Below are 60,948 nucleotides of genomic sequence, written 5' to 3'. Positions count from 1 at the left end.
ACATTATCATAATGAGCTCAATGTGACCAAGGAGTTGATTACAGGATGATGTGTTATGGAACAAGTAAAGAGACTTTCCGGTAACGAGATTGAACAAGGTATAGGGATACTGACGATCGAATCTCGGGCAAGTATCATACCGGCAGACAAAGGGAATTGTGTACGGGATTGATTGAATCCCCGACATCGTGGTTCATCCGATGAGATCATCGTGGAACATGTGTGAGCCAACATGGGTATCCAGATCCCGTTGTTGGTTATTGGCCGGAGAGATGTCTCGGTCATGTCTGCATGATTCCCGAACCCGTAGGGTCTACACACTTAAGGTTCGGTGACGCTAGAGTTGTTATGGAAAATAGTATGCAGTTACTGAATGTTGTTCGAAGTCCCAGATGAGATCCCGGACGTCACGAGGAGTTCCGGAATGGTCCGGAGGTGAAGATTTATATATGGGAAGTCATCATACGGTCACCGGAAGTGTTCGGGGGTTTATCGGTATTGTACCGGGACCACCAAAGGGGTTCCGGGGGTCCACCTGTAGGGGAACGTAGCAGAAATTCAAAATTTTCCTACGTGTCACCAAGATCTATCTATGGAGAAACCAGCAACGAGGGGAAGGAGAGTGCATCTACATACCCTTGTAGATCGCTAAGCAGAAGCGTTCAAGTGAACGGGGTTGATGGAGTCGTACTCGTCGTGATCCAAATCACCGATGATCCTAGTGCCGAACGGACGGCACCTCCGTGTTCAACACACGTACAGCCCGACGACGTCTCCCATGCCTTGATCCAGCAAGGAGAGAGGGAGAGGTTGAGGAAGACTCCATCCAGCAGCAGCACGACGGCGTGGTGGTGGTGGAGGAGCGCGGGACTCCAGCAGGACTTCGCCAAGCACTACGAGAGACGAGGAGGGAGAGAGGTAGGGCTGCGCCAAGAGGGAGAGGAACTCGTGTGTCTTGGGCAGCCCAAACCTCAAGTATATATAGGGGAAGGGGAGGGGTTGCGCCCCCACCTAGGGTTCCCTCCCTAGGGGTGGCGGCAGCCCCCAGATCCCATCTGGGTGGCGGCCACAAGGGGGAGAGGGGGAGGCGCACCTGGGGTGGGCCTTAGGGCCCATCTGCCCTAGGGTTTGCCCCCCTTCCCTCTTGGAGGCGCCTTGGGCCTTGGTGGGGGGGCGCACCAGCCCACCTGGGGCTGGTCCCCTCCCACACTTGGCCCATGCAGCCCTCCGAGGCTTGTGGCCCCACTTGGTGGACCCCCGGGACCCTCCCGGTGGTCCCGGTACGTTACCGATAAAACCCGAAACTTTTCCGGTGACCAAAACAGGACTTCCCATATATAAATCTTTACCTCCGGACCATTCCGGAACTCCTCGTGACGTCCGGGATCTCATCCGGGACTCCGAACAACATTCGGTAACCACATACAAACTTCCTTTATAACCCTAGCGTCATCGAACCTTAAGTGTGTAGACCCTACGGGTTCGGGAACCATGCAGACATGACCGAGACGTTCTCCGGTCAATAACCAACAGCGGGGTCTAGATACCCATGTTGATTCCCACATGTTCCACGATGATCTCATCGGATGAACCACGATGTCGAGGATTCGATCAATCCCGTATACAATTCCCTTTGTCTAGCGGTATTGTACTTGCCCGAGGTTCGATCGTCGGTATCCCGATACCTTGTTCAATCTCGTTACTGGCAGGTCTCTTTACTCGTTCCGTAACACATCATCCCGTGATCAACTCCTTGATCACATTGTGCACATTATGATGATGTCCTACCGAGTGGGCCCAGAGATACCTCTCCGTCACACGGAGTGACAAATCCCAGTCTCGATTCGTGCCAACCCAACAGACACTTTCGGAGATACCCGTAGTGTACCTTTATAGCCACCCAGTTACGTTGTGACGTTTGGCACACCCAAAGCACTCCTACGGTATCCGGGAGTTGCACAATCTCATGGTCTAAGGAAATGATACTTGACATTAGAAAAGCTTTAACATATGAACTACACGATCTTGTGCTAGGCTTAGGATTGGGTCTTGTCCATCACATCATTCTCCTAATGATGTGATTCCGTTATCAACGACATCCAATGTCCATGGTCAGGAAACCGTAACCATCTATTGATCAACGAGCTAGTCAACTAGAGGCTTACTAGGGACATGGTATTGTCTATGTATCCACACATGTATCTGAGTTTCCTATCAATACAATTCTAGCATGGATAATAAATGATTATCATGAACAAGGAAATATAATAATAACCAATTTATTATTGCCTCTAGGGCATATTTCCAACAGTCTCCCACTTGCACTAGAGTCAATAATCCAGTTCACATCGATATGTGATTAACACTCAAGGTCACATCCCCATGTGACCAACACCCAAAGAGTTCTGGGTTTGATCATGTTATGCTTGTGAGAGAGGTTTCAGTCAACGGGTCTACAACATTCAGATCCGTATGTACTTCGCAAATTTCTATGTCATCTTGTAGATGCAACTACTACGCTACATTTGGAGCCATTTCAAATAATTGTTCTACTTGGAGCTATTCTAAATGGATGCTCCACTATACGTATCCGGTTTGCTACTCAAAGTCATTCGGATAGGTGTTAAAGCTTGCATCGACGTAACTCTTTACGTCGAACTCTTTATCACCTCCATACCCGATAAACATATCCTTAAATTTAGACCGCTATCTGGTGATCTACTCCTAGATTACCTTTGTACCCTCTTGCCAGATATGTGGGAAGGCACACATCAGGTGTGGTACTCAGCATGGCATACCGTATAGAGCCTATGACAAAAGCATAGGGGATGACCTTCGTCCTTCCTCTTTCTTCTGCCGTGGTCGAGCTTTAAGTCTTAACTTCATACCTTACAACTCAGGCAAGAACTCCTTCCTTGACTGATCCATCTTGAACACCTTCAAGATCATGTCAAGGTATGTGCTCATTTGAAAGTACCATTTAGCGTTTTTGATCTATCCTCATAGATCTTGATGCTCAATGTTCAAGTAGCTTAATCCAGGCTTTCCATTGAAAAACACTTTCAAATAACCCTATATGCTTTCCAGAAATCCTACGTCATTTCTGATCAACAATATGTCAACAACATACATTCATCAGAAATTCTATAGTGCTCCCACTCACTTCTTTGGAAATACAAGTTTCTCATAAACTTTGTATACACCCAAAATCTTTGATCATCTCATCAAAGCATACATTCCAACTCCGAGATGCTTACTCCAGTCCTTAGAAGGATTGCTGGAGCTTTGCATACTTATTAGCATCTTTCAGGATTGACAAAACCTTCCGGTTGTATCACATACAACCTTTCCTCAAGAAAATCGTCGAGGAAACAATGTTTGACATCCTATCTGCAAGATTTCATAAATAATGCTAATATAATTCCAACAGACTCTTAGCATCGCTACGAGTGAGAAAGTCTCATCGTAGTCAACTCCTTGAACTTGTCGAAAAACATCTTAACGACAAGTCGAGCTTTCTTAATGGTGATACTTACCATCATTGTCCGTCTTCCTTTTAAAATACATATGTACCTAACAGCCTTACGACCATCAAATAGTTCTTCCAAACTCTACACTTTGTTTCCATACATGGATCCTCTCTCGGATTTTATGGCCTCGAGCCATTTATCGGAATCCGGGCCCACCATCGCTTCTTCATAGCTCGTAGGTTCATTGTTGTCTAGCAACATGACTTCCAAGACAGGATTACGTACTACTCTGAAGTAGTACGCATCCTTGTCATCCCACGGGATTTGTTAGTGACTTGATCTGAAGTTTCATGATCACTATCATAAGCTTCCACTTCAATTGGTGTAGGTGCCACAGGAACAACTTCCTGTGCCCTGCCACACACCAGTTGAAGAGACGGTTCAATAACCTCATCAAGTCTCCACCATCCTCCCACTCAATTCTTTTGAGAGAAACTTTTCCTCGAGAAAGGACCCGATTCTAGAAACAATCCCTTATTGCTTTCGGATCTAAGACAGGAGGTATACCCAACTGTTTTGGGTGTCCTATGAAGATGTATTTATCCGCTTTGGGTTCGAGCTTATCGGCCTGAAACTTTTTCACATAAGCGTCGCAGCCCCAAACTTTTAAGAAATGACAGCTTATGTTTCTCTAAACCATAGTTCATATGGTGTCATCTTATTGGAATTACGTGGTGCCCTATTTAAAGTGAATGTGGTTGTCTCTAATGCCTAACCCATAAACTATCGTGGTAATTCGATAAGAGACATCATGGTATGCATCATATCCAATAGGGTGCAGTTCGGACACACCATCACACTATGGTGTTCCAGGCTGTATTAGTTGTGAAACAATTTCCACAATATCTTAATTCTGTGCCAAACTCGTAATTCAGATATTCATCTCTATGATCATATCATAGATATTTTATCCTCTTATCACGACGATCTTTCAACTTCACCTTGAAATTACTTGAACCTTTCAATAATTCAGACTCATGATTCATCAAGTAAATATACTCAACATCTAGTCAAATCATTTGTGAAGTAAGAACATAATGATATCCACTACACGCCTCAGCACTCATTGGACTGCACACATCAAAATGTATTACTTCCAACAAGTTGCTTTCTAGTTCCATTTTACTGAAAACGAGGCTTTCAGTCATCTTGCCCACGTGGTATGATTTGCATGTCTCAAGTGATTCAAAATCAAGTGAGTCCAAACGGTCCATTTGCATGGAGTTTCTTCATGCATATACACCAATAGCCATGGTTTGCATGTCTCAATTTTTTCAAAAACGAGTGAGCCCAAAGATCCATCGACATGGAGCTTCTTCATGCGTTTTATACCGATATGACTTACGTGGCAGTGCCACAAGTAGGTGGTACTATCATTACTATGTTATATCTTTTGGCATGAACATGTGTATCACTACGATCGAGATTCAATAAACCATTCATTTTAGGTGCAAGACCATTGAAGGTATTATTCAAATAAACAGAGTAACCATTATTCTCGTTAAATGAATAATCGTATTGCGATAGACATAATCCAATCATGTGTATGCTCAACGCAAACACCAATCTCGATGGTAGAGGGAGCGTGCGATGCTTGATCACATCAAGCTTGGAAAAACTTCCAACACATATTGCCAGCTCACCTTTAGCTAGTCTCCGTTTACTCCGCAGCCTTTTATTTTGAGTTTACTAACATTTAGCAACCGAACCGGTATCTAATACCATGGTGCTACTAGGAGTACTAGTAAAGTACACATTAACACAATGTATATCCAATATACTTTTATCGACCTTGCCAGCCTTCTCATCTACCAAGTATCTAGGGTAATTCTGCTCCAGTGGCTGTTCCCCTTATTACAGAAGCACTTAGTCTCGGGTTTGGGTTCAACCTTGGGTTTCTTCACTAGAGCAGCAGCTGATTTGCCGTTTCATGAAGTATCCCTTTTGCCCTTCTTGAAACTAGTGGTTTCACCAACCATCAACAATTGATGCTCCTTCTTGATTTCTACTTTTGTGGTGTCAAACATCGCGAATATCTCAAGGATCATCATATATGTCCCTGATAGTTCATCACGAAGCTCCAGCAGCTTGGTGGTAATGAGTTCGGAGAAACATCACTATCTCATCTGGAAGATCAACTCCCACTCGATTCAAATGATTGTTGTACTCAGACAATCTGAGCACAAGCTCAACAATTGAGCTTTTCTCCCTTAGTTTGCAGGCTAAGAAAATCGTCGGAGGTCTTATACCTCTTGACGTGGGCACGAGCCTGAAATCCCAATTTCAGCCCTCGAAACATCTCATATGTTTCGCGACGTTTCAAAACGTCTTTGGTGCCTCAACTCTAAACCGTTTAACTGAACTATCACGTAGTTATCAAAATGTGTATGTCAGATGTTCGCAACATCCACAGACAACGTTCGAGGTTCAGCACACTGAGCGGTGCATTAAGGACATAAGCCTTCTATGAAGCAATGAGGACAATCCTCAGTTTACGGACCTAGTCCGCATAATTGCTACTATCAATTTTCAACTAAATTTTCTCTAGGAACATATCTAAACAGTAGAACTGAAGCGCGAGCCACGATATAATTTGCGAAGACCTTTTGACTATGTTCAGGATAATTAAGTTCATCTTATGAACTCCCACTCAGATAGACATCCCTCTAGTCATCTAAGTGATTACATGATCCAAGTCAACTATGCCGTGTCCGATCATCACGTGAGACGGACTAGTGTGTTGGAAATATGCCCTAGAGGCAATAATAATAAGTTATTATTATATTTCCTTGTTCATGATAATCGTTTATTATCCATGCTAGAATTGTATTGATAGGAAACTCAGATACATGTGTGGATACATAGACAACACCATGTCCCTAGTAAGCCTCTAGTTGACTAGCTCGTTGATCAATAGATGGTTACGATTTCCTGACCATGGACATTGGATGTCGTTGATAACGGAATCACATCATTAGGAGAATGATGTGATGGACAAGACCCAATCCTAAGCCTAGCACAAGATCGTGTAGTTCATATGTTAAAGCTTTTCTAATGTCAAGTATCATTTCCTTAGACCATGAGATTGTGCAACTCCCGGATACCGTAGGAGTGCTTTGGGTGTGCCAAACGTCACAACGTAACTGGGTGGCTATAAAGGTACACTACGGGTATCTCCGAAAGTGTCTGTTGGGTTGGCACGAATCGAGACTGGGATTTGTCACTCCGTGTGACGGAGAGGTATCTCTGGGCCCACTCGGTAGGACATCATCATAATGTGCACAATGTGATCAAGGAGTTGATCACGGGATGATGTGTTACGGAACGAGTAAAGAGACCTGCCAGTAACGAGATTGAACAAGGTATCGGGATACCGACGATCGAATCTCGGGCAAGTATCGTACCGCTAGACAAAGGGAATTGTATACGGGATTGATTAAGTCCTTGACATCGTGGTTCATCCGATGAGATCATCGTGGAACATGTGGGAGCCAACATTGGTATCCAGATCCCGCTGTTGGTTATTGACCGGAGAACGTCTCGGTCATGTCTGCATGTCTCCCGAACCCGTAGGGTCTACACACTTAAGGTTCGATGACGCTAGGGTTATAAAGGAAGCTTGTATGTGGTTACCGAATGTTGTTCGGAGTCCCGGATGAGATCTCGGACGTCACGAGGAGTTCCGGAATGGTCCGGAGGTAAAGAATTATATATAGGAAGTGCCATTTCGGCCATCGGGACAAGTTTTGGGGTTATCGGTATTGTACCGGGACCACCGGAAGGGTCCCGGGGGCCCACCGGGTGGGGCCACCTGCCCCGGAGGGCCACATGGGCTATAGGGGGTGCGCCTTGGCCTACATGGGCCAAGGGCACCAGCCCCAAGGGGCCCATGCGCCTAGGGTTTCACAAAAGGGAAGAGTCCCAATAGTGGAAGGCACCTCCTAGGCGCCCCCCCCTTGGCCCTCCTATATATAGTGGGGGAAGGAGGGCTTTTCATCGATGCCTTTGGTTGCCTCCTTCTCCCTCTCCAACACCTCTTCCTCCTCTTCTGCGGTGCTTGGCGAAGCCCTGCAGGATTGCCACGCTCCTCCATCACCACCACGCCGTTGTGCTGCTGCTGGATGGAGTCTTCCTCAACCTCTCCCTCTCTCCTTGCTGGATCAAGGCGTGGGAGACATCATCGGGCTGTACGTGTGCTGAACGCGGAGGTGCCGTCCGTTCGGCACTAGGATCTCCGGTGATTTGGATCACGACGAGTACGACTCCATCAACCCCGTTCTCTTGAACGCTTCCGCTTAGCGATCTACAAGGGTATGTAGATGCACTCTCCTTCCCCTCGTTGCTAGTCTCTCCATAGATAGATCTTGGTGACACGTAGGAAAATTTTGAATTTCTGCTACGTTCCCCAACATAGTCAACATCGGTGAACATCTTCATGTTGATCACATCTACCATACGACTCATGCTCAACCTTTCGGTCTCTTGTGTTCCGAGGCCATGTCTGTACATGCTAGGCTCGTCAAGTCAACCTAAGTGTTTTGCATGTGTTCCGAGGCCATGTCTGTACATGCTAGGCTCGTCAACACCCGTTGTATTCGAACGTAAGAATCTATCACACCCGATCATCACGTGATGCTTCGAAACGACGAACTTTCGCAACGGTGCACAGTTAGGGGGAACACTTTCTTGAAATTTTAATGAGGGATCATCTTATTTACTACCGTCGTTCTAAGCAAATAAGATGTATAAACATGATAAACATCACATGCAATCAAATAGTGACATGATATGGCCAATATCATATAGCTCCTTTTGATCTCCATCTTCGGGGCTCCATGATCATCATCGTCACCGGCATGACACCATGATCTCCATCATCATGATCTCCATCATCGTGTATTCATGAAGTTGTCTCGCCAACTATTACTTCTACTACTACAGCTAACAGTTAGCAATAAAGTAAAGTAATTACATGGCGTTGTTCAATGACACGCAGGTCATACAATAAATAAAGACAACTCCTAAGTGGGCTGGGCCCATGCGCCTAGGGTTGGGGGGAACCCTAAAAGGGGCACCCCCTTGGCTTGGGGGGCAAGCCCCCTCCCCTTGGCTGTCGCCCCCCTCTAGATCTCATCTAGAGGGGCCGCCCCCCTTCGCCCTATAAATAGAGGGGTGGAGAGAGGGCAGTAGCACCACATCCAAGGCGCAGCCCTCCCCCTCTCCAACACCCCCTCCTCCTCCGTTGAGCTTGGCGAAGCCCTGCTGGAGAACTGCAAGCTCCACCACCACGCCGTCGTGCTGCCAGAGTTCTTCCCCAACTTCTCCTTTCCCCTTGTTGGATCAAGAAGGACGAGATGTCCCCAGGCTGTACGTGTGTTGAACGCGGAGGCGCCATTGTTCGGCGCTTAGATCGGAATCAACCGCGATCTGAATCGCTGCGAGTACACTCCCTCATCCGCGTTCTTGTAACGCTTCCGTGTCGCGATCTTAAAGGGTATGAAGATACACTCCCCTCTCTCTCGTTGCTAGTCTCTCCATAGATTGATCTTGGTGATGCGTAGAAATTTTTTAATTTCTGCGACGATCCCCAATAGAAACGTCCCCACAATATAGTTTTGTAGTGCTACTACTTCTGTTTACTACAACTGTGAGCATCAAAGCTTCACAATAATCTCTGACTAGTCAAGTGTCAGTGGTACTTATCTAGTTGAGTTTATGACAATCTTGACAAGAGGTTTTGCCCCTCACCATATATTAAAGAGTTTCCCTTTTGGTTAGTTGCTCAGCAGTGCTTTTAAGGTTTGCCAAAAATATCTGTACTTTTAAGGTTTGCCCACTCTGGCCCACCCAAACATACATATATTCATCTCCATCTGCTCGCCGGACCAAACCTTAGCCACTTCACATTCCTCTCCCCTCCATTCTCTCCCCATCACCAGTCGAGCAGACTATGAGTCCCACCGGGAACAGGCAGCCCGCTGTGGGATGGAGAGGATAAGGGCCATCGAGACCCGTATCGCGGCGGAAATGGCGGTGGCGGAGGCGGCTGATGCGACAGTGCAGGCAGCCGCAGAGGAGGAAGCCATCCGCACTTGCATTGTGAAGACACGACAACGGAGGAACACACGTGCCCTCGCCCGAGAGCAGAATCGGGCGGTCTATGCCATGGTCGGGCTGCCACCGAAGGAGGACAGCTCCGCGACGAGTAGATCTGGCTTGATCCCTACCGCGTCTCGACCGGTACTTCCGCGAGAAGGATGGCAAGGATGCCAGGAAGGGCAAGGTTAGTCGTGGATGATCTCCACCATAGCCAAACATGCCAAATTTTGATAGTTTAATGGCATGTTAGTTAGTGGTGATGGAGTAGTCGGACGATGTGTATGCATCGACGTAGTTGCATGAGTACTAGGGGTTGGGGCGCCACCTGGTGGCACCTCTTGAGAGGAATCTGGGTGGTGCCAGATTGAAAGCGCCCATTCCACTTACTTTCACGACAAATTTCGGAAGAGCTTAAATGATGCTTAAATACAAGGAGATTAGGGCATATGAAACACAAAACACTGGAAGGCATGAGGTAGAACCAGAAAGACAGAGAGAGTTCGCACATACTCATTATCTAATGATGAATCAGTATATGTTGCAAGTTTCTGCAGTGGTAAGAAATCAGCATTCAACCAGGACAAAGAGAGCTCACACATACTCATTATCTAATGAATCAATATATGCTGAAGTTTCTGTAGTGGTAAGAATTCAACATTCAATTGTGACATGAAGTGCTACACCAAAACAATAAGAGCACAACGACGAAAAGTTTAAAGGGTATTCAAGCTGAATGCTCAAATTAAAATTACCATGAAATGTGAGGAAAATGCCACCCGGTTCTATGTGGATTCTGCGGCATGTCTTGCAAGTAACCATACCATTCAATAAGCTAGAAATTTTGTAGACATCAAGTGGAGTCAAAAAATGCTTTCAATGCTAACCATCGGAGGAAGACAATCTTCAGCATGTCTCCTAAGAACAGAGAAACCACCACGGGTACTTTTATCCTTGCTAGTGTCCTGCAGAAGGAATGTATGATGACTTTCTCGAGTTCTTGTGGTTTAGGACCCAAGCTTGTGAGCTCACCTTACTAATTAAGGGGGTTCAAATCAGAAAATTAATGAACGTACATGTAGACAGAAACATGGAACATTACTAACAAAGAAGACAGCTGCTACATGAAACAGAACTAAACAGGACCACCGGACCATCTCGTAGAACATCTGACACAGCTTGTGACAATAATCAGGTTAACTCAAATAATCAGGTGAACCTGCATAACGCAAAGGTACATGCATTCAAATATTAGTGAGAAAACAAATATGTAAGTGCTAAATATTAAAAGGCTTACATTGTCGATATCACATATTCTAATTCTTTTTGTCAAATGGTGACGTATCAAGAATCCCATACTCCAAATGTCCATCGTACTGATATTATATGTGAAGAAAAGTACACAGGAAAGGACAAGGCTTTGTTACAAGGTATCTACCATTATGTTTCAGAAGAGTGTCATGTTGTAGCCCTCATTTTGAAGCTTTGCCTCAATAGTCTCAGACAATAAAGAAGGGTATTATGACTATTATGAGTAAGTCCTCTAGAATATCAACCACTACTGTGGGAACTGATGTGCAGATAATGGAATAGAAAGCAGTACTCTAATCTATGAGCACAAGAGTTACATAATATGTAGTATGCCTAAATCAATTCATTAAGAACTTAATTAGACCAGCGTACATTACAAGAGGTCCAAAAAGGCCAAAAGGGAGTGCGGGATGATGCTTCTGTATATTCATACATTTGGATAGTCAAATTGTAGGTGACAAGTAACAAAGGTAACACAGATATACTTAGCTTACATCATATGAGAAACACACAGAGGAGGGAATACGCACAGCATTAACACAAAGAAATCATTCTAGTAGAAGTTATAGAGAATCATGTATGTCATAGACCGATGGTTCCAGTGCTTGTGCGCAAGAAGCGATCTATTAAAAAAACTGCCCCATAACAAATCTAAGGCCATCACTACTTGACAAACTTCTTAACCACATATACCAAAACTAACATCAGCCATTTGTATCATTGAAATATAATTTGCCCCTGAAAATAGAAAACAAGAGCATAAAAAACCAGACTGTCAAGATGAACACGGGAAGATGCCAAATAGTGGAGAAAATAGTTAGCTATGTCTCCAAAATGAAAGGTGACAGTAAAACCGACAAGTTCAATGTACATCAAAAACTTATATATTGGCATAATTCTGCAGTATTGTTTGTTTGATCTTCAATTGTCAAAAATGACTTGTGCCTCTATACTAATTGTAACGTTCAACAGATAGGAAGCTTATTATTGTATAAAGCCTTATCAGTATATAACTGGATTGCACACAGACAGAAATGCAATGCACATCATGTGATTCCACTCCTTCCTCTTAGTCCAGCCCCCTCTTTTCCATAACTCTCTCTCAAATACACATGTCCTCCCTTGAGGGGAAAACATAAATTAGTATGAAAACCATAGATATGGAAAGGAAAAGGAACAAAACATGTATGGAATTTTGAAGCCATGCCTTCGTAGACCTGCTTCTAACTATAGTGCTATGTGTACAATTATTTCTTATAAAGAACAAGCCCACAAAAACTACAATATCATTGAATGTATTGTATTTGGAGAACCATAAGAGCAGATCTAGAAGAAAGCCTTTTCGCACCGGTATTTGCAGACAATATGAGGAACAGACACAGCCGGATGTCGAGAATGGAGAGCTGGTACCAAAGAGCATACCTCACATGTCTGCCGACGCAGCAGGCGCCTGCTTGAGGTGGTCCAGGAGCCTGCCGCCACCAAGGCTGAGCTAATCGGCATTGGCAGGGATGACGTGGTCAAGCTGCAGTGAGCGTGCCACCTTTCAAGAATAATGCATTTTCTTAAGAATGGATCTAACAAAACATGCTACAGCCAAGTACGCTGGTGCATATGAGTTGCACCCGGATCAACAGCATGCTTATCATAAGGGATTTAAGGCCGTTTCTTCCTTGACAAAATTTCATTCTTTCCAACTAAATATACCATACTTTGAAGAATGTCAATGCATTATATATCCAGTTCATGCTTTCTTCAAAATTGTATGAGTTGAGGGTTCATAATATGTACTAGTGGGCAAGGGTGCTCCGCCGCGCCAGGAAGTTACCCAGATGTTTGCTTGGCTTTTTTTTGAAAGGGAAGGTTGTTTGATTGCCTATATATTATTTAATTTCTATAAAAAGTATTTAGTTGTCCATCACTTTAATGAGCTGGTTTATTTAACAAATGTGGCATATTCTTAGATAGAAAACATGGCACATTGATAGGTGAACAACACCACAATAGTTCATTTATAGAGATCAAAATATACGATATCCACTGTCATTATCGGAAACAAATGTTCACTGCCATTGTCTTAAAGAGAAGTTCTCAGATGAAACTAAATTATAATATTATATGCCTAATTTAGCAAGTTACCAGCATGTTAGGCAGCTTTTGAACTGAATGCTTGCTCACAAGAAGTACTACAGTTTGTAAAATTCAGCCATTTCTGCATTACTATACCCTTGAAAACAGAAACCGAAAAAATATTTGCAACATGAATGTGTACAATTAGTCTTAAACAAAGAACATACATAATCTTCACAAGGTCCAGAGTGGCAAACCATGTGTACAGTTCTCAAATAAGACGTCGCGATATCATCACCGACTTGTTGTTCCAGCCATACATTAGAAATTCCATCCATTAGCATTTGACAACATGACTCAACGATTACCTTACCTCATCAAATCATCGTGACACCTTGTATCCTGCATGGTCAAGTACACCTTCTGATGGCAATAACAAATTCTGGATAAGATTAAGGAAAAATTAGCATGCTGATCTTTTCTAGAAAATAAATAAAATATGATTCCTTGGTCTTCAAAGAAAATAGAAATCATTTTTCATAATTCCAATATGAAACGACTTTATTTGTAGAAGTAAGAAAGGCAAGCAACTCAGCCAAATGGATGCGGTATATACATGAATACATACGTAGCAAAAGGAAATCATATATGCATGGGACATGGGCACAACACAAAAAAATTCTTTATGCATATTTCACATACATAACTAAAGTTAATGATCATCTCATGCAAAAACAGTCACTAATTAATTAAAACAATTCATCCAACATTATACTTCTAGTCTGATACAACTTGTACCGAGGATTATTGTAAGAGAGCACTTCTAGAATTATGCAGATATAAATTGTTTGACATTTATGTCAACAAACTACAAACCACCATGCATGTTGTCTGGTCAAGTTTTAACGGGATGATTGTAAAACGATTTACCTTCAAACTATATTGACAGGAAAATAGATCGGACTCAGCTTAATCTTTGACCTCGTGTAATTAGCACTTGGTCATTTGCAAAAACAGTTCATCTGGTTATATTTAGTACCTACAGAAGCGAGCATAGAAATGTTTGTCCTCACAAACAAAGAATAAGAATGCATGTGTAAGACCAATACTATAACTGGTTATCAAGAAAACTAAACAATAGAAGAAACATAAAATAAAGGATGGAAGATTGGACCTACCTGAATAAGAATGCCACAGGATACATCAGGAATTCCTTCTTTATGGCTGGCGCCCATAGAATTTCCAGAGAATGCATATTGACCAAGCTCATGCAGTCCTCGATAGAGCAAAAATCCAGGGACAACCTTCGTAACTAATATCCAACCACCTGAGTAGAAAATACAAACCTTGTTATCTGTAGTCATAACATGTAAATTGAATAGTAGATTACTGCTAAGTTAGCAGCTTACAGTGAAAAGTTCTATCCTACAGAAAAGGGAAAAGAAATGCCACCTGTAAGCCAGAGCCAAATATATAGATGGCCAATCATTGCAGCAGCAGAATAAATGAAAATTTTCACTTTAAGAAGGAATCTTGACTCAAGATGTTAGAGGTTTAAGTCACTGATTGTGGCTATCTTAACAGATGAAACGAAAGATGCCACAAAAGGCAAAAAACCAATCTGTAAAAGTATGTAGATGAGGAAAAAAATATGCCATAGTATTTGACTCCATCAAAAGGATCAATTTGGTTAGTTTGCTGTGGTAGTCTTGAAGCAGAGAGTAATTTGTTGCTGAGGTGTTGACTGTGGCTCCATTAATTGTACATTTCAGGAGTCTGGCAGGGCTGCTGTTAAGGTATCTGGGACTGGGAGAGCTACTGTCAAGGTGTCACACAGAGTTGTTTCTACTGCTAGTGTCGGGTTTTTGCCTCATGTATAGTGGAGCCTCGACATGGAGCTCAAGCCATTATGGCTGACAAGATGTGTGCTATCACGGGTCAGTTGAGCTATTCTACCGAAGATTGTTAGTTTCAGTACAATATTTTTATTGGTTTCAGTTTGCCGAACTTAACAGCCTTTAGCTACTCCCACCTTCCTGAGTACAAGACCATATGCAGTATTTAATGCTATGCTAGTGTTTTGTCTCAGCAGGAGTCTAACCAGAAAGACATGTGCTTGATTGCTATCCCTGCTGGTATCAATCAGAAGAAAAGTGTAGATGCCTTTATGAAGAAGGTACTTCGTTTACTACTTCTTTCAGCAGTAATTTGTCCATACAATTATCATGAACTCTTGAATGCTCAGTTTCTTGTAGATAACTTTACAGCTATATTGTTCCACTACGATGGGAAGGTCAATGAGTGGAATGATCTACCATGGAGCAAAAGTGTGATACACATCACTGCTTCTAATTAGACAGAATGGCACGACCTCTTTTTACCCTTGCACTGAACTAAGAGTCAGACCTTGACTATCTATAATTTGTATTGATCTGGTATCATTTAACTTCGAGATGACATCTACTCCCTCCGTCCCATAATATAATAGTGTCAAAACGCTCTTATATTATGGGACGGGTGGAGTATCTTTTAGGTGGTTTGCTAAAAGGTTCCTCCATCCTGCTGTCGTCTCGATGTACAAGTATATATTTCTTTGGGACGAAGATCTTGAAGTAGATAATTTTAACCCAAGAGGGTATATGTGTTGCATGAACCCTGGTATTGTTCTTAAACCTGTCATTTCCTATCTGTCATTAAAAAATATGCCTTGTGCCAAGGTATCAGTCATGGAATGTGTTCAGAGTGCAATGCATTCCGCACTTAAATCCTGGTCCAGGCAGCTACAGCCTACAAGTATAACAATGCAGTTTTGCCATTGCAGAATCAATTGTTGTGTGTTGCTGCCTGGTATGTGCTAGGCAGCAAAGCTATATCTGTTTTGAGAATGATGCAACTAATTTGTGTATTACATTCGGAATGTCGACATTGGAGTGTCTTGATTCTAGTGTTCTCCCCCCTAGATAATTTGATCTGTTGATTCTCTGTACCAATTTGGCTAACATTGTAATATGGAGCAGGTATTTGAATATAGTGAAATCAGAAAGGCTGGAGATATCTCAACTTGGTCCCGACTCTTATCTAAAATTCATCATCCGGTAACTGTTCGTAAAAAATAGGGAATTTCCACAGGTAGATTTTATGTAATGCAACGCCCTGTTTGCTTGACTTGAATTTTACAGAATAATAAACTAAGAATATATATAATTTGACGGAAGAGTCAGTTGGGCTAATAAAGATTGTTCAAGAGAAAGGGCCACCTTGTTCTGGGTATGTTTTCTTTCTTAAACTCTTTCTTGTGGTATTACATCTGCTTTCCTTGTTAACTAAATGTGTTAGTTACTATTTGATCTGGTGTAGACTGTAGCACACTAGCATTGTCTTGCTGCTTAATGACCATAGTACGCTAGCAACAAGCCCGCATCAGGTATGCACTTGCGTGAAAATTAGTTGATTTCAGATTGGTCGAGGGCATGGCACCGGTTTTCTCAAAATCTGCTTGGCATCTCATCCAGGTAAGGTTTGTATTTGAGTTTAGGTTTGAACCAAGTTGTAGACCTTTTATGTTGATCAGTCCCATATTTAACTTGAATAGCTCATATTTAACCATGTACGGAAAAGCACACAATACGCTGCCATGAGGGTGGATCTAAATAAATAGAGCGGTGACACACACAAAAATCACGAAGGTCCCCAACCCTTCCTAACCTGGTGGGGTCGATTGATTTAACAACTGAAAACTGATGATGCGCCGTATGAAAAACAAACTACCCAGATGCTCATACCTCAGACGAAGGGAGGGCCCAGCCCAATGGACAGAGGCTGCGATGGGGTGGAGACGGCAGCAGGACGTCCCAGAGACCAAGGGAGGAGAGGGGACGGCGCCGGCGGTGCGACGCTGCATCGACCGCCGTGCACAAAGAGGGCAGAGCTCGGGGAAGAGATGTCGGCGACATGTGTGGGGAGTAGGCACGGGAGCACCACCTGGAGGCCTCTCTCTTTCTCCCTCCTCTCCTTCTTCTTCTTCTTCTTCTTCTTCTTCTTCTCATCTTCTCTCTCTCTCTCTCTCTCTCCTGCATATTGAATCAAGCGCGGCCGCCATCGCCCTCTGCCGGGGAAGCACGCCTCCGCGCGCGCGCACCTCAGATCTCGAGGTAGACGAGATGCGGGAGAGTGGGGTGGGGGTAACTAGCGCGGGAGGATGGAGGAGGAGGAGCATGGAGCCGGCTAGGGTTCGTGAGGGACGAGAGGATTGGGCGCACAGGGCATGGGAAGAGTCGGGCGCGTGGGAGGAGTCCTTTTCCCCCTCTCTCTCAGCTCTCTCTCACCCAATCGCTATCATCGTGCTTGATGACGTGTCTAGCGGGGAGGGATGGCCCTTAATACACATCTTTATTGTTTTGGATGTATGGATTTGAGATATGATAAGTGAGATGTGTGGATGTGGATTGCATTATTTGAGGCATGACCGATCAGTGTACGCGGGCGTTTGAGAGGCCGAATTTGCCGAACGTGACTGTAGATGTTTTTATGTTGTTAAATTTTTTTATGGGTACTTCTTTTAAAGGGCATCAGGCATCAGGCAAGCCGCTGGGCTGTTGATATGGGCCTTTAGTAGTTTCCTGGGCTAAACCACTAAAGGCCCATATTATTTTCTGGGGTCGTAAGAAGGCACGGCACCCCTGGTAGAGGATCCGGTTCCCAGATCGAGCTGCCACCTCCTGGAACGCCGCCGCCGGGGACGCTTGGAATCGACCGGCGACCACTACCCCCACAACAGGAGGCAATACCCTCTTCTCCTGACGGCAGGTAGCCCTCTCCAATCCCTGAAGCAGCAGCCTCTCCTCAACTTCTTGACCTGTTTTATTCAGATTTGATTTCTTCCATTAAGCTCCTGGATGCTGTCCTTGGCTGCTTGCTAGTGCTGGCTGCTGCTCTTTGAATGCCTGTAGATTGTACTAGTACTGTACTAGTGTAGTACTCCCTTTATTCCATAATGTAGTGCTTCCTCTATTCCCGTGTTTTAACTTTGACCGTAAATTTAACTAGCAAGACCGATTGCGGCGGGAGCAAAAATTATATCAGTGAATTCGTATTCGAAAGAAGTTTTCAATTATATAATTTTTTCTCCTGCCGTAGTTGGTCTCGTTGGTTAAATTTATAGTTAAAATTGGATCTCGGGAAGCGCAAGCGCACTATATTTTAGAATGGAGGGAGTACTGCTTTCTGCTTCATTTTAGGTGCTTCTTTTTGCTAGCTGAATGTCATCCTGCTCTTGAATGCTTGTGTTGCTGCTGTTGCTTGCTACTCATGTGTCATGTCATGCTGCTGTTGATCATGAATGATGAATGCTTGTTGTTTCCTGTTTCTACTGCTTGCTGTTAGGTTAGGTAAATATTGGGGTTCCGGCCAGACAGCCCACCACGCTTGTCGTGAGCTTGGTAAGCACGAAAGGCCGCATCTGAAAAAACAAGAGAAAGCTCGGAAGGTTCTCTCCTCTTCCCCCAAACCCCAGCCATGGCCGACCCCGCCGCCGTTCAAAACCGCGTGCCTGAGCCCTGGGCTGGCGCCGATGGAGAAATCGCCGAGGAGGAGTACGAGGAGGAGGAGGAGGAGGAGCTGGACGAGCGGGCGGCCGCGGCCCTCGAGCGGGAGAAGGTGCAGTCCGTGTTCCGGAGGCTCTCCTCGGACCTGGTGGGGATCCGCGTCCACGACGTCATCATCAGGGGCAACGCCAAGACGCGTGAGGAGCTCATCGAGGCGGAGGTTGCCGACCTCCTCCGCTCCACCACCACCGTGCAGGACCTGCTGAGCGCCGCGGCCGATGCCAGCGCGCGGCTCCGCGGGCTCGACGTGTTCGAGGCCGTCAACATCACGCTCGATGCCGGCCCGCCCGAGCTGCCGGGCACCACCAACGTCATCATTGAGGTCGTCGAGCCCGCCATCCCCATTAGCGGCAACGCCGGCGTCTTCTCCAAGCCCGAGGTGCGCTCTCCACTTGGTTCGATTTGTTGGTGATTGCACTGGATGATCAAGCTATGAGTTCAGTTATCGGTGTTCAACATGCAACTTTCACAACTATAGATTACCTTGTTTGTTTGATCTTGAGCACATTCTACCGATGTTTTCAAGTTTCAACTAGCTCAGAAAATAATACTAATGTTTCAACGTTTCTAACAGTTACTTTTTAAGTACGGAACAAAAAGCTGCATTTACTAAGGTTCAGTGTATGTTTCATTGTGCTCTAATCAAAATATAGTTTGGATGTATGTGTTTTGTTAAAAATAAGTGAACGCATTGTCATGAGTTTTGTTAAAATAATTGTTCTGTTGAGAAGTATACTTGGTAATTACCTTTACCCTATACTGAATACAAATACTTTAGTACAAATATAACTTTATAGGTCATGATGTTACCGAACCTATATTGTCGGCATCATAAGGGCAGGAAAAAAAACACTGTTGTTTTTACTGCATGGCAATCTGCACTACTATTTCAGAGGTTATCACATCTGATGCATGAGTGTGTATTCATTACGTTTGTAGGCAAAAGCATGGTCACTGGAAGGGGCTGTTAAGTGGAAGAATTTGGCTGGCTATGCAGACATCTGGGATGCTTCAGTTGCATATGGTTGGGACCAAACAACAGAGGTTGGCGTAGGAGTCTCGCTGCCAAGATTTAAATCAATACCAACACCCTTGATGGCTCGGGCTTCATTGTTGTCACAAGATTGGATGAAGTTCTCATCATACAAGGAGCGTCTACTTGGTCTTTCATTTGGTTTGCTTTCAACCAGGCACCACGATTTATCTTACAACCTTACATGGCGTACCTTGACTGATCCGTCACGCCTCGCGTCAGCGTCCATCAGAAGGCAGTTAGGGCATAACCTTCTATCTGCATTGAAATACACATACAAGATTGATCAAAGGGATTCACATATCAGGCCAACAAAAGGATATGCATTTCTCTCATCCTCTCAAGTTGGTGGTCTTTGGGATAACAAAGGATTGAATTTTTTTCGCCAGGTCTGTTTTCAGCCTTTTCTGTCCCCCTTTTCACGATTTCTTTAGCACCAATCTATTTATTATTTCTCTTTTCCTTTTTATGGTTCCTCACAATAATGGAGAAGTATACGTGTCACATCCATTCTCATTATTATTATCTTATTGCAATATGGTGCTTTTGACTTTGCTTCAGGAGTTTGATGTTCGTGGTGCCTTGCCTTTTGGATTCTGGAACGCTGCTCTCAATGTTGGTGTAGGAGCTGGTGTTGTTTTACCACTGGCAAGAGGATTTATGAATTCGTCTACACCTGTGACTGATAGATTTAACCTGGGAGGTCACTCTTCTCCAGTTTGCAGCCTGGGTGGAATATCATCCTTGCTCGGTTTCAGAACAAGAGGGGTTGGCCCGACAGAAGCACGGAGGCTTGTCCCCGGCGAGTCGGAAGATGGTTCTGCTGCTGTTCCAGGGAGGGATTACTTGGGTGGCGATCTTGCAGTTTCTGCCTTTGCGGACCTTTCCTTTGATCTGCCTCTGAAGGTGTTTAGAGATGCTGGAATACATGGTCATGCGTTTCTCACTGCTGGGAATCTTGTGAAACTGTCGGAGGGCCAGTACAAAAACTTCTCGCTTGATGAATTCCGTCGTTCGTTTAGGAGTAGTGCTGGAGTTGGCATTATTTTGCCGACTAAACTGTTCCGGGCCGAGGTATGTTTCGATAGTCCTCTTCGATTTCCTTTGCACCAGATTACAGATCATGTGGTGTGCCTGCCTGCCTCCTGACTAACGAACTTGTTTTACTGCATTTGTTTCAGGTGAACTACTGCTACATTCTGAAGCAATCTCAGCACGACAGTGGAAAGACGGGAATTCAGTTCAGCTTCTCCTCGCCCTCGTAGAGACCTGCCACGTATCTATCCTACACTCCACGTGGCATCCCTTTTGCCTCGCCGACCGCTTCGCTCCCCCTTTGTGTTCTTATCTTTCTCGACGAGTACTTGCTGGACAAGCGTATTTGTGTTTTCAGCCTTGTTTTGGGCACCGAAGGAGCCTGGAATATCTTACGTGCTGTTCGGCGTTTTTGCACATCTTCCGGAAGAGTTCAGTTCGCTTCCCTTGTTAACACTAGTGATTGTCGTGGACATGCCTGTGTATATAACTTAAATACCGATGCTGCGATGGTGGATAAGAGTAATAATTTATGTGGACGAAAAATCCGTGCTACTGTGATATCACTTTGTGAGCCTATTTGGGAGTGTTGTGATCTTTTCCTTTTTTGTGTGTGTGGCTTGGATCAAATACGGCCCGTTTGAAACGCAGAAAATACAGCCTACAATCGTCTCTTAGAGCTCTAGAGCTCTGACTATTGTCTACAAATCTGCATAATTCGTCGCTCTAGAGCTCTGTCCTCGGCTCCTTTGGTGTTGGTGGGGGCGGTTTTCCTTCGGGGCAACGGTCGTTTGCTCAATATATGGAGCGTCATTTAAGAAAATAAAGGGTGATGGAGAAAAGGGGGTCATTGGTGACAAAAGAATCGCACGTCGGAGCTTGGCGGCTGGGGCAATTGAACTTTACAAACATTTTGAATACGCAAACATTTTTAAACATTTTTTAAAACATGAATTTTTTTTAAACAATTTGAACATTTTTTGAGTTGTGCGAACATTTTTTTAATTTTTGACAATTGGAAACATTGTTTTGATTGCATGAACATATTTCAGAAAAGACGAACCTTTTTTTGAAAGCGCGAACATTTTTCACAAAGATGAACATTGTTTTGAAAGCGTGAACATTTTTCAAAAATACGATCATTTTCCAAATTGTGAACATTATCTTGAAAACCGTGAATTTGTTATGAAATTTAGGAACATTTTTTGAAAATGTGACATTTTTCAACTTTACAAACATTTTGAAAACAGAAACATTTTTTAAAACACGAACATTTTCTAGAATTTATGAACATTTTTTGAAAACTTGAACATTTTTAATAACCCCAAAAGTATATTCATATTTGGGAACAATTTTGAATTCTAAACATTTTATAAAACCTCTGCATTTTGACGCATAATGCGTCAAATAGGAAATACCGTCAGGAGAGGGATGTTAGGGGGTTCTAACACGGGCTCGGGCAGCATCGTGGCCGACTTGCGCATCGTCACGCTTTATGGGGAAGGGCCCAACCCAATAGGGATAGCACATCCACCACTTTAAGAATCATCAACAAAAAAATCCGCCAAAACTCTATCTAAGTGTCATGTCGGTGAAACCGGTGAACCACACGAGTTGGTTAGATGTGTGGGGCACAAAGCTCATATTACCCTGACCCCCTTTTCTTGATCCAGTCTTTTCTTTGCTCGGTAGTTAGTCACACGTCATGCGACGACGACGCGACAAGAGGGTGATGAAACTGACAAACAAGGCCCACTATCAGGGGCAGAGAGAGGGAGAGAATTCCTTATTTGGCCCTGTCTTAAAATTTGCTTCTCTTTTTGGCCCCCAAAAAATGTTTTTTTTTCTTTTTTGACACTTAAACTTCATTTTGTTCCCTATGCGATACTTCCATCAGATTTAGCTAGTAATGGCATTAAGTCTAACATAAAAAGACATTTTTACCTCTAGTGTAGTATGTGACCAGATTATTCACATGCAAACAAAGAGCTTTATTGTAGACTGTAGTGTATAAATTTGTGCAGATTAATTTTGCGGGTGATAGTTTAGACCTCGACATGTCAACGGGGTGATGTCCCTGAGCTGTGTCCGCGCATCAATTTGCTGCACAAGCTCACGCCTCCATCGAGTAAAATGTCTCCATCCAATCGTTCCAAAAAAAATGTCTCCTCACTGCCATGTATATACACGAATCAGTAGGATAGTTAGGAGAGTATTCCATGGAGATCGAATTGATCCGATCGATTAAGAGCTAGCTTTTCCTGGTTCGCGTACACATGTGAGGTGCCGACTCGACGTGCGTTCACTGTTCAGGCAAAATCAATCAAGCTGCTAGTTTGCATGCTTCTTGTGCTAGCGTTGTACGTGCTCGTGCGTGAGCAACTGAGTGCCGGGCTCTCGCGGATCGAGCTGTGCAATGCGATTGGTTGGGCATTGGTGCATATGAATATTATAACGTGGAATCTCCAACGCGCAACACTTTCATACATTCATATTCACGCTACTTCTCTTCCCTTTCTTGGTGACATGTACTACCATCAGGGATAAAATTGTCTTTGTATGTCATAGTTAACACCGTTGAATGGAAAAATGGATGAAAGTGTCACATAGGGAACAAAATGGAGTTTAAGTGTCAAAAAGGAAAGAAAGAAGTTTTTTGGGCAAAAAGAGAACCAAATTTTAAAAAAGGACCAAATAAGGAATTCTCTCGGAAAGAGGAGGGACACGGGTTGCCTGCCGTTAGAACTAATCAAGGGAGATCAACGGTTGAGGTTAAGTTGTGGCGTACTGCTTCGGTAGGCTAGAGGGCCGTGGGTCGGGCTGTTTTTACCAGCCAGGCTATAGGTCGACTAGGTTTAGTTTTTCTTTTTTCTTTTTTGTTTCATTTTTACTTTTCATTCTATCTAATCTAAATTTAATTAAAAAATCAAATTCAATCCAAGTCTTTCCATAGAAGTCCATCTAATACTTAGGGTTTAGATTCATGTTGTCTCCTCTAGGCGGCAAGTCAGGGATGCTCATCGTGTGTGCGCCATGGCAAGATCTGACGTTAAGCGCTTCAGATCAATTCGAGAGTTCAAAGGAGTTTGAGAACACTGATCCAGAACGGCGAGTCAGGGTTGGGCATTTGCACAAAGACTTCCCGGCTGTCACTGATGGCGATAGTGGTTGTTCGGTGGTCCAGAGACCTCGAGGTAATTTTTAATATGTTTAAGATGCTTTGTATTTCTGATAAACTTTTATAATAGTACAAATTCTTTGCATAAAAGAAAAAAAAACTGTTCATACATATGCAATGCGGGCTTGTTATTTGCCTCTATGGGCCTAATGTATAAGTCCTTGATTATAACCATGGCCCATTAGCAAAGCTATGTGCATCCTTTTGTCAAAGAGGAGACTATGTGCATCTCATCTTTTTGGATGAGCGACTCAAGGGGCTTTCAAAAACTATTACTGGTTATGTTCGTGTTGGTGAAAGAGTGACAACGTCGTTGCTCTAGTCCAATTACAGCTCTTTACCAATGTCTGGCGTATTTCTTCCAGCAGGGATTAATACCGCGAAGAAGGTTTTTTTCAAGAGATTTCATTGTAATTCTTAGTCATAGAAGTTACTTTGTATTTTTTTGAATCTTAGGTCAAAATCAACGTACCTATAATTGTTATGCGTATGAATAAAGTTATAGGTGTTTCTAGAAAAAAGCTATGTGCAACACAACGCTGAGCGCCATTGACAGCACGCTGTCAGTACTAACACCCTCCCCGTTTCATAATGTAGTGAGTATATATTTTTTCTTTGAAAAATACAAATCTTGACCAAGTTTTACAAAAAATGTATTTATATCTACAATATCAAATATATAAAATATGAAACTACATCTTATGATATATATAACAATATATATTTGGCATTCTAGATGCAAATTGTTTTAGTTCACAAACTTGGTCAAAGTTCGTATGGATTGACTCTTAAAAATATATATATATGCACCACATTATGGAAAGAAAGGAGTAGTGCTGCCTAGTTAAACCAGATGAGTTTCCCTTAAAAATGTTAAAAAGTAGATTAGTGCCCGTGCATATGCATGTGAGGTTAATCTGCTCGAAGCCACAAACAAGCAGGTGTGAAATAGCAAAAATATAGTATTTTGATATAAAATGGCCAAGAACCTACAGAAAACGTACCGACCTACTCCTGCATGACAAAAACACGGCAGCCGTGTAACTCAAGCAGGGGCGGAGCCAGGATTTGAACATAAAGGGGGCGAAGGAGACATATGATAGATTACTCTAAATAGGTACAACGTTTTTTAAAGGAAGTAGAATAAAAACAAAGATGACATGAAGAGTGTCTAAGGCTCATGATCTCTTTGTTATTGCAGCTAAAATCAACGATAAAAAAGGACAATAGTTAATAATCTTACACCCTTGATAGATATATGATTTTCGTCTTTTATGTAAGTAAATTGTATAGTTTATCAGTAAAGATGTAAATAAAATAATCAATCTGAATTCTTAAGAGTAGAGCTTGTATATAACTGTACCTTGATTAGGTCAAGATGAGTAGACATAATTAACGAACAACGATCGGATACCCAGATGCAGCGGTGGGCGGCAGCAGTGCATTGCTTTAAGAGCACCAGAAAAATCCAGTCAGTACATATGAAGTCCAGCGCGGCAACCATCGTCCATGAAGGGCCACGGAGATTAAAAAGAGATTGATGCATTAGACTACCTTTTAGGCTTCAGATCGTGTATATGTCATACCTTCAGGTTTTAGGCTTCAGATTTCAGGCGGTAGTTTCCCTCCCTGGTGAGTGGCGGCAGGCGAGACGGCGGCGGCCCTGGAGTAGAAATAGGAATCATCTCTGTTCTGTGACCCTCGGCAGATGGCCTTTTTTTTAGAAACCCTCGGCAGATGGCCTAGGGCCTCGTAGATACAAAATACTTAATGTGGCCTAAAATACGTACATGACCACATGCCCAAATATGTCTTTGGTTTTTACTGGGCCGTGTAAATCTGTTGGGCTTAATTCCTAATTAATGCTAATTATATGCAGGCTGCCAATTTGTTACGCATAGTAGTTGCTGTACATCCTGTAGGGGGGGCGAAGCGATGGGGGGTGTCTGACCCCTGCTCGCACCCTCCTGTCTCCGCCCCTGAACTCAAGCCATATCCGGATGTTTAGGCAGGTCATAGTGAAGATAACATAAGTACTAGTAATGCATTTGAGACTCGCAAATATACTTACGTGACCGACAATTAAAAAAGAGAGATGATTATAATAACATACTGTAACATAATAAATGTTATGCTACTAGAAGTATGTGTCATGCATGGCAATAAATAAGACTACCTATGAGACTAGTCACAATGGGTAGTAACATAAAGTAGTAATATGGGCAGTGGGGAGTAACATATGTGTGGTAACAAGCAACACTTCATTTATTAGGCTATAGACTCATCTTGCCTTGATATGTGTGATGTTACTCATACTATTAGGCTACCCGTAATGGTAGTATCATATGTAGTATCATGCATGCCAACTAAGCAATTTTGATGAGATGACATAGAATTAAATGAAGAAAGAGATGCTTGAGTATTATATCATGATATCGTATCATATTAAATGATGTGTTACTTTGTGTCATGCATGGCAATAAATATAATACTATATGATACCAACATATGATACTTTACATTACGGATGTAGTATCATACACTAGTACCATATGCATGATACTAGTATATGATACTCCCCATTACAACCAGCCTTAGTAACTACTCCCTCCGTTCCTAAATAATTGTCTTTTTAGACATTTTAAATGACTATTATATACGGATGTATGTAGACATATTTTAGAATGTAGATTCACTCATTTTGCTCCGTATGTAGTCACTTGTTGAAATGCCTAGAAAGACAAGTATTTAGGAATGGAGGGAGTAGCTATGTTACCACATGTATTTTTTCATTTATTGTTTGCCACGTCATCTATTTTATCTAAATATATGTAATATTACTATCCATGTTACTCTCACTGTCGGTGATCTCATACTAATCTATGATACTATACACTATAAATATAATATTATACATTATTATCATATGTATAATACTAATACGATGCATGATACTTTCCATTATGACCAGCCTTACCAAGAACGCGGTTGCACCCCGCAGCCACGGCAGCAGCTGCACCACACGGGCCTGCCCGCAAACACGCACGCATTCCAAGGCTCGGTCAGACCCCGCGACCGCAACCCGACGGAGGAGGAGAAACCCGGTTGGGGGGCGGGGCATCCGTGAACCCGAAGGAAACCACCACGCGCGCACGGCACGGCATGGCATGGCATGGGGAACGGAGCACCAACACGCGCGCCGGTCACGGGCGGAGACGGGGGCCGGCACGGTCTCCTGGGCGCGCACATTCCCCACACCCACCACCTCATTTTTGTTTTCACGTCTAAAAAAAAACTCATTTTTCTACTCCTCGATCCCGAGCAGCACCGGTGGAGTGGAGTGCTCTGCTCATTGATGGTTCCTGCATGGGTTCCGGTGATCGACCCCCGGGCGGTCTCCGGATAACGATTCCAGCTAGCGCGGCCGGGCCGGCGCCGGCTCCACGTCCGCAGTGGCGAACTAACCCACTCCGCCTACCTCTACCTGCGACCATGCACGCACGCTGCCGTCCGGCTGGCCGGCCGGCTGGCCAAGTTCCTCGCTGCAACCACGAGAGGCCACGCTGGTGGGGAGAGCCGAACGTACGTACCGTCACCATCAACAGCTCTACGCACGTACGTACGTATCCTGGAGCCACAATACGGCCAGCGATACGACCACGACGCCGAGCGATCGACTGACACATTATTGAGGCCGCAGACACGTACAGACGTACAGTAGTGCATCTGAGGGGACAAGCTGGAGATGGGCGGCAGCGGCAGCACATGGGGGGCACATGCCCGCCGTCCCTCCGTCCTCGGCCACGGCGCTCCCGGGTAGGGACAGGACAGGATAGGGGAGAACGAACGAGACGAGCGCATACCCCACCCCACACACACTCGCCGCGATCGATGCAGGACACACATACACACTGCCGCAGCCCGCAGGCGTGCATGCATGCACTTGCCATCTTGACACCGGGAGATCATATCAATCGAGAGACACACTGGTTTTGCAATGCTTTGCTTGAACTAGCTGGGCAACCGGGGGTGGTGGGCGATGACGGGTGGGCCCGGCCCGCGCTCGTGTCGCGCTGCTGGGCCGCACCGGCGCATCGATCGCAGGTTGAGCCGCTCTAAACAAACAAAGGGTATTGAATATTTCTAAAAAAAAGGGTGTTGAATAACATACTCTACAAGTAGATTTATACTACTCCAAGCAGCCCAGACCGTGCCCATGCTTTGACTAATCAGGAAATGCTACCTGAGTTTGCACCATTTGCACAACGCACCTTGAGCTTTTTTCTCTCCAGTACGGACCAACTGAGCATACTTAACTACTAATCCAACAATGGAGTTTGACCAGTCCACGGCAAAAAAGAGAGAGAGGGAGAGAACCACGAGCTGGTTCACGTGCGAGCGATTACGAACAAGAGGACACGACCAAGAGGGAGACATTTTTTTGTTACCGTGGCCCCTACAGTAGCATGCAGAATTCAAATGCAGTAAAAAAAAAGTTACACAAGACTCGAAAGTTCACACGCAGCAGCAGCAGCTAGCGGTTGGATATTTCGATCTGGTTCGGTAAAAAGCAGGGCGGGGGCGCACGGACACGTGGGGCGTGCGCGCAGGGTCTGACACTGCCGGGCCCACCACCGTCTGAACTTTCGGCTCGGGGATCCACCGTGCACGCGTGTACCGTTGTAAAATTTGTGTGCGCCGATCTAGTACCCGCCCTGTCCGACTCTGCGTCACAGGTCCCTCCCTGTTTTTTTTTTTCTAACAAACACTGTATAAACGCAGACACGGTCCTACACACGATCATGCACCCATTTATATTAACACATTCATACATTCATGCACACTTTATCTTAAGAGCACCTCCAAGAATCCACACATCATCGTGAGATTAATGAAGTCACCACGCACGTCTTCGTAGTCGACATGTGTGTCTCCTCCCACCGAATGAACATCGCGGGAAAGACTGAAATAAATCTAGCAAAATTCGAGCAGGAATATCTAGTCAAGGACTTGAACTCTCGTGGGCTATGTTTCCATCATCACAAAGAACCTAGCCATCTGAGATAGGCTTTCGCACAGGTCTCTCAATGTTGCTGCTATGACGTTCAATTATTTCTGTTATGGCTTTCTTTCCCCTCACACATGTGCGACAGCTATGGCACGGTCTTTCTATCCTCGATCTTCGCTAACGAGTTCGTGGATTCGCCTCCTTTCTTTTAGCCGTTGAGGCTATACATGGCAGGGAGAGGCTTTTCGGTGTGTTTCTATGGCCAGTAGATAGGTTCAAGATTTAGTCCTTATATAGACGACGTTCAATCGGATGACGACGCTTCATCTTAAGATCGGTCTTCGAGGTTTCAACCCTTGTCGAGTTCGACGTAGCTTCGGTGCAGAGTCATACCGGCTCATTGGGGCGGAGAGGTCGAGACTTGGTGTCAGGCTCTTTACTGATTCAAGGGTTGACAAGTGATGAATGTGACTCTGGACGCTGGTTCTTAGAGGACGCCTGAACAGAGACTTTCTGACTATCATCAATAAGGGCAGGCCCGGTCCGATACGTGATATGCGATAATGGCACATTGATAGCTCCTTTTCTTTTAATCGAAGATTGTTTGGTGATCTAGGAAGCTTGTCGTATTTTTTATCTTGTTCAAGATGATTCATATTTTCGATGAACTTTATAATGTAAATAGGTTTGTATTCCTTATAAGAAAAAGTTGTTCCATTATATTTTAGAATGGTGTGGTTAGGTATCAGTCGACGGAGATTTAACTAAGTCCGAATCGAGTGACATAACATACAAGAGAAAAATAAACAAAAAAACTGAAAATAATTTTTGTACGGATCTCAACATAAATCTCATGGATATAGCATCTACTGGGACCTAAAAAATTCCCAGGCGACGGAGACTTAACAAGACTGTTTTTAGAAGCCCCGCGGCATTTTTGCTTGAAGACATTCATAGCCATAATAGACCTGGAAAAAAGCAAAAATGCATGGGCATAGCCATAGCCCACAGGAGGCGTCATCATAACGGCAACTGTCCCGGGTGATTAGGAGCTTTAATCCCGGGGCCAAAGCACCTGAAAACGGCAAGCACTTGCCCTAATCACCCGTCATTAGAAAAGATACAGTATCCGGCGCCCAGACATCTGGAGCCGCTCCCAGCCTCCAATCCGACCCCGGCGCGGCGCCTTTCCGCCTCCGGAGAGCGACGCCGCCGGGATCGCACCACCACCACCACCACCACCCCGTCCCCAAAAGCAACCAGCCTCGTCCTCCTCCGTCTCTCCACTGATCGAATTCGTTTTGGCTGCTGACATGATTACCAACCGTACGTAATCGCCACCAGCGGTCTAATCTGATCTAATCTCATCTCCAAGGAGGGGAATAATCGTGGCTACCGGCATCACCTTTTCTTTTCAATCGCCCGGTTTTTCTGTTCTGGGCGATGATAATAATCCCGACGTCGCATTCGCATCCGTTTCACCCGATCTCCGGACGCGGACGGCGTGGGCACCCGTCGTTTTTTTTACGCGTCGCGAGAAAAGCATGTCCCCGCCGTTCCATCCCGTCGCCGTCCCCGCCCGGCAATGCGTTGCTACAATTGCGGAAAGCAACGGCATAGACCGAACTAGCATTGTAGATTCAGCAGGACAAAGGAGAAGGAGAAAGTGAAAAATCAAGAGGAAAAAACACAGCTTCAGTGCCGAGCAAGAAGGGACCATGATCCACGGCCGGCGCTGACACCTCGCCCTACCGCCGCTGCAGCACGGGCACGGCAGCGAGCGAGCGGTCCAACCCTCACCCTGACACGACACACGCCCACAGCACCGAGACCTGACGGACCTGTTCATTATCTTCATTCATCCAGTGAAGTGAAATTATACATACGTAAACACCAACACAACTAGCTAGCTATGCATCCGTATCTTGTTGCACTGTCTTGCAACACAGCGAGCAGAGCACTAGTGTATGTCATACATTGTGGTAGTATTCCTCTGTACTTTTTGGCTAAACATCGCACCTAATGTGCTACTATTACATGAGAACTACTACTACTACTAGTGGCTATTATATTGGCGGTGGCCTTGCCAGGAGCTTGGTGGCACATCAATGGGGGGTTGGTGGCGGTGGTAGTATTGGTTGTTGTTGGTGGTGGTACTAGTAGTAGTAGCAGCAGGAGTAATCGACTAACAGTAACTAATGCATATGGTAATGGTAATAATAGGAGGGGCCCTAAGTATCTGACACTGTTTTTGAAGCCTTGGGGTTGCTAGTAGTGGTAGTATTTTTTGTCCTTCGCCTCTTGTGGTCTGAATCAGCTGGTGCGGTGCTATCAGCTTGAGGAGAGGTGAAGGGAAAGAAGGTAAAAAAGGGGGGGCTGCTGAAACTAAAACTATGCTGCAACTTCTTCACTCTTTTTTTCCTATGTTGCACTATTCCTTTTTCTTTGCTGCTAGTATTCCTGCACGACATAGAGAAGGATCCAAGGTTAAGACACCATCATTCCGGTAAGTGAAAAAGGCATTGCATGATTTTACTGGGGAGCGAGGTGTTGATGGGCTGGTAAAAAGAGAGATGGGGGTGCTTACTATGATTAGGCAGTAGTATCACTCACTTCCATTCAGCGCTACTTTACATCCCGACCGCGCCGTGATCGGAGGACAGCCTGCATCCATCCATGATACCTTCAGCACACCAATCATGCAAATTTGCAATAGTGGATGGAACTATGCATGGGACATTGATAGAGATGGTGTCAAGCACCAGCACCTGGACATGGGGAAGAAGTAAGGTTTTGGTGAGGGTATGTCCAATGCTGGAGGTAGGAGATGGTGGTTAATGCCGCCGCCGTTCCTGGCACCATTGCCGTTGATGCCGCCGTTGTAGGCCGCGTTGCAACCGGTCGAGGCTGCGGCGGCGGCGATCTCCGACTCGGTGGGCGCGAAAGGATCACGGGCGAAGGCCCCCGACTTGGTCGGCGACGCGAACGGGCTGTCCGGCAGGTTATGCTCCGCGCTGCAGATTAGCACAACATAAGGGGCTAAAAGATCAGTTTGGTGAAATGCTTACTTCCCTGCACTGCTGGACGAAAGCTAAGTGTGATGAAAGGAACAAATGGTGATGATGATGGTGATTTATTTAGCGTTAAATTCCACCTTTGGTCGCTGTCAGTGTTAGGGCTGGTGGTGGAATCGCCTGAGGTTTCATCCTTATCAGCTCCGTTGACCGCATTCTTGTGAGGGAAAAGGAAGCCGCAGCCATTGCCTTGCTCCCCTGTTGACACAAGATCAGCACGGCAAATGTGAGCAACACTGGATCTGTTGTGGCCAGGTAATAATAATAAGCTCTTCTCTGTTGGCCACACACAAGTAATACCGGAATCGGGCGGCGAATCAAGGGTCGGCGTGGCGGCAGAAGTGTGGGTGGGGCTGAACGGCTTCCCAATGGGGGTCGGCGCGGCGGCGGCGGCGGCGGAGCGGGTCTTGAGGTCCAGCAGCTGCAGCCCCATGAGGCGCCGGCTCTGGAGCTCGATCGCCTGCTGCAGCTCCACCGCCTGCTGCTGCTCCTCCAGCTTCCTCCTCAGCAGCATCTCGTTGGCGCTGTTGGAGTGCTGCAGCATCCTCGCACCTGGAGCCCGATCCAACACAAGAATCTCAGCTCAGCACACGCTCACTCATCATGCATATGAACATGAACAATCAACAAACATGGAAGTTGCAACAATGACGAACCAACAATCTGGTGCAGATCGAAGGGGTCTCTGGCGTCCAGCCCGGTGGGAGACCCGCAGCCGGAGAAGTCCACCCTCTCGCCCTGCTGCTTCCTGCAGAGCAACAGCGGGAATAAATGGTCATGGGGATGTTGCTGTTGGTTACTGCGGCCGGAAGCAAGCGGCAAAGGTCGCCGTGGGCTTGCCTGAACTTGTCGGGGACCTTGCCCTTCTCCTTGTAGGGCTTGACGAGCACGCGCGCGTCGCAGATGAAGTGCGGGTTGCCCTTGGCCAGGATCAGCTTCACCGTCTCCGGGTAGACGAAGGTGACGAACCCGAACATGCGCTTCTGCTGGTAGGGGATGCGCACGTCGTGGACTGGGCCGTAGATGCTGCGGTTCAGGGGAAGAGCACGGTTAATTCCGGCGAGACCTCCAGCCGGAGCTAGAGCTGTGGGTGCGAGCGAGCGAGCACGGTGAAGTACCTGAAGTAGTTGGAGACGTCCTCCTCGCGGAAGGTGCTGTCCGCCGGGAAGGTGAGGTAAATCTGCCGGGACCCCGGGTTCATCATGCTCGCGAAGTCGCCGCGGTCGAGGCGGGGGCGGTTCATGAACTTGTGCGCCTCGTCGCCGCCCAGCATCAGCGCCGCTGCGGCCGCCGCGGCCGCCGCCCTGCGAATCGGAGAGCAATCAGTGAGCCGCCCGCTGGTAGAAACGAGAGCGAGGAGCTCGTCGGTGGCGAGGGTGGTGGGTATTTAGTACCTTTGGCCGTCGTTTTGCTGCTGCTGCTGCTGCAGGAGCAAGCTGAGGCACTTGCTCGCCGCGGAGGGGGAGCCAGGGAGGGAGCCGGTGGGGGAGTAGGCGAAGCCGGCGGCGGCGGCCAGGCGCTGGGACTTGGAGCGGAGGAGGAAGTCCTGGCACTGCTGCTCCACGGAGGCCTGGTCCATCTTGGCGCCGGCGAGGTCGTCGGGGAGGCCGCCGTGCACGAACCGGCAGGCGCTCCCGTTTTTGCAGTACCCGCGCGCGTAGTAGAGGCAGGGCTTCCAGCCGAGGCCGTCGCCGCCCCCGAAGCAGAGCTCGCTCACCGACGCGCTCCTGCGGTGCCCGGGCCCGCCGTTGGCCCACGCGGCGCCGTACGGGAAGAGCCCGCCGTCGCCGCCGCCGCTGGGGCTGCGGCACTCGCCGTTGTCGAAGAGCGGGAGCTGCTGACGCCCTCCCCCGCCGCCCATGCCTCCCTCGCTGAGGAACGCGAGCTGGTCCTGCAGGTGGAGCTCGTCGAGGATCAGCGAGTCCCCGCCGAAGAAGGGCGACTGCGGGCCCCCGCCCCCGCCGTTGGCCGGGCTCATCAGCTGCTCCTCCCCGACGCCCGCCATCTCCTCCGCGGCGCTGCCATTGCTGACGCTGTTGCTCCTGGAGAACACCGGCGGCGGGGCCCAGGACGAGGGCGAGGAGACCGAGAGCGGCGAGGGCGCCGTGCCCCCGCCGCAGCCGCCACGCCCCGAGTTCTGGCGCGAGAGCATGAAGGGCGAGGAGTGGCCGGCGGAGGTGGGCGTGGCGGGGCCCGAGGCCGAGGCCGGGAGCAGGCCGAGGTCCTTGCGCGCCTTGGCCATGACGGCGAGCAGCAGCGCCTCCGGGCCGAAGGCGAGGCGTATCATCTCCTTCTCGCCGTGGTCCTGGATGAGCAGCAGCCCCATGATCTTGGCCGCGTGGTCCGGGTCCAGCCCCTGGATCCGCGCGAACACCACCTTCGTCGCCTCGTACGCGTCCATGCCGCCGATCGACCAAGCTCGCTCGCTCAACTCAACCAAACCCAGCACACAACCTCACACCCCTTCTTCCTCCTCCCGCCCTCCTCCCGTCCTCGCACAGCACAACAACTAGCTAGAGAGCGAGCTGGAGCCGGAGACCAGCGACTCCATGAATCCCCGGAGCTCGGTGGTGGCAAGGGTTAGCTAGCGAGCTATGCTACTTGCAGCGGCAGCACCTTCCCTTCCCTTCCGTCCCCCTCGCGCTGTATCCCAATCTCCCTATGTATAAGCTGGCCGCCGTCCCTTTTCCCGGGAGGAGAGGCGAGGACGAGGGTGCCGCCGGCGATTGGCAAAACCTCACGAGGGGGTTTCCGCAAAACGCGTCTGTCCTGCGGTGTTTTTATCTGCTGCGGCGATGTTTTTTCTTTCCCCGCTCGTCTCAGGAGGGAGGGAGGGAGGCGGGATAGATAGATAGATCTGGATCTCCGTGGCCCCCATTTATAAAAACTCGATCCACCGCCTCTGTCGCCGCCTTTTCTTTTCTCTGCATTCCTCCTGTGCTCTCTGGGGGCAGCGGGCGGATAGGAATGCCAAATTACCAATAGTGGCACCGTCATCCAGTCAATCAATCAGGCGGTAAAAAGCGGTGCTACTGCGCTGTGATTTTGAGTTTTTACTGTTGTTACCGCTGCGTGCGCGGGCGGCCGGGGTGGATCTGTGCGTGCGTGATTGACTGGAACGGCCGCGATCTGGGGTGCTGACCGGACCGGGGCCCAGCGGCCCACGCGGCGGCGCCCACTCCGGTCGCCGTCCCGCCCCGCTTTGTCCTTTGCCGCGTCGCCGCTGCTCCCTGCCGCTGCCGCTGCGGCGGCCTTTCGCGATAAGAATGGCGCCCGGCCCGGCCCGCCATTTTTATACTCCTTTCCTCCGTTTGATTTGATACCCGTAGCCGAGCTAAAGCTGGAGTAGCCTCCCTCGTTCGCCTTTCCGTCGCTTCACAAGGTTTTGTTTACTCCCAGATCCTTGTCGCTTGCCCCACTGCTGTGCAAACCCGATTACTCTTCTCTCTTTTGAACCCAGATGATTATTGTTCTCTGGTTAGTAGCACTGATCTTATTAGTGGCCCTAATTGACGCCGATTTTTTTGCTTCTGCAAACGGACGAGTAGCTTTTTTCGGGACGAGCCGCGCGGAGCGGGGAGTGCGTATCGGGGTCGGGCGAGCGCGAGCCCCGTCATCCTCCGTTGCTCGCGTACGTACGTCCTTGTCGCCGTCGCTTTCCTTGCTCCTCCCTCGGCCTCCACTGGCCACGGATCAAACCCAAAATTTCGAGTGTAAAATACTCTCCCATCATGCACAAGCTATCGAATAATGGAGCGTGCATAAAAAACGATCGGGATAAACCGCAATTTCCACGTCACTCTCAGTCGGGGCCCGCCCGTTCTGTTCGCTTGTTGTTGGGCGCGCGACGGGCGCTGTCCCCCCTGCTGCTGCCGCGTCAGCCCCCGTTACGTGTACCAGATCGGATTACCTTCCGACCGTGCGGCCGATCGCGACGCCGGTCGCGCGGCAGATCGATCATCATCCGCTGGCGCGGCCAGTGCGCGGCGAGAGCCGGGAGCGGCTGGAGTTCACGGCCTCGCGTCGTGGGAAACAGCAGCGAGAGGCTGCGAACTTGGTCGCGGGGCAGGGGAAAGACGAAAGCCAAGTGTGATTGGCGCTGATGCCCACGGATGAGGGGTGAACATGGCGCGAAAAGAAGCGACGACCCTGGGCCTGGGGGAATGCACGGGGGCTTTTGCCCCGGCTTTTCCCGCTGCCCGGCCCCCGCCTCCTCTCTTTTCACCGCCTTTCGCGTGCACGCGCGCAGGCACCGCACGGCACGGCACGGCGCGGCGAGGAGTGGCATCCCGTGCGCGCGCACATGGAGGCTCCATCGTTTTCTGCTGCCTGGGATGCGCGAGCTACACTCCGTTGCTCGGCTCCTTTCCGTTTTCTACCACCCGTTTTATAAGAGTTTGGAGGGCCGCGTCGCCGTCTCTGTCTCTTTCACCTTTCACCTCTTCACTTCCGGCTCATACCGTATGGAAGTAGCAATGATTTTTTTTTTAGCATCAGTACAGACACAAGCGCTCATATACACGCGCACACGAAGTAGCAATGATTGAACCCGGCGGAAATGTCTTGCGAGCAAGTAGTAGATACCGTATGGTTGCGCCACAGCGGGGGAACGGGAAATGGATACGACGTCGCGTGACCACGTCATGTCGCCTGTCTGGACGGAACGGGGCACAAGCGCTACCGCGCAACCACACGTACCCTGTTACGTACACTGGTCATTCGTCAAACGCACGGCGGCCCGTCGACAGACAGCGCGCCCCCTGCCGCTCTGTGGCCGCAGCGCATGTGACACGCCGTATTGAATCCGCTCTGTGCATGGCCATGCCTGACAGCGAGCCGGACGGGCCACGGCCGCCTGTCCTCTAGCTACCGCGGTTCAAATTGTGCATGGAGTGGTAGTGGTGTTTTTGAACTGGATGGATCTTTGCTTTCGATTAGTCTATGATTCGCGTCACGCTCTCAGACACACACGCACGCGCGCAGGGTACGTACGCGTGAGCGTTCACGTAAAAATTGCTTTGTTTACGGTACGTGGGGAGTAGATTGGAGCGTGGGGCCCACCGGCGCGTACGAAAAAGAAAGGGGGGGAAAGGCGCTCCCAGTTTCAGAGCCTCACATGGAGGGAGGGGGCGCGGCCTGTCCCGATCGGGTGTGCCGAGTCACCGTGTGGCCAGGTTTGTGGCCGGATCGAGTGTCAGTCACGTCGGCCGTTGTGTTCCGACCAAGTCCCTTTTCCGTTTTGTGAACGGAAATACGCACTGCGAGCGAACTAGGCACAGGCGAGAACAAAAAGGCATGTCGTTCTCCGAAAACAGCCAGCGAATTTTGGTGAAAACGTACCTGAATCTTTTGGTCTGCTTGGGGTTTGGTGCATCTTGGTCGAGATACAGTGCGTGCATTTGGTGTGTGCGAGGTGTATCTGTGGTCCATAGTATTGAGGGAGATCTAGTACGAGCGTATGTCGGACGTCTGAGTTTTTACGTAGTAGGTAGTACGATTTTCTATCAACATGTCCGGAAATTTGTGAGCATATCAATGCTGAGAAGAGAGTTTGCGTTGAGGCTTGTACCGTCCGCGGCGTGCGCGACACGCCGCGTGTGGGACGACTCCATGAAAACATGGCTGTGTTCATATATTGGTCCCGGTAAAACACAAGGTGTATGAATACCTGAGTTGGTAGAGCGTGGACCTTGTTGGCACGGCCGGCACCCGGCAGCAAACCAAACCAAACCAAACCGGGGACCGTATTAAATTGCAACTATTCTTGGGTTCCGGTTAGTAGTGGTGTAATACATTTGATTGATGTACCGTTGTTCCCGGAGAACGTTTTGTGTATGTACTGTCATCTTGCTTCAACTTGGTGTTGATCTTGCAATTATTTTAGTCATTTTCCGATTGGCCAGATTAGCCTGGTCAGTTGAGTCCATTGACTACTTACGGCATCTACAGTCAGACACAAATACGGCTCGTTAAACGGGCGCTGCCCTGGAGAGCGTCGGACGGCATCTCGAAAGCCATGTTGGACAATAAAACTCTTCATATCAGAACCCTTAGATCCTTGAACGTTGATCATATAGCATAACTTTGTCACAATTCAATAACGCAACGAAGCAAAATAAACCGCAATTCAACAATTCGAACATGGCATAATGAAATTCAACATGCGGGTCATGACTGGCCAACATGATCGAATCACTCGCCGACCGCCATCCATACCGCGTTTGTTGTTACGGCCGCCGCTCTACGCAAGTTGATCTCCTTATTCCTCCCCTCAAGCCACTTTTTGACTTCCGGGTCCAAGAGGCTTGCGACCGCCAACACTATCCTCAGTTCCTCCATCTTTTGAGCAAGTTGCAACCTTTCCTTCTCAAGTTCGGGCATTCTCGAACTCCCATTTGACACACACATTTTATTTCTCCCTCTTAATTTGCAACTTGTTGTTCATCCTCTCCCAGCCTCAGTCCGTCCCCTCTTTTTGTGCATCCAACATGATCTTATATATGTCCTCTTTCTTCTCCCCCCTCCTGGAAAAAATGTCCGTCCATTTGGCGGACATTTTACTCGATGCAACGTCATAGACGGTCGTCCCCTTCTCCCACTTGTTTCCCTTCACTAGGCGGTTCTTCATGGGCACGGTGACTCGTCCATTCTCCCCTACAACTTTTCCTCTTCTTCATCCAATCAAATGGATTGTTGAGAGCTCGAGCCATAAGTTTTCTTCAACCTCTAGTTGCTATTCTTGAGGTCATCAACAAGACGTTGCCATCTTCTTTTGTCGTTTAACTTCTTCCAACAATAGCTTAAACCGAATGGCTTCTTCTTAGATAGAGTGATGATACGTCTCAAACGAACATATAATTTATGGAGTATTCATGCAATATTTACATCATTTATACTCTCCGTGATCCATATCAATTGTCGGATGTATGTAGACGTATTTTCAGTGCTAGATACATCTGTTTAAGCAATAATTAATATAGATTGGAGGGAGTATATGATTTTGGCACAATTTTATATTATATTTATTTGGACTTACATATAAACCAGTGGAGAGGCTAGTTCCTATTTTCTATTGTCGGTTTTTAGGTGAAAAATTCAATGACCGGATTGAGCTGGATTTTTTTGTGATTTTTTATGAAATAAACTACTATTGGAGCCAGAAGATGAAAGCCGAGGGAGCGACGAGGGCTCCACATGGCCTACCCACACGGGCACCCCCTGGTCGTGTCGTGGGCCTGTGTGGCTTCTCCTTAAGTCGGTTGGGGCTCTAATTTTACCGCAAGAAAGCTATTGAAATAGTAAAATCCCCTTTAAAATTTCAGCCCCATCAGAGTTATGAATCTCCGGCTATAAAAGAAATGGTGATCGGCCTCAGAAAGTTACCAAAGAGAGAGAGAGAGAGAGAGAGAGAGAGATTAGATCCAATCTCAGAGGGGCTCTCGCCCTCCGGGAGCCAGGGAGGCTAAGGACTAGAGGCCAGTGAAAAATAGGAAGGAGGGGGCCTATCCCCCCTCTCTCTAGCTCCGCCGGGGAAACCAATATCGCCGCCATCGTCTCCATCAACTTCAATGGCTTCATCAACATCTCAATCACCTTCCTCCCTCTCTATTCAGTGCTCCACTCTCCCACAACCCATTGTAATCCCCTACTTGAACGTGATGTTGGATGCTATTAAATGTTATATGATGGTTTCTTGCATCTTCTATATGTCTAAGTACATTATTTTTGTCTGATGGGTTGATTGGTGAAGTTCCATGGTTGGTTTGAGTTGCATGTTGTTATGTTGTTGTCCTTTGGTGCCCATTAGATGAGTGAGCGCATGGATCACACATTAGAGTTAGTAGTATGTTGATAGGATTATGCATACAACGGTTGGAGTGATAGAATTACCTCACCCCACCATAGAAATTGATGCATATGGGATGAAAGTGTTGGTGCAATGATTTGCCTCCTTGTGTTTTGAAGATTGCTAAAAATAGGCATGGATTTATTTGCTTGATAGTGCATACAGAGAGAAATAGTCCATGCAATCCCGAGAAGAATGATGTATTCGGAGAGAAGTTCGAAGAACTTCACCAAGATTATCTGCTTTGTAGAGAAGGTTGGGCTACATGTTGAGAATACATGGAAGCAAAAGTCTGCATCAAAGGAATTGACCCGTTAAAATTATTGCTAACGTGAAGCAATATTCGTTCGGAGTGTCCGAGGAAAAATGACTGTAGTCGAGAAGTTGAAGACGAAGTGAAGACGTAGCATTCCTTTCTTTGTTTGTCTTTTTCTTATTTGAATCATAGGATGTCCATACTATTAAGAGGGGTATAGGTTCTCAATGCTTCTGATGTGATGCGTATCCGAAACCTATGAAAGACTGAGATAAATTTCTTTGTGCCCTGAATGATTACATGTCATCAGAAGACGTTGTTCTTCGGTACTGCAGGACACATCATTCAGACCGAGGAGTTAGAATTTCTTGCTCTGCAAGGAATATTACTGCTGTGCTCAAAATCAGACCATTGGAAACGTGCCATTCGGTCATTGGCTGATATGCGTGTCCAATTTGATCATTTTCCACCACAGAAGGTTGCGGCTATAAATAACCACCCCGCACCAACATCGTCCGTTGGCTACTCCGCTTAAGATTTCTGAGAAGATTGATTGAGCACCCCCTCTCGAGAGATTTGAGCTTAAGATCCACCGAGAGAAAACCAAGAGCCAAAACTTAGAGAGTGGTTGAGAATCACAATTGTTCTGAGTTACAGTTCTTATACCAATTAGTCTTGAGAGTTGCACACTCTCCAGACGGACAGGTGTCGGCTTGAGTGTCGGAGAGTAATAGTCTACACCAAGAAAAGTCTTCAGCAATTAAGAGTAGTTGTGGTTCACGAAGAAGGCTGTCGAACATTTAGAGATCACCGACAAGTATCTACCACGTGTGAAATCAACTAGAGTCTGATCAGCTCCGAGTTGAAAGAGAACAAGACGAAGAGAGGTTTGCTCCTGTGTTCAATCACAAGTCCTCCAACCAGACGTATTCCTTTGGCAAAAGGGCGAGCTGGTCTACCAAATTCATATGTCGCCATCGAGCACCACCAGTTCATTCAACTCTACTATAATTCCTTCAGTAATTTACTTCTGTGCTCTGTATCTAATAGATATCTATGATCTGTTGCTTGAGTTGGTTGTTCTCAAAGTTGTACGCATGTATGTGGGTCTCCTAGTTCTGTGGTGTTACTTTGTCATTCAACTAACTTATATTCTTAGTAACTTTTCACAATAGTTTGCATTCGCTAGTATCTGTGTTTTGTTCCTCGTGCTTGCTTCTCTGTTTGTCGTAGTTGTTCTTCGTAACTCTTCTACTTTCAAGCATTCTAGTTCATCTCTGTTTACCATCTTATGCCGCTCTACCTACTAGCATACAACATTTCCATCGTAATCATTAAACCTGTGATCTTTTATGCATGAACAATTATAGCATCTTTTCTCGAAAGATTTTCTCATCTCTAATTTATATGTCAGCTCTCATTCTACTGAACTTACTCTGCTGCAGTGTTTGGGTTCGGTTCAAACTCCCAAAAGAATTTTTGAATCTCGCATTCACCCCCCTCTGGTCGATATACTCTCGGTCCTTACTTTGTCATTCAACTAAATTATATTCTTAGTAACTTTTCACAATAGTTTGCATTCGCTAGTATGTGTGTTTTGTTCCTCGTGCTTGCTTCTCTATTTGTCGTAGTTGTTCTTCGTACCTCTTCTACTTTCAAGCATTCTAGTTCATCTCTGTTTACCATCTTATGCTGCTCAACTTGCTAGCATACAACATTTCCATTGTAATCATCAAACCTGTGATCTGTTATGCATGAACAATTGTAGCATTTTTCCTCGAAAGATTTTCTCATCTCTAATTTATATGTCTGCTCTCATTCTACCGAACTTATTTTGCTGTAGTGTTTGGGTTCGGTTCAAACTCCCGAAAGAATTTTTGAATCTCGCATTCACCCCCTCTGGTCGATATACTCTCGGTCCTTACAATTGGTATTAGAGTAAGGTCTCATTGTCTCTTTTTATTAAAGGTAGAACTGCCTTGGAGCATTTAGTATGTCATATGCAAGTAGATCTACGTGCTCTGAAATATTTCCTATCTTCGATGGAAATGACTATCTCTACTGGCAAGGCAGAATGAGAGTTAGACTTCAAGCTATCAGTGAGGAGCTATGGCAGATTGTGGAAAAATGGATATATCATTCAGCACCTAGAAACTCCTACTCCTAAAGATGAAGCAAACATTCGCCTGAATGCTCAAGCAAAAGACATCATATGTGATAGCATCTCCAGAGATATTTTTATTCACTTTAGAAACCTTGAGACCGCCAAGAAAATCTGGGATGGCATAACAAATGTTCATGAAGGTGTCATCATCAGAGCACACAGATATGCTTTGTGCCATGTTTGCCCACTCCTGAAGCCTTTGAAAAGAAACTTCCATGGAACCCACCAATTGCTTATCCAACATTTTGGAACGATTACATCAACATGGAGTAAAATACATCACCGATCAAGATGTGATCAACAAGACGCTCAGTGCTCTTGATGCATGCTTTGATCCAATCATTGTTAAGATCAAGCAAAGAACAGACTATGAAGAACTTCATTATGTGGAAATCATGACGCTGCTGACTATACATGAAGAAAAGATGGAGCAAGAAAATGAGCAACCCAAATCTTCTTCGGAAAGTGAAGGAGAAATTCTCTCAAACTATGATAGCTCTCACGAAGAAGAAGATGTCGAGAATCAACACTCTGTTACAAGGGAACTTGAAATGCTCACTGAACGCCTCAACAACCTGAGGAGACATAATATATATCTTACTAATGCCGACGAAGATGACCCATCAGAATCTTCGAGAAGATTACCTCAGAAAGAAATGGAGTGCTAGAAATGCAAACATTTCGGTCATTTCATTGCTGACTATCCCAACTAGGAGTTGAATGCAAAACCCAGTAGAAGATGGCGTGCTCTCCATTGCTCTGGATTTGTATGGACAAATCTTCACACTAAGCTCATGAAGAAGAATGAACCATCTACATCCTCTTCAAAGAGAGTAGTCACTAACGCGCGAGCAAAAGGAAAAATCAAATTAAATATGAAGAGAATGTCTCAGCTGGTTGGTGTGTGTGTGTGCTGGAATGACAATGGTCTCCGATGATGAAACATCTGATTCTGAATCAGATGAAGAAGAAGAGTTCTATAGAGGCCTAGGCAGATGCAATGCATTTGTTGATGATGCGTCAAGTAGTGATGAACCGGTCGCACTCTATAAGAGGTAATGTAAGATGAATCATCCGAACAGTCACTGCAGTCAGACATTGACGATGATGTGTCGAGTAATGATGCCAATCGCACTTTTGAATCATGGCAAAATCTTCAAAGGAACAAGTATCATCAAAGCACGAAAAATCCATAAATGAATTCTCTTCGGAGGACATAGCCTGCGCTAAGCTTGTCAAGATAGCTAAATCACAAGATGATCTTGGAAAACTTGAGAAAAACCTCACGAAATCTGAAGGATTACTAGTTGAAGAGATGGATAAAAATCAAGAGTTGACCGAAGAGCATGAAGCTCTTTCGACAACCCTCGATGATCTTTCCGACCGTGATAATTCTCTCGCAGTTGATTTCAAGAGTTTATTAGATGAAATCCTTAATAGGAATCGACAACTCGAATCGTTGAAAGATTCTTATGATGTCCTTCCGAAAGAAAAGGCTTCTCTCTTCACCGAGAAAACTAAAAACCTTCCTGATGATTTTGTGCCTCTCTGCCCGAAATGCTTAAAGCGTAGCAATGCTGATTCCACTGCTGAAACATCTAATGCTACCATCGTGAATCTTGCAACTGTTACAAGTGATATCTCTAACCCCTTCTCTGATGAAAATTCCAAGTTAAAAGACTTACTTGAAATAGGCATGCTAAAAAGCCTCATGGGACATCAAACTCTATGTGATGTGCTCAAGAAGTCAATTCTGCACAAGAATCTCAAAGAAGAAGGATTTGGTTTCCAAAGAAACTCAATGTTGATGGAACATACTGGACTCCCAAGCAATATCCTCGAACAAGTTAGGTTCTTGCCAAAAGTAAAACTCTCGAACCTGCTCTATTATCTGGATATGACTGTCCCATTCCTGTTGATATTGAAGAATCCGATGACTCAAAATACAAATTCTTCAAGCAACAAAATGGTAAGATATTTTCTCGGTATGTCAGAACTAACTATAGATCAGGTTCACCCAAAAAGCAAATCTGGGTGAAAAAATGCATCATTGAAAATCTATCTGTCTCTACTAAACTGACCATGTAGGGTGGCTCACTTCAGGATGATGTATATCACTCGCAAAATAATGTTGCAAGTCCGTCGAAAGGAAACTTGTTGAACTGTCATCAGAAGGAGTACATGCGTACTTCCTCAAATCACTATGACAAGTCTCTGGAAACAACTTCAATGCATATTCATATGATTACACTCGTAATGCACATGTGAACAGAGGACAAATAAGGAATATGCTTCCCACTCAATCGAAACAAACGAGGTCTCTACTTCCCACACAAGTGTGGGTGGTAAAATCTAACTAATCCTTTATGCAGGAACTGTCTTCTGGATATCTGTCTTTTTTCCTTAGCCCCGAGACTTATCTGTTAGTCCTCGTGTGTTTTGTGTTTCATTTGTTTTACTGTTCGTTTGTCTTTGCTTGTGCCTTTTTGATACATCTCCATCATATATACTTTTCCAAACTCCTTTGCCCTTGTTTTGGACTCTAACTTGTATGATTTGAATGGAACTAGCCCGGTCTAATGCAGTTTTCAGCAGAATTGCCATGGTGTTATTTTTGTGCAGAAATAAAAGTTCTTGGATTGACCTGAAAATTTATGGAGAATATTTTTGGAATATATAAAAAATATTGGCAAAAGAATCAACCATAGGGGGTCCACCAATTGGCCACAAGCCTGGGGGCGCTCCCCCTGGGGCGCGCCTAGGTGGCTTGGGCCCCCTGGACCTCCTCTGACCCTAATCCTAACTCTATATATTCACATCCGCGGAGAAAAAAATTAGAGAGAAGGATTCATCGCGTTTTACGATACAGAGCCACCTCCGCCTCTTGTTCTTCATCAGGAGGGCTGATCTGGAGTTCGTTCAGGGCTCCAGAGAGGGGGATTCGTCGCCATCATCACCACCGACCTTCCTCCATCACCAATTTCATGATGCTCATCGCCATGCGTGAGTAATTCCATCATAGGCTTGCTGGACGGTGATGGGTTGGATGAGATTTATCATGTAATCGAGTTAGTTTTGTTAGGGCTTGATCCTTAGTATCCACCATGTTTTGAGATTGATGTTGCTACGACTTTGCTATGCTTAATGCTTGTCACTATGGCCCGAGTGCCATGATTTCAGATTTGAACCTATTATGTTTTCATGAATATATTTATGTTCTTGATCTTATCTTGAATATTGTAGATGATGACCCACAAGTATTGGGGATCAATCGTAGTCCTTCCGACAAGTAAGAGTGTCGAACCCAACAAGGAGCCGAAGGAAATGACAAGTGGTTTTCAGCAAGGTATTCTTTGCAAGCACTGAAATTATAAGTAACGAGTAGTTTGATTGCAAGATAATTTTGTAACGAGCAAGTAATGATAGTAGTAACAAAGGTGCAGCAAGGTAGCCCAATCCTTTTGAGGTAAAGGACAAGCCAAAACGGTCCCTTATGATAAGCAAAGCGTTCTTGAGGGTACACGGGAATTTCATCTAGTCACTTTCATCATGTTAGTTTGGTTTGTGTTCGCCGCTTTGATATTTTGTTATGTGGGTGGACCGGTGCTTAGGTGCTGTTATTACTTGAACAAACATCCTACTTATGATTAACCCCCTCGCAAGCATCCGCAACTACGAGAAAAGTATTAAGAATAAATTCTAACCATAACATTAAACTTTTGGATCCAAATCAGTCCCTTACAGAATAGCGCATAAACTAGGGTTTAAGCTTCTGTCACTCTCGCAACCCATCATCTAATAACTACTCCCTAATGCATTCCCTTAGGCCCTAATATGGTGAAGTGTCATGTAGTCGACGTTCACATGACACCACTAAGGGAATAACAACATAAATACCATCAAAATATCGAACACATATCAAGTTCACATGATTACTTGCAACAAGATTTCTCCCGTTACCTCAAGAACAAAAGTAACTACTCATAAATGATAATCATGCTCAAGATCAGAGGGGTATTAAATAGCATATTGGATCTGAACATATAATCTTCCCCCAAATAAACCATATAGTAATCAACTACAAGATGTAATCAACACTACTAGTCACCCACAAGTACCAATCTATAGTTCTGGTACAAAGATTGAACACAAGAGATGAACTAGGGTTTGAGAGGAGATGGTGTTGTTGAAGATGTTGATGGAGATTGCCCTCCCCAAGATGAGAGAGTTGTTGGTGATGATGATGGCGATGATTTCCCCCTCCGAGAGGGAAGTTCCCCCGGCGGAATTGCTCCGCCGGAGGGCAAAAGGGCTCATGCCCAAGTTCCGCCTCGATACGGCGGCACTTCATCCCAAAAGTCATCTCCTTGTTTTTTCTAGGTCAAAATGACTTATATACGAGAGGAGGGGCACCAGAGGTGGGCTGAGGAGGGCACGATTGGCTCCCTGGTGCCCCAGGTGGGTTGTGCCCACCTGGTAGGCCCCCTTTGGTACTTATTGGCTCCAATATTTCTTATATATTCCATAAAAAATCTCCGTAAAGTTTCAGCTTATTTGGAGTTGTGCAGAATAGGTAGCCTGGCGTAGCATTTTCAGGTCCAGATTTCTAGCTGCCGGAATTCTCCCTCTTTGTGTGTACCTTGCATATTATGAGAGAGAAGGCATTAGAATTACTCCCCCAAGCTTAGACCTCGCTTATCCTCAATATAAATAACAGCATCAACTCCAAGCTTAGATAAAAACAATATAAATAAAAGTATTATTATGGATAAAAATAATATAAATAACAGTAGGTAAACATGATACAAAATGGACGTATCAACTCCCCCAAGTTAGACCTCACTTGTCCTCAAGCAGAAACCAAAATCGAAAAACATGTCCACATGCTTAGACAGAGAGGTGTCGATAAAACAAAATACAGACATAGAAGCATCATGTACATTATTATAACAGCAACAAACTTTAACATAAAACTTTTACCATTAACTTCTATCATAGACTTCTCATGAGTAAGTAACAATTCATCATGACATCGAAGTATAAAGCATAAACTCTGTTGGAAACCAACAAACTATGTTCTCAGTCAACTTTACAACTACAATTCATCATATTTTCAGGAAGGGTCACGTATCGGAGCCTTTAGGAAAGTCCACATACTCAACCATCATATAGTCTTCTATGATTGCTAACACTCACCGCATACACATGAGCAAAAACATTTCAACCAGACACATAGAAAGATAGGGGCTTATAGTTTCGCCTCCCAACGTATCCACCTCAAGGGTGATGTCAACAATAATAACTCATGCTATCCACATCCAACTAGATATATGTGCCTAGATCTTTCCTCACCACATGATGCTTGCCCAAGGAGAAAATAAAAAGGAATGGAGAGAAGAACTTTGACTCTTGCATAAAAGTAAATTCATAAAAGTAAAATATAGGCCCTTCGCAGAGGGAAGCAGAGGTTGCCATGCGTTTATTTGTTTGTATGCTCAATCTCATAGTGCAAAAGAATGTCACGTTATATTTCCCCTTGTGATAGCAACTTTTAGTATGCAGTCTGTCGCGTTTATTCTTTGCCATGACAAGTTCGTACAACGCTCAATTTTCTCTTACACTAAATGATCTAACACTTTTGGAAGCAATTTTTATTGCCTTATTGCACCGATGACAACTTACTTGAAGGATCTTACTCAATCCATAGGTAGGTATGGTGGACTCTTAAAACAAGATTTGGGTTTAAGGGTTTTTGGATGCACAAGTAGTATCTCTACTTAGTGCGGAATCTTTGGCTAGCAAAGATAGGGGCAAGCACCACATGTTAAAGGATCTATGACAATATAACTTCTATGTGAATATGAATAAACATAAATCATTATGTTGTCTTCCTTGTCCAACATCAACAATTTTGGCATATAATAATTTAATGGGGCTCACAATCACAAAAGATGACCAAGATAGTGTATTTGCATGTGAATCTTCTCTTCCCTTATTAATTCTTTCATGAATTGCATCATTGACCAATGCTATGTTTGTAAATCTCCAATAAAATTTTCTACTTATACTCTTCCTTATGTGATGTCATTACTTACCATAGGATTAGCATATGATCTTTTTCATTGATTTCCTTTCTTTTTTATTGAACATGAAAGTAAAGAGAACAAAACTTCAAACTAAACTTTATTATATATCTTGCACACGATTACAATGATAGATCACTAAGAAAACTCTGGAAAATAAAGGATTGAACTAAACTTTTATTCATCTAAAGCAAAAGATAACTATGGGTCGAACTAAGATAAGTAAAGGCAAAATATAGTGGAGGTGATACGATACCGGGGCACCTCCCCCAAGCTTGGCACAAGCCAAGGGGAGTGCCCATACCCGATACTCAATTTTCTTTTGAGGATGAAGAAGGAGGTGGTGGTGATGAAGTAGTGATCTTATCCTTCATGATCAAAAGACGCTCCGAAGGGCGATGATGTGCTCTTGCAACAGAATATTTTCATGAGTGAGATATTTATTTTGCACACGAAACGTTTGAATGATCCGAAAGGCTTCAATCTCAGTAGGGGTAAGATGAGCATAGTAAGGTTTAAGGATATCTTCTTATTCCTCCTCGGTCGGCAGGGCTTGCTCGACCACCGACGCTTGATCTCCGATGGCCTCCTTGCTCTTGCCCCCTTCGAGAGGTTCTTCGGGCCCTCTCTCTTTAGCTCGATCTTCATCAACCAAGCATCCTCTTCTATGTTGTTGGAGGAGGGAGAAGACATGATGCCTGGCTTAACAGATCTGACCGAAAACAACAAGAAAAGAAACACAAGATTTCTCTACGATACGGTGGTCAATAGGTTCGGGGGGTATATAAAGATTTTTTATCTTGGGAAACAAGCAAACAGAAGAAAAATTGAGTCCGGAAGGTACCCGAGGTGGGCACAACCCACCTAGGCGCGCCTGGCGCCCTGGTATCTTGTGCCCACCAGGGTCACCTTCCTGGTAGTTTCTTATTTTCCTAATTTTTTAAATATTCCAAAACTGACAAAAAATGTTTTTACAGATTTTTTGGAGTCCGTTTACTTACCGTATCACGTACCTCCTTTTCACAATTCTAGAGTGTTTCGGAAGGTTTCTTTTATGTGTTCTTCTAGTGTCATAGTTTGCATAATATTGCTTTCAACATGTAATCGTCGTACCCGAGATATAATGTTTTATTCTTTGCCCATTTACAACCTTTGGGTTGGTACCTTCGACATTATTTATTTTGATAGCTCCAGATCAATAAACCTCCTCGATAACATAGGGTCCTTCCCATTTGGAGAGGATTTTTCCTGCAAAGAATCTGAAACTAGAGTTGTACAAAAGAACATTGATATCTGCTAGAACTACGTCGGTATTTCCCCGGAGAGGAAGGGATGATGCAGCACAGCGATGGTAGGTATTTCCCTCAATGATGAGACCAAGGTTATCGAACCAGTAGGATAACCAAGCAACACTACGTAAACAACACCTGCACACAAATAACAAATACTCGCAACCAGATGTGTAAAAGGGGTTGTCAATCCCTTTCGGGTAACGACACTAGAAATTGGCAAACGGACGTGAGGGAGTTGTAATAATTTGATTGATCGAACGCCAAATAAAATCAATTGCAGCAAGGTTTAGAGGTTGGCACATGCAAATTTACTTGGAACGGCAGATAGATACCGTATATAGGTAGGTATGGTGGACTCATATGGAACAACTTTGGGGTTTATGGAAGTGGATGCACAAGCAATATTCCCGCTTAGTACAAGTGAAGGCTAGAAAGAGACTGGGAAGCGACCAACTAGAGAGCGACAATAGTCATAAACATGCATTCAGATTAACTAACATTGAATGCAAGCATTAGTAGGATATAAATCACCATGAACATAAATATCATTGAGGCTATGTTGATTTTGTTTCAACTACATGTGTGAACATGTGCTAAGTCAAGCCACTCGAATCATTCAAAGGAGGATACCATCCTATCATACTACATCACAACCATTTTAATTTCCATCTTGGCACGCAAGGTAAACCATTACAAACTCCTAGCTAATTAAGCATGGCATGAGTAACTATAATCTATAATTGTCATTGCAAACATGTTTCATTCATAATAGGCTGAATCAGGAATGATCAACTAATCATATTTACAAAAACAAGATAGGTCGAGTTCATACCAGCTTTTCCTCATCTCAATCATTTCATCATATATCGTCATTATTGCCTTTCACTTGCATGACCGAACAGTGTGGATAATAATAAGAGTGCACATGCATTGGACTAAGCTGGAATCTGCAAATATTTATTCAAAGGAGAAGACAAGGTAATATGGGCTCTCTGTTAGATCAACAATAATGCATATGAGAGCCACTCAATATTTTCATCATGGTCTTCTCCTCTCGACCCCCAAAGAAAAGAATTTCAAAGAAACACACCGAAATATTTTTGGAGTTTTTGTTTTTCTGAACAAAGTAAACAAGAACGAGAAAAACTATTTACATGGGAAAGCTCCCGAAAAGCAAAAGAAGAACATGAAATCCTTTTGGGTTTTCTATTAATTTTACTACTACCAAGCATGCGTAGAAAGTAAACTAACTACAACTAATTTTTTTGGTTTCTCTTAAGGTTTATCAAACACACAACAAGAAAGCAAAAAAATAAAATAAACTAGCATGGATAATACAATGAAGAAGTATGAGTACCGACAACTACAATGAGTGTGTGAACATGAATGTAATGTCGGTGAGGAATATGTACTCCCCCAAGCTTAGGATTTTGGCCTAAGTTGGTCTACGCCCATGGGTGGCCTGGTGGCACTACAAAAAAAGACACATCCGTGAATTTTGGGCCGAACGAATTTTTTTCCTATCATACATATGACACTTCTATGACGATAATTGTGACAAAACCCGGTATCATCATAGATGTGGTGGGCTCCTACTTCTATGACAAAAAATCATGATAGAAAATGGGCTTTTCGTCCTGGGCGGGCCGGAGACGCAGCTGCATGACATTCTTTGGGCCGTCCATGACGGAAAAAACCATGGTAGAAGCGAGGGGGAGGAAAATTTCGGGGAGTTCCCGGTTACGGTGGGAAGTCGGGGGCCGAGCGATGCACGCTTCTCTCGTACACGTACGCGCGTGTGTGCGAGGCGTTGGCTCTAACTGAACCCGAGCGAGGTGTTGGGCTCTAACTGAACCCGAGCGATTGCACTACAGGCTACGCGTTACTGAACCCGAGCGATCGATCGATGGCTGTTAACTAAACCCGATCGAGCGATTCCTTCGCTACTGCTGCTAACTGAAGCCGATCGATGCTGCCTCTGGATGAACAGTGAGCGTTGCAGGGGGGGGTTGGATGAACAGTTCCCGGTGGGGGTGGATGAATAGGACCCCGTGATGTTGCCTCTGGATGAACAGGACCCCGATCGATCGAGCCGGTTGGGGCTGGATGAACAGGACCTCGTGGAGGGCTGGATGAATAGGACCACCCCGTGGAGGGCAGGATGAACTGTAGACGGTGGAGGGCAGGATGAACAGTAGCCCGTGGAGGGGTGGTTGAACAGGAGCCCGTGGAGAGGGGCGGTTGAACAGTAGCCGGTGGAGTAGCACGCGGTGGAGGCTGGATGAACAGGAGCCCATGGATGAACAGTCGCAGGTGGAGGCTGGAGGAGGTCGACGGTGGATGAACAGTAGCTCGTGGAGGCTGGAGGGGGTCGACGGTGGAGATGAACAGTATCCCGTGGAGTCCCGTTTTGCGGTACGCCACACCCCTCCCGATGAACAGGAACCCCGTTTTGACCGTAGCGCTCCAACACAAGTCCGTTTCATCCGTTTTGCGGTACGCCACACCCCTCCCGATCAACAGGACCCCCGTTTCGACCGTAGGAGGTCCATTTCCTCCGTTTTGTGGTATGCCAGACCCCTCCCGATGAACAGGATCCCGTTTTGAACATGGCCGGTCGAACACAAGGCCGTTTCCTCCGTTCTGCGGTACGCCAGGCCTCGTTTCCATCGCGTGTTCCGTCCAAGCCCTCCCGATGAACACGACGCATTATGTTGCCTTCCCATGAACACGACGCATTCCATTGCCTCCTCATGAACACGACGACGACACTGTTTCTCCGTTCTGACCCAGCCATGTACACGAGCCCTGGCCGTACGTATGTGCGATTAGGCGTTCGAGACCCCGCCCGTATGTACACATACATGGCCGTATTTTCTTTCTTGCACCCTGGCCGCTGTACGTACGTGTAAATGCTACGTGCGCACCTCTACTACGACACGTGCGCGCCTCTACATCGACCAGTATGTACGTACACGTTAGCGACCAGAATGACAACGCTACGTACGCTTCGACCAGGTGGGTCCCGACTGTCAGGCACTTCCTTGCCTACGAAGATGTAGCTGGTGGGTCCCAGCAGTCAGGGGGCGAATCATTTTTTTTGCCCGGACGCACTTCCTTGCGTGCGAAGATGTAGCTGGTGGGTCCCAGCAGTCAGGGGGAAACATTTTTTTTCGTGAAATACGGTGGCCCGTCCGGTGGGTCCCGCTGTCAGGTGGAGGAATAATTATTTTGCATGTAATAAGGAGGCACTTCCTTGCTGCGGTCGTGGACCCAGCTGTCAGCCTCTCCACGTACAGTCCACGTCCGATGGAAGCCGTTCCTTGACCACGTTGACCACGCCGCACCGAGAGCACCAGGGCGGTGGACGGTGGCGAGGCCTAGGAAGGGGACGACACGGAGCCGGGGAAGATGCGGCAGTGGATGCCCATGCGTAGAGGAGTACGAGGGTTCACTGGTTCACTGCGGTGTGAGGCTGCCGTCGCCGTAGAATAACAGGGGGTGTGGGTGAGTAGAGGGATGGCCTGGCCAGCGGTGGGAGTAGTAGGGGGCGCCGAGGCCTCCGCCGCATCGCAGCCGGCCACGGGAGGCAGGAACACGAGGCACGCCGGCGCTGGTTTGGGCGGCTGGAGCAAGAAGACCGGAGGTTGAAGAAGCACTACGGCCGTTGGATGGACATCGTACGGTCACTGGAGCAAGAATCGTGCATATTGACTAAGTTGACAAAGCCCTCCGTTCCCGTCAACTTAGTAGGCCCACAAGTCAGCCTCCCACCAAGGTGGGTCCCAGCTAGCAGGGGGTATTCATTTTTTTGAGCGTAATAAGGAGGCACTTCCTTGCGTGCGAAGATATAGCTGGTGGGTCCGAGCTGTTAGCGGCGGTAACGTTTTTTTCGCGAAATACAGAGGCCCTTTCGGTGGGTCCTTGATGTCAGGGGAGGAATCATTATTTTGCGCATAATAAGGAGGCATTTCCTTGCGTGTGGCCGTGGACCCAGCTGTCGGCCTCTCCACGTAAAGTCCACTTCAGATGCATGTCGGTCGTTGACCACGTTGACCAGGCCGCGCCGAGAGCACCAGGGCAGTGGACGACGGCGAGGCCTAGGAAGGGGACGACACGGAGGCAGGGAAGACTCGGCAGTTGTTTCCCACGCGGAGGGGAGTACGACTGTACGAGGGTTTACTGGTTCATCTGCCATCGCCGGAGAATAACAGCAGGTGTGGGTGAGTAGAGGGATGGCTAGGCCAGCGATGGGAGTACGGTCGGGCGGTGAGGCCTGCGCGGCAGCACAGCCGGCCGCGAGGAGGAGGGAGCAGGCAGTCCCGCCGGCGCTTGTTTGAGCGGCTGGAGCAGGAAGAGCAGAGATTGAAGAAGCACGACGGCCGTTGGATGGACATCCAACAGTCAGTGCTTGTGAGTCAACCTTTTTTTAGGAAAGCCTCAAATCTGTGGAAAACAGCATACAGCCCATCTGCCATTATTTCGAATAATTTACAGCCCATTTGCTAATTCTTAAGGTTTTTTTGGAGCCCGTATTCTTTTTGTTAGCATTACAGCCCATATTGTGGCAACTGTTAAAAAATTATACGAAATTTTGCATATTTCGGTGCGGTCCGAACTGCTTTTAATCCCGAAATTTCGACTCACATTCAAACTGATTTTAAAAATAAATTTATATCAATATAAAATCCAACAAATCCTCCACGCATAAAAATTAATATAATTTAAAATCTTGAAATGAAAAAAAGATATTTGAAACCAATTGCCGGTTTGATGTGTTTTAAAAATGTACAACCCATTTCTCATTACCGCTGGGCCATTTTCTCGGCCAGCCGAATGAAAGCTCTCCCCGTCTTGAAAGAATTGCAGCCCAACAGGCCTGACAAAGCGACTTACTTGGCAAATCACAAAAAACTGGGCTGTGGCCATGGACCCAGCTGTCAGCCTCTCCACGTACAGTACTCTTCCGATGGAAGTTGTTCCTTGACCACATTGACCACACCGCGTGGAGAGCACCACGACGGTGGACGACGGCGAGGCCTAGGAAGGGGACGACGCGGCAGCGGAAGCCCGCGCGGAGAGGACTACGAGGGTTCACTGGTTCGGCTGCGGTGTGAGGCTGCCGTCGCCGCAGGGCCTGGCCAGCAGTGGGAATAGTAGGGGCGGCGAGGCCTCTGCGGCAGCACAGCCGGCCACGGGAGGCAGGAGCATGCGGCACGACCAGCGCTGCTTTGGGCGGCTGGAGCAAGAAGACTAGATGTCAAAGAAGCACTACGGCCGTTGGATGGACATCGTACGGTCACTGGAGCTAGAATCGTTCATATTGACTAAGTTGACAAAGTCCTTCGTCCCCGTCAACTTAGTAGGCCCACAAGTCAGCCTCCCAGCAAGGTGGGTCCCAGCTAGCCGGGGGAGTATTCATTTTTTTGTGCGTAATAAGGAGGCAGTTCCGGTGGGTCCGAGCTGACAGCGGGGGGAATGTTTTTTTCGCGAAATACGGTGGCCCGTCCGGTGGGTCCCAGCAGTCAGGGGGAAACGGTTTTTTTCGCAAAATACTGGTGGCCCGTCCGGTGGGTCCCCACTGTCAGGTGGAGGAATAATTATTTTCCGCGTAATAAGGAGGCACTTCCTTGCGGCTGCCCTGGACCCAGCTGTCAGCCTCTCCACGTACAGTACTCTTCCGATGGAAGTCGGTCGTTGACCACATTGACCACGCCGCGCCGAGAGCACCACGGCGGTGGACGACGGCGAGGCCTAGGAAGGGGACGACGCGGAGCTGTGCAAGACGCGGCAGTGGATGCCCACGCGGAGAGGAGTACGAGCGTTCACTGGTTCGGCTGCGGTGTGAGGCTGCCGTCGCCGTAGAATAACAGGGGGTCTGGGTGAGTGGAGGGATGGCCTGGCCAGTGGTGGGAGTAGTATGCGGGCGGTGAGGCCTCCACGGTAGCACAGCCGGCCACGGGAGGCAGGAGCAGGTGGCACGACCGGCGCTGCTTTGGGCGGCTGGAGCAAGAAGACCAGAGGTTGAAGAAGCACTATGGCCGTTGGATGGACATCATACGGTCACTGGAGTATTCACTAAGTTGACAAAGCTTTTCGTCCCTGTCAACTTAGTAGGCCCACAAGTTAGCCCAACAATATGGTGGGTCCCAGCTAGCAGGGGGTATTCATTTTTTTGGGCATAATAAGGAGGCACTTCCTTGCGTGCGAAGATATAGCTGGTGGGTCCGACCTGTCAATGGGGGAACGTTTTTTTCGTGAAATACAGAGGCCCTTCTTGTGGGTCCTAGCTGTCAGGTGGAGGAATCATTATTTTGCGCGTAATAAGGAGGCATTTCCTTGCATGCGGCCGTGGACCCAGCTGTCAGCCTCTCCAGTACAGTCCAGTTCCAATGGATGTCGTTCATTGACCACGTTGACCAGGCCGCGCCGAGAGCACCAGGGCGGTGGACGACGGCGAGGCCTAGGAAGGGAACGACATGGAGCCAGGGAATACTTGACAGTTGTTTCCCACGCGGAGGAGTACGAGGGTTTACTGGTTCGTCTGCCGTCGCCGGAGAATAACAGCAGGTGTGGGTGAGTAGAGGGATGGCTAGGCCAGCGATGGGAGTACGATGGGGCCGTGAGGCCTGCGCGGCAGCATAGCCGGCCGCGGGAGGAGGCAGCAGGCAGTCCCGCCGGTGCTTCTTTGAGCGGCTTGAGCATGAAGAGCAGAGATTGAAGAAGCACGATAGCCGTTGGATGGACTGTTGGGTGACGTAGTAATTTCAAAAATTTCCCTACGCACACGCAAGATCATGGTGATGCATAGCAACGAGAGGGGAGAGTGTTGTCCACGTACCCTCGTAGACCGAAAGCGGAAGCGTTAGCACAATGCGGTTGATGTAGTCGTACGTCTTCATGATCTGACCGATCAAGTACCGAATGCACGGCACCTCCGAGTTCTGCACACGTTCAACTCGATGACGTCCCTCGAACTCCGATCCAGCCGAGTGTTGAGGGAGAGTTTTGTCAGCACGACGGCGTGGTGACGATGATGATGTTCTACCGACGCGGGGCTTCGCCTAAGCATCGCTACGATATGACCGAGGTGGATTATGGTGGAGGGTGGCACCGCACACGGCTAAGAGATCAAGGGATCAATTGTTGTTTCTTTGGAGTGCCCCTGCCCCCGTATATAAAGGAGTGGAGGAGGGGGAGGGCCGGCCCTCTCTATGGCGCGCCCTAGGGGAATCCTACTCCCACCGGGAGTAGGATTCCCCCTTTCCTAGTAGAACTAGGATCCCTTCCAAGTAGTAGGAGTAGGAGAGAAGGAAAGGGAAGGGAAAAGGAGAAGGAAGGAAGGGGGCGCCCCCTCCCTAGTCCAATTCGGACCAGCCCATGGGGAGGGGTGCGGCCACCCTTTGAGGCCTTTCTCTCCTTTCCCGTATGGCCCATTAAGGCCCAATACGAATTCCCGTAACTCCCCGGTACTCCCGAAAATACCCGAATCACTCGGAACCTTTCCGATGTCCGAATATAGTCGTCCAATATATCGATATTTACGTCTCGACCATTTCGAGACTCCTCGTCATGTCCCCGATCTCATCCGGGACTCCGAACTCCTTCGGTGCATCAAAATACATAAACTCATAATATAACTGTCATCGAACTTTAAGCGTGCGGACCCTACGGGTTCGAGAACTATGTAGACATGACCGAGACACGTCTCCGGTCAATAACCAATAGCGGAACCTGGATGCTCATATTGGCTCCTACATATTCTACGAAGATCTTTATCGGTCAAACCGCATAACAACATACGTTGTTCCCTTTGTCATCGATATGTTACTTGCCCGAGATTCGATCATCGGTATCTCAATACCTAGTTCAATCTCGTTACTGGCAAGTCTCTTTACTCGTTCTATAATACATCATCCCGCAACTAACTCATTAGTTGCAATGCTTGCAAGGCTTTAATTGATGTGCATTACCGAGAGGGCCCAGAGATACCTCTCCGACAATCGGAGTGACAAATCCTAATCTCGAAATACGCCAACCCAACAAGTACCTTTGGAGACACATGTAGAGCACCTTTATAATCACCCAGTTACGTTGTGACATTTGGTAGCACACAAAGTGTTCCTCCAGTAAACGGGAGTTGCATAATCTCATAGTCATAGGAACATGTATAAGTCATGAAGAAAGCAATAGCAACAAACTAAACGATCAAGTGCTATGCTAACGGAATGGGTCAAGTCAATCACATCATTCTCTAATGATGTGATCCCATTAATCAAATGACAACTCATGTCTATGGCTAGGAAACTTAACCATCTTTGATTCAACGAGCTAGTGAAGTAGAGGCGTACTAGAGACATATTGTTTGTCTATGTATTCACACATGTATTATGTTTCCGGTTAATACAATTCTAGCATGAATAATAAACATTTATCATGATATAAGGAAATAAATAATAACTTTATTATTGCCTCTAGGGCATATTTCCTTCAGTCTCCCACTTGCACTAGAGTCAATAATCTAGTTCACATTGCCATGTGATTTAACACCAATAGTTCACATCACCATGTGATTAACACCCATAGTTCACATCATCATGTGACCAACACCCAAAGGGTTTACTAGAGTCCATAATCTAGTTCACATCACTATGTGATTAATACCCAAAGAGTACTAAGGTGTGATCATGTTTTGCTTGTGAGGGAAGTTTAGTCAACGGGTCTGCTACATTCAGATCCGTATGTATTTTGCAAATTTCTATGTCAACAATGCTCTGCACGGAGCTACTCTAGCTAATGTAACATCCCAAATTTTCAATTTGGAATGTTATACATTAGATCATCATGCATATCATATTTTATTTGCTTTGGGTTTTGATCCTAGAAAATTCTAAGCAACTCAAGGACCCACGGAGAGAGTTGGGGATTTCGTTATTTTCATATTTGAGTTTTTCTCAAATTTTGAGAATAGGATCATTTGATTTTATTTATTTTATCATCAATTATTTCTATTACAAAAATATGAGAGAGGGAATAAAATGACTTTCCCAAAATATAGAAATATTGAGGATTTCATAAAAAATCAAATAGTTTTATTTCAGAGTTTTTTTTTGTTTTTATTTGAATTAGGAAAAATGCGCGTTTTTCAAAATTGCATTTAGGGCCCAAATAAATGTTCACTTTGTCGGGCTTGATTTTAGAAGCCCGGGAAAATTTATTTCGGGATTTTTGGAGTCTATTTAGTATTTCTTTTTATTTTTCTTTCGAGCGAAAAAAAAGCGCAACCGACTATGGGCCGTACTCGGCCAGGACTCCGCCTGGCCGGGGCCTTTATAAGCCGGGGCAAGCCAGCCGGAAGGCCCAGCCGCCCCGAAACCCTAGCCGCGCCCAGCCCCAGCCCCCCCGCCGCCGCCGCCGATCCGCCGGAGCCGCACGTCGCCCGAGGTTCGCCGCACCTCGAAATCCGTGCTGTTTTAAAAAAAAATTCCGTTCGTCGTTTTTCTTTTTCGTCGGATTTTTCCGCGGTTATTTTCTGATCGCGATTTCTGATCCGATTTTCGTTTTAGTTTAACTTTTCACTCGTTTATCGGAATCAGGCGATTCAAGCGCGTGGAGTTTCGTCTCGAAACCCTCTATCCGAATAATCAACTTAAACAAGTTTTTGCTACTGTAAAATTTGACTTAGGTTCAGATTACTAGAACGAAGTTGTTTTCTTTCGCCGTTTGACTTTCTTTGCTTCGTTCGATTTGATTCTTTTTGCCAACCGGAGTTCTTAAGTTGAACCTTCTGGTTAGATCTCTTATTTGAGTTTTACCTGTGCATTAGATGAGTACTTATTGTATGCTTGTTTGTTTGCCTGCGATAGAGTACCCGGAGTGCGCCGCCTGTTACTTCGAATCGTTAGGTTTCCCGGATCATCAGCAAGGCAAGTAACACTTTGATCATACCTTTTCTACAACCCGTTTTTTTTGCATTAGATCAATCTTCACGCATTGCATGATTAGGATCTAATTAAACTATGGGATGGGAAGTAGATGAGGTAGTACCTATTACCTGTTTATTATCAAACCATTGGGAGTTACTTCTACGTTTGCTTATTATGCCATGCTATGCTAGTAGACGTGGATTGGGTGAGTGAAATCCATGACAGATGTGAGATTGATAATTAATGGTTTATCTAAGGTGGCAACTTAAATACACATCTGGGTGGATTGAGGCACCTGGGTATTCCAGGACATGCCTGTTTTCTTTTGGACCGCCACCCAGGCTCAAAGGGATCATGAGATTTTTCAAACTAGAAACTTCTGTGTGCAGCCACAAGCCATTATGGGCCCTGGCATAGTTGATTAAGTCATGCGAACTCTTACAGGGTAGACTAGCAGATGTAGGGGAAAGTAGGTGTACCGGTCTATCCATCGTAAGATGCTAGCGCTTCTGAAAGACTGTGTCTCGGTCATCCATTTCTCAAACACCATGTAGTGCGAGAAATCCAACGGAGGCGATCGAGTCTTGTGGGGAAGAGTCCGCAAACCTCTGCAGAGTGTAACAAACTAATCATGATTAGCCGTGTCCCCGGTTATGGACATATTGAGTATCTAGTATCTGGATTATCATGTGAATCTCAACATGTTACTCTAAAATTAATGTTGTTGGGTTAATGATGATGCTTAATTGGGATTGAGAATGCTGTCAACCATTCTCAATGTTTAACAACCACCATGATAGTAATTAAATTTATTCCTTTGAAGTAGGGAAAAATTGGCTTTATGCAAAACTGTAACCATAGAGCTTTCCACCAGCCAAATATGCATATAGTATAGCTGTTGCATTCCATTACTCTCTATGTGTTACCTTGCCAGCATATTCCATGTGCTGACCCATTTTCGGGCTGCAACATTAATGTTGCAGACTTTTTAGACGACGATTAAGGAGTTTTAGGTCGTGGTTCTATACTCAGTGATGCCGTTGGAGTTGATGGACTCACTTATCTTCCAAGCCTTCCGCTGTTATCGTAATTAGATGGCCTTATGCCGTATTTATTGTAATAAGTTCTCTTTTAAGACACTCGATGTAATAAGTGTGTGATTGCTACTCTGCTATAAATCCTCCGAGTACTGTGTGGTGTCAGCATTACTTATCCAGGGATGACACTGGAGCACAGAGATCAGACTGTTTGAGGTCTGGTTGCTACAGAGATGGTATCAGAGCACACGCTGACTGTAGGACACGACCACTAAGCTAAAGACCTAGATCACTACTCACTCTCTTCTCTTCTGACCTCTCATCTTTTCTACTCTTTAGGATGGCGGATGCAAGGAACAAGTTCACCCAACCGGATGAAGATACACCCTTTGGACGCCACTTGAAG

General features: G+C 46.1%; 3 protein-coding genes and 1 pseudogene across 14 annotated transcripts; 2 read left to right on the top strand and 2 right to left on the bottom strand.

The window, feature by feature from the left end:
- Nucleotides 1-8,645: 8,645 nt before the first annotated feature.
- Nucleotides 8,646-17,337, bottom strand: LOC147983781 (uncharacterized). Of its 10 annotated transcripts, none has more exons than XM_087543106.1 (5): nucleotides 16,790-17,336; nucleotides 14,186-14,334; nucleotides 13,381-13,449; nucleotides 12,360-12,462; nucleotides 8,646-10,845 (listed from the first exon to the last, which is right to left on the bottom strand). In XM_087543106.1, exons 2-5 carry the CDS (start codon nucleotides 14,275-14,277, stop codon nucleotides 10,828-10,830), a joined length of 282 nt encoding a protein of 93 aa, XP_087399232.1. In that variant the 5' UTR covers nucleotides 14,278-14,334; nucleotides 16,790-17,336; the 3' UTR covers nucleotides 8,646-10,827. The 10 variants fall into 10 exon arrangements, 4 of the variants coding, with proteins under 4 accessions (XP_087399232.1, XP_087399230.1, XP_087399229.1 ...); XM_087543104.1 differs by having other exon boundaries at nucleotides 8,647-10,845; nucleotides 12,360-12,480; nucleotides 16,790-17,337; XR_015615747.1 differs by having other exon boundaries at nucleotides 8,835-10,845; nucleotides 13,235-13,449.
- LOC125530612 (uncharacterized) lies at nucleotides 14,346-16,783 on the top strand (annotated as a pseudogene).
- Nucleotides 17,338-17,659: 322 nt separating the features above from the next.
- On the top strand, nucleotides 17,660-21,239 carry LOC125540970 (uncharacterized). Of its 2 annotated transcripts, none has more exons than XM_087543101.1 (5): nucleotides 17,660-17,813; nucleotides 18,390-18,989; nucleotides 19,550-20,032; nucleotides 20,205-20,717; nucleotides 20,825-21,239. In XM_087543101.1, the coding sequence occupies exons 2-5, from the start codon at nucleotides 18,522-18,524 to the stop codon at nucleotides 20,906-20,908; spliced, it is 1,548 nt and encodes a 515-aa protein (XP_087399227.1). In that variant the 5' UTR covers nucleotides 17,660-17,813; nucleotides 18,390-18,521; the 3' UTR covers nucleotides 20,909-21,239. The 2 variants fall into 2 exon arrangements, with proteins under 2 accessions (XP_087399227.1, XP_087399228.1); XM_087543102.1 differs by having other exon boundaries at nucleotides 17,683-17,813; nucleotides 18,395-18,989.
- A 9,458-nt stretch (nucleotides 21,240-30,697) lies between these two features.
- On the bottom strand, nucleotides 30,698-34,767 carry LOC125530614 (zinc finger CCCH domain-containing protein 53). Of its 2 annotated transcripts, none has more exons than XM_087543099.1 (9): nucleotides 33,333-34,767; nucleotides 33,057-33,242; nucleotides 32,779-32,964; nucleotides 32,595-32,686; nucleotides 32,230-32,490; nucleotides 32,019-32,136; nucleotides 31,633-31,878; nucleotides 31,452-31,528; nucleotides 30,698-31,324 (listed from the first exon to the last, which is right to left on the bottom strand). In XM_087543099.1, the coding sequence occupies exons 1-8, from the start codon at nucleotides 34,337-34,339 to the stop codon at nucleotides 31,495-31,497; spliced, it is 2,130 nt and encodes a 709-aa protein (XP_087399225.1). In that variant the 5' UTR covers nucleotides 34,340-34,767; the 3' UTR covers nucleotides 30,698-31,324; nucleotides 31,452-31,494. The 2 variants fall into 2 exon arrangements, with proteins under 2 accessions (XP_087399225.1, XP_087399226.1); XM_087543100.1 differs by having other exon boundaries at nucleotides 32,239-32,490; nucleotides 33,333-34,766.
- Nucleotides 34,768-60,948: the final 26,181 nt, after the last annotated feature.

Source organism: Triticum urartu, chromosome 2A, assembly GCF_056163025.1.
Source record: "Triticum urartu cultivar PI428250 chromosome 2A, HENAU_Tu73, whole genome shotgun sequence".
Taxonomy (NCBI): domain Eukaryota; kingdom Viridiplantae; phylum Streptophyta; class Magnoliopsida; order Poales; family Poaceae; genus Triticum; species Triticum urartu.
The sequence above is the reverse complement of the archived record's forward strand: the minus strand, read 5'-3'. Positions and strand labels throughout refer to the sequence as shown.

Bases quoted from the DNA above. Each gene is read 5' to 3' on its own strand.
- LOC125530614 (XM_087543099.1), bottom strand. From the start codon at position 34,339: ATGGACGCGTACGAGGCGACGAAGGTGGTGTTCGCGCGGATCCAGGGG. The intron at 32,965-33,056 runs GTACTTCACCGT...CCTGAACCGCAG, and splicing joins GACGTCTCCAACTACTTCAG to CATCTACGGCCCAGTCCACG. The intron at 32,137-32,229 runs GTGTGTGGCCAA...TTGTGTCAACAG, and splicing joins GCCCGATTCCGGTATTACTT to GGGAGCAAGGCAATGGCTGC.
- LOC125540970 (XM_087543101.1), top strand. From the start codon at position 18,522: ATGGCCGACCCCGCCGCCGTTCAAAACCGCGTGCCTGAGCCCTGGGCT. The intron at 18,990-19,549 runs GTGCGCTCTCCA...TTACGTTTGTAG, and splicing joins GCGTCTTCTCCAAGCCCGAG to GCAAAAGCATGGTCACTGGA. The intron at 20,718-20,824 runs GTATGTTTCGAT...CATTTGTTTCAG, and splicing joins CTAAACTGTTCCGGGCCGAG to GTGAACTACTGCTACATTCT.
- LOC147983781 (XM_087543103.1), bottom strand. From the start codon at position 14,277: ATGAGCTTGGTCAATATGCATTCTCTGGAAATTCTATGGGCGCCAGCC. The intron at 12,481-13,380 runs GTAAGGTAATCG...TATTCTTGAAAG, and splicing joins TGTCACGATGATTTGATGAG to GTGGCACGCTCACTGCAGCT. The intron at 11,676-12,359 runs GTATGCTCTTTG...TTCTATTTTCAG, and splicing joins TGCGTCGGCAGACATGTGAG to GGGCAAATTATATTTCAATG.